Raw genomic sequence first — 60,948 nt, forward strand, 5'->3', positions numbered from 1 at the left:
TTACCAGCAAAAATACAATTAGGCAATGTATCTAGTCGCGTAGTAGTATAGTAAAGTAAGTAACGAGTCAAACACGAGGAACATAATTTCTAGCAAGAAAATAATTGCTACTAATTAAACTAAAGAAAATAACTACGATTTGGGGAGGGGGTGATCTGATTTTGCATGTAGTGATCTACTTTCGAGGTATTAATTAATTAAATTTTCTTAATTGAATAGTTGAGCTATGTTTGAAAGTGACATCTTGGATTGGACCTTTAGACTTTTGAGCCGAGTTGTAGGTTGCCCATGAGCCGTACGCAGGGCGTGACCCGTTGTACGCGGGGCGTAGTGGCATTGGATGCGCGGGTTGTGGGAGGCGTACGCGTAGCATACCATAAGGTACGCCCATCGTACGTGGTCAGACACTAAACCCTAATTTCGGGGTATAAGAGCTATATAAACCCCTTTATAGCCTCCCTCCCTGGTTTCTTATCAGCCTCTTCACCCACAAGAAAACCCTAACTCGTTCTTACCCTCTTTTTGTGTGATTTTGCTCTTTGTGAGAGTTTTAGTGAGAAAGAAGTGGTGAAGAAGGAAAGCAAAAGTTGGAGAAGGAGCTTGAGCTCAGAAATCCGGACTAGACTCACTCTTTGTCACCAAAAGGAGGTATAAAGCACTGAACTTTCTTCCTCATATGCTAGATCTAGATTTATTGAATTTTTGGACATTTTTAGGTCCAAAGGTTGGACCTTGATCATGAAGATTCGTTTTTTTGAGCTTGGGATTGCCATCCTTTAGACTCAAACACATTTTTAGCAATAAAGTTTCGACCTTTAAGGTTTGCATGAGGTCATGCATGAGATCTAGCCATTTCTATGGAGTTAGGATATTGCCTTTGAAGTTTGAGACTCCTTGAGCCATCCAATCCATCAAGTAAGCAACTTTATGGCTTAGGACGTAGAGTAAGATGTGGATCTGTAATTGTAGCTTCTAAATCGAAGGATTAAGCACTTAAGAGAAAGTTGGCTTAATTGGGTTGTACGTTGGGCGTACAAGGAGGTACGCACAGCGTACAAGCCAGCAGCCGGTACGCTCAGCATCCCTAGAGGTACGCCTCGCGTACGCTGCCAGATTGGACTTTGAGCATTTGGGCCTCGGTGTGGGCTGTGTTTTGGACTTAGGGTCTTTAGGCCTTAGGAGTCATCAGAAGTCAGTAATTACGGGCTTTATAAGGTGTTGGGCCTAGGGTAATGCCCAATAAGGAGATTTGGGCCCAATGTAGAAATTAGGGCCATTAGTGGCCCTTTAGTGGGCTATTGGAGGTCTTAGAAGGAATTAAGGGTTTGGGGCCATGTTTGTGACCCACACCATAGCATGGGTAAAATGGTCATTCTACCCTGAGATTAGTTATCAGTATTTGATTTAGTGTTTATGGGATTTGCAGTCGGGGAGTTCCGGAGCAACAGTCAGACAGTCTTAGACTTAGCACCTAAGCAGCCAACATTTCGAGGTGAGTTTCCTTCCAGTAGGAACGGGTCTACGGCCACAATGCCGACCCGTTTGGTTAGCAGTAGTTCCGTACCTTGGTCCGATGCAGTAGTATGTATGCTTGATGTCTTCGTGATTCATGCATGTTTTGTTATATGTAGTAGGTCGGGCACGCCCGATACAAAATGTAATTATGCTATATGTTCATGATATGTTATATATCCAGTTTACTCCAGACTTAGGTCCGATGTCGGGCGGGGCCCAAGTTATCCCAGACTTCGGTCTGATACGGGGCGTGGCCCGATGTAGTGGGCGGGTCCCAAGTTATACCGGACTTCGGTCTGATGCCGGGCGGGGCCCGATGCAGTGGGTGGGGCCCAGTATGTGTTATTTGTACTATGGTATAATATGTGGTAGTTTAGGGGAGCTCACTAAACTTTGTGCTTACAGTTTCAGTTTTTGGTTTCAGGTACTTCTGCAAGTAAGGGTAAGAGCTCGGGTTGATGGCATTACACACACCACAACTTCAGATTTATCGTGGGAGTTTTATTTAGATATTTTGATATGATAGATACAGTATTTGTTGACACAGTTACTTGACTTTTGAGTTATTGATTCTATGGTTCTTGGTATGTATGACATTCGATGATGTGATTTTTAGTATTATTAAAACAAGAATTTTGGGTCATATTTTGGGATGTTACATTGCAAGTTCAGAAAAAATTAAATTTCAACCAAACAGTTAACTAAATTACTTTTAAGTAAAGCAAAAAAAAAAAAAAAAAAAAAAAAAAAAAAAAAAAAAAAAAAAAAAAAACCAGAAGAGACAATTTTTGTACCAAGATTAAAAAGCACTTTCGTTTAGCTTCAAATCCACCCTTTTCCTATGGTTGATTGCTAATGGATTAAATATACCAATTTATGAAGTTACTAGTTTGTAACGCCCTAAAAATTCGGAGTAAATTTTTCATTTTAATAATAGTGATTCATATAACATTCCATTCATAAAATAATTCTATGTCAAAAATAGTATTTAAACATCATAGTAAAAATCACGATTAATCAAATGTGGAATATAGTCTAGGAGATGTTGTGCAGTCATGTCGGGCCCTTCCCTTTCGAACCGAAAGTACCTGAAACCATGAATATGAAACCATAAGCACAAAGCTTAGTGAGTTCCCCAAAATACTGCATACCATACATATACATCAGCTCAAGGCTGTACCGGGTCTATTTCACCCCCGGTTCTATTTCACCCCTGAGTCTATTTCAACTCAAATGTCAGCTTAAGGTTTTACCGGGTCTATTTCACCCCCATATCTATTTCAACTCAATTGATATTTTTCAACCGTACGAGTCTATTTCACCCCACATACATATAGCAAACATGCATACAAGCATACAACAAGAGTCACAAAGACAACAAGAGCATACAACCCTAATATCCTACAGTATAGTGAGCAAACTCACATCAGTCCAGAGATAACTTAATCACACGCATTGTTGCTGTCGGGCTCCTCACATTGAACACATCCAAATTATCCCTAATTAATAACTAAGGCAATTTCCCATAGTCCAAGGTCAAGTTCATACTCTATCATATTAATGGGTAAAAGACTATTTTACCCATCCCACATCTAACCCAAAAATTCATGGACCAAAAACCAGAAGACCCAAGGTCAAAAAATGGCCCATTATTGCACCTTGGTGCGTACGCCCCACGTACTACTCCAATACGCCCAACATACTGTGCAGAAATCCAAAAAATCCATTTTAAGGTCTTATTCCTTTAAGACCAAATGTCCAAATCCTCAAGTTCAGACGTCTAGAGTCTTAAAGTTCCTGACTTTATGACCTATCTTAATAAAGCCCAACAATAAAGCCATCAACTTTATGCCTTTGCATGGCTCCAAGAAACCCAAAACTCAGATCTAGTCTACTAGCTTCACCAAGTGGTCAACATCTCATGCATGGTTGGTCCACAACCATCAAGATGCAAACTTTATGAACAAGGGACCTCATAACATTAAAACTTTTGGAGTGGCATTTACTCTCAAGATTCAACTTATGGGACCAAAAAGCACAAAAACCCACTCACAAGCAAGATCTAACAAATGAACCATCAAGTTTGAGACTTTTTACCTCCAGAAGATAGATCAAGGTGAACAAAGTCTGAATCTACATGCTCCAAGACAACCAACACTTCTCCAATGAGTTCTTCTTCTTCTTCCAAATGCACCAAAAACCCACTAAAATCATTCAAAGGCTCAATAATCTTTCAAATAAGGCTAGGCTTTTGAGGAAACAACTTAAGAGGGTGGAGGATGAAGGTAAGGAGGGCTAGAAATGGGTTAAGGACTTCAAATAGGGTCCAAGACCCAAAATTACGGTTTGAGTATAGGTCGCGTACGCCCAGCATACTCCTGGTATGCCTAGCGTACCAGGGTGTCCTCCACGATCAATCCTACCAAATACGCCCTATATGCCCAGCGTACTCGGCTTAACCCAAAATTTTCGTAACTTCAAACGGTCATAACTTCCACATCCCTAATCCATTTTCATGGTTCTTTATATGCTCGGAAAGGTAATGAGAAATTCTACAATCTCATCTAATCTCCTTCAACTTAAATTATCTGAACTTAAATCTTAAATTCAATAAAAGGTCTGAACCATCACTTTTATCATTATACCCTCAAGCTCCAAAGCACAAACCAAACTCTTGGATCACATAATCTACATTATCCACATCCAAATGAGTCTAAACCTCTCTTTCCTCAAAGCCCGAAGCCTCGTGATAGTTGATCTTCGGGTCACGGCCCCGAATTAAGAAACGACTCGAAACAGGGTGTTACAACTCTCCCCCATTTAAATTAGATTTCGTCCTCGAAATCATTCCTTACTACTTCCTTGGCCATCATAATCGATCCTGCTTGTACTATAAGGCCTCTAAGGCCCAATATGGCCCAAGAACACCTAACATGACCTTAGACGCAAAAATGTCCTGTTACAACAGGTGGGCTTGAGGCCCAACCTAAACAAGTCCAAAATCCTAACACTAATCGAGCCCAAAAAACTTCTAAGCCCAAAGACTGCGTACGCGCGGCGTACACGACTCGTACGCCCATTGTACGCTGATGACCATCCGGAGTCGGGGCACTAACCCAGTACGCCCATCGTCCTCGCCAGTCAACCCATTCGCATTCCCAAGTCTTATTCTATTCAACTTTTACGTCCAAACATAGTTTCAAGCTCAAAATAATGTCTTAAGCCATAAAGTTGCAAACTTTATTCTTTTTTTCTAATATTATTTTTGTTATTTAATTTATCAAGAATAAATAAAAATAATAATAATTTTTTTTTTTAAAAAATCACTGTTTTTTTTCGAAATGTAAGTTAAATATTTTAATAGAATATTACTTTGTAAATAATCAAATCGAATTTTTAGAATGTTATAATATTCTTATATTTTACTAAAATTGGTAGGTATGTTAACATATTATAATATTCTGCTTGAATTGTTAAATTTGTTAGAATATTCTAATATCTATTAGAATTTTTTGAATATTTATAGTTAAATATTCTAGTAGAATATTTAACATTCTAAAAATTCAATTTGAATATTTACAATATAATATTTTAATAGAATATTCACGTATATTTTGAAAAAAAAACGGTTATTTTTTATTATTTTTTTAAATTAATTTATTTTTAGATAAAATAAATAACGAAAATAATATTAAAAAAGTTCAAAAATTTTAATTAATTTGCATTTAAAAAAATTATCTCCAAAATTAATGAGTAAGATTGTGTATCCGTGTCTCACAAAATATGATGGTCTCACATGAATATATATATATATATATATATATATATATATATATATATATATATATATATATAGAGAGAGAGAGAGAGAGAGATAAAACTTCAAAAATGGTCCTTGTGGTTTTCGAAAATATCAAATTTAGTCACTAAGTTTAAAAAATCTCACAGATGGTCCCTATGGTTTCAAAACTTTTAATATTTAGTCCTTCTGCCTAACTTCGTCAGCTTTCTACCGTTAAGTAAAGGGCATTTTCGTTATTTCAATACCTAGGGACCATTTATGAAGGTTTTTTATTATTTTAAATAAAAAGAAAACTAAACAATAATTATTTTAATATATAATGGTCTTTCTCTCTCTCTCTCTCTCTCTCTCTCTCTCTCTCTATGTGTGTGTCTCTGGACACACCTATGTTATTTGCTTCTAGTCACCATAAATTCAAACATCACTTGTGCTTCCCTTCCTCTTCGTCTTCAATTATTTTCCCCTTCGTTAATATCTGTTTCACTTTCATTTTTCGAGTGTTTTTTCTTTCTTTCTTTCTAGCCTTGTCGGAATCATCGGTTTCTAGGGACCTTCCAAGGATTTACAACATTCCCTTGTTTTTCTACTTCTCTAATTTAAGGTATTGGAACGAAATTAAAGTGAAGTTGAAAAACACCCTTGAAAACCTATTACTGCTTTCCCTTTTCCTTCCGTGTTGTGAACCACTATAACCAAGAAAAGCCAACAGTAGGGATGCCACCTACTGCCACAAAACCGCCACCATTCCATTAGTGTTCTTCTTTCAATAAACCGCCCATACAACCTCCCACCACCTATCGTTGCTTCTCCCTATCCCTTCTTGTGGAACTTGCTAGAACAGGAACAGAAATGGAGCAGCAAAAGGCTACCGGAGCAGCCCCCAACTACATATCGTCACCGTCGTTATGTTGTTACTGGTAAGCCATCACCACCTCTGCCATCTTGAATCACATTATCGAGACTTGTCAATTTCAAATGAGACCAAGCGACCCAACAAAGGGTCTCGATTTCCTTCTTGTGCATCCTGAAATCGCGATCAGTTAACCAAAGAGACCCACCGATGGGTCTCGATTTTTGTTGAATCTCAAACCTGCAAAGCACGATTGGTAACGAATCTGGTTGAAATTGGGGGTGGGTTCTTATGTTCACTGTATAGTTTGGGGATGAACGAACTTGTTTTGCCACATATTCCCGTTTGATTTTGGGTTTTCTTATCATCTGATGAAGATGAAAGGAAGCAGGTGGTGGAGAGAGAGAGAGGGGGAGAGAGAGAGAGAGAGAGACCATATGTATATTAAACAATTACTTTTTACGTTTTTTTTAAATAAGGCAAAACTTCATAAATGGTCCTTGTGCTAGTGAAATGACAGAAATGTCATTCACTTAACGGCCAAAAGCTGACGGAGTTAGGCGAAATGACCAAATGTTAAAAGTTTTGAAACCATAGGGACTATCTGTGAGGTTTTTTGAACTTAGGGATTAAACTTGATATTTTCGAAAACCACAGGGACCATTTTTGAATTTTTGTGATATATATATATATATATATATATATATATATATATATATATATATATATATATATATATATATATTGAGTTGTTCAAATGAGAATCCAAAAAGGTTAAGAACCCTAAGAACCATTTTTTTAAACGTTTTCATTAAGAACATTTTGGACTTATCAAATATTAATATTATATTAAACAAACTTTATATTCTCTAATTTACAACTAATTGTCACTCGTTGTTGGACAGCCGTCAGACCGTCGTAGGACCACTGTTGGACTAATAGTAAATTTAATGGCATTTTCTAGTTATATTCACAACTTAATAGAACAAATATTGTAGTTCTCATTTTTATGGTAATTCTTTTTGATACATATATTTTTATTTTTGCAGCAAAATATACAAAATTTTAATTAAAAAAATAGATTTATGTCTTGATAAACTCAATTTTCTCTTTTTTATAAATTGTAGATTTCTGTATGTGTATATATATATATATATATATATATATATATATATATATATATATATATATATATATATATATATATATCATCTATAAGACATATTCACATTTTAATAAACATATTAATTCATGTAACAACCCAATTTTCAAAAGAAAATTTTTTCATTTTTAAATAATCAAAACATTTCCAATAAACCACAAAATCTCAAGAACAATTGTTTTCAAATTCATAACATCAAGAATTTTATTTCAAATATCAGAGTGTCCCATAAAAATGCCTAAGAGAGTGCATGTGATGCCATCAAGCCTTGCACTTGCCCTTAGGCTCAGAAGTACCTGAAACAAACCAACAAACTATAAACTAACGCTTAGTGAGTTCCCCAGAGTATACCCCACACAAACCACCTAATCACATAATCCATATTAGCTATAAAAGCTACATAAACCATATAAGCCATGCATACAACATATATGGATGTTGTGGGCTCCCCCCAGGGCCTTACTCCATCTTGCCATGGGCTCCCCACATGGTCTTACACCTAAGTCATGGTTGTAAATAGGAAAGCCATGGGCTCTCCACATGGTCTTACATCCAAGTGTCGTGGACTCTCCCATGGTATTCCATACAAGTATACCACATATACAACTAGCATACCTCCTAACATATAACCAACTAACATGTCACATAACACTACATCAACTAGTGTACCACATATCATAAAATGGGCCAGCCTTGGTGCCTTCGACCCATTGGTATGGTGAGGAGACTTGCCTCTATTTGTTGAATTCGAAAGCTACTCTCCTAACAGTCTGTGAACACCCGTGCTGAACAATAATACCATTACCCTAGGTTAGGGCTGAACATAATCCAATTAAAGAACCCAAACCCCAAGTCCTTTCACAATGGCCCAAAAAGTCTTCCTTTGCTAATGGGCCCAAAGTCCGTGTCCAAAATCATTAATGGGCCTCATGGCCCAATAAATCCCATCCATAGTAACCATTGCCCCAAACATATAAGTTAGCCCACTAACTCACAACGTAACCAAGCCCAATGACTAATTAAAGCCCAGAGGGCTTACAAGCCCAAAACAAGTCCAAGCCCATCTGAGGTGCGTACGCCTTGCGTACCACCCTGGTACGTGTAACGTACTAAGTCCCTATGATGTACATGCTGCACATGCTAATCTACGCCCAACATACAAACAAATTAAGCACATCTTCCATTAAGTGCTTAATACTCGATGTTCTAACGCCCAATCTTTAGATCTAAGTCCATTAAGACGTTCTAAGGCATAAAGTTGGCAACTTTAGGCCTTTGCATGTTCCATATGTTCCCAACAGCCCATTAAGACCTTTCCAAGAGTCTTAATCCATGCATGAGGTCAAAACACCCATCAAGATACCATTTTTATGGCATGAATGAGTCAAAGGACCTTAGATCTACTCTTCCTAAGCTCTAGAGTTGCTCCAACTCTCTAGAGATGTTCCATAAACACAAAAAGGGATAATATAGAAACCCTAACTAGATCTAATGATTAAGATAGCAAGATCAAGGCTTTATACCTCCAGAAGCTCTTCAAGGTGAACTATATGCAAATTCTTGAAACCCAATGCCACTCCAAGCTTGCTTATCAATTCCTTCTTCTTGAATGAACTCTAAAATGTCCACAGATACACTCCTTAAGCTCAAAAACACTCTCACAATGGATCTTTGGTGAAAAAGGGTGAAATGAGGCTATGGAGGCTGATTAGGGTTTGGTACAAGAGGCTTAAGGGTGTTTAAATAGTTGTTAAGTCCGAAAATTAGGGTTTTGGCCCTCTGTCGAGTACGCCCCGCGTACCTATACATATGCCCTGTGTATGCGGTCACCTTCTGCGTTCATGCATTATTAGTATGGTAAGCGTACTCCTGGAGTAGGCCCTGCGTACTAAGGGACCTTTTATGCCATCTTTTCCATTTCAAGGGTCTGAAGAGTAATACCTGATTTGGAGTGTTACAATTCAATAATACACAATTTAATATTTTCATGCATACATTTATTCATATTTTAACACAAAATTTATATAAAATATACATCATAATACAGTCCATTTTTAGTTTAATACATAAAATTCACAACATAACATAATACAATCAACTATACACTAATTCAAATATTTAAAGTTAATCTTAAACTCTACCATCAACACCAACTACCGAACGCCACCACAAACCACCTGTGCCACCTTCATCATCATCCTTCCTTTCAGATCTATATATAAAATCATTGATTGATTGCTTAAATACTATATTCACAATTTAATTTACCAATTAAATTACTTATTTAGAGTTTAATGCAAAATAATTATAAAAACTAATACATTCTTACATATTTATACAACACTAAAAATAAATATTTTCATATGAAAATTAATAAAAACATTCATACATAAATCCTTCATATTTAACATAAATTTATTAATAATTCACATCTTAATACAGTCAATTCACAATTCAGTACATAAAATTCACAGTTTAATGCAAAAAATTGTACATTCAACCATATTTTTAACTTCAAATTACACATATACCTTCAGATTTATATGCGAGTCCTTCTTTCAAAGTTTATTTATGCAAATATTCATACTTTATTCAAAATTAGATAAAATGATATATGTGTATAGTGTTTCTTCAAACATATATTTCAAAGGCAAACAAAAAGTTTATAAAAAAAATCATAGTTTAATACCAGTCATTTTACATGTTAATATAGTCAATTCACAACTTAATATAATAAATTCATAGGTTAATATAGTCAACCCATAGTTTAAACAGAAATTTCACAGCTTAATGTAGTCAATTCACTGTTTAAAACACAAAAATAACAAATTAATATAAGAAATTCACAGCTTAATGCAGTTAATCCACAATTTAAACCACAAAATCAACAGGTTAATGCATAAAATTCACTGTTTAATACAAAAAAGTATGCATTCAAAAGCATATTAAAAATTTTAATACAATCAATTCACAGTTTAATACAATTAATTCATAGTTAAATATACAAAACTCACAGCTTAATATAGTCAATTTACAGTTTAAACAACAAATTCACACCTTAATGCATTCAATTAACAATTTTAAACACAAATATCACAGCTAAATACACAAGCTTCATAGTTTAATACACAAAAATATGCATTCACAACTAAATTCACAGCTTAAAACCTACCAAATTTCATGGAGACATTTCATCAAACACCTTGTGTGCATCTTTTTTTTTTCAGAACTTCCTTTTGTAAACACCATCAATGTAAACACCATACACACACCAGATCTAACATGAAAATGAACAAACACATCAGATCTGATGTCGATTTGGTGGTGTTTTGACCAGAGATAAGAGAGACAAAGACGGAAATGATTTATAGATGAGAAGGAGGCGACACATAACATATATGGTACAAATCCGACCAACATTTCGTCGGTGATGGAACATATCAGAGAAAAACTATAAGTTCAAGAGTTCTGGAACAAAACAAAATCAAGATTAGCACATGTAGGTTGAGATGACGACTGCGATTTATGATTTTTGATGCTTTGACAACGACACCAACAGTGGGGGAACACATCTTATGTAGATCCAACGATGGAATGATGAAATAAAAAGAAAAACCTTTGTATAATAACACCAAATTCTCAGATCTACATCAAATATAAAATGATCTGGTGTAAATGAAGATAAAGGCGGTGCCCAGTGGTTGTTTGAATAAAGAAGTAGATCTAGTGGTGGTCAGACATCTAGAGCCGACAAAGAGCTTCATACTCTGTCACATATGTTATTCCGACAAAGCAGATTAAAGAGTTTTTCTTGTGCTTCATCAGATCTGAAACGTTGGAGATGTGGAGAAGAAGCATATTCAGACTTTTAAAATAGAGTGTAGTGCTTTCTAGGTGTTCCAGCAAAGCGAAGCGGCTGATGGAAGGCGATAGACGGTGTTAGTGAGATAGATGACGGTGGAAGGAGGTGGCGCTCTGTGGTGATGGCACATCTGAAGTTGGGGGTTCTAGAGTGTAGTGTTTTCTAGGTGTTCTAGCAAAGTGAAGCGGCTGATAGAAGGCGATAGACGGTGTTGGTGAGATAGATGATGGTGGAAGGAGGCAGCGCTCGGTGGTGATGGCAGATCTGAAGTTGGGGGTTCTAGATCTGAAGGCAAATGCACCAGATCTAAAGGTGAAGGCTTCAGATTTGAAGATCGTTGTATTTTGGCGAAGGCGACGATGCCGGCGGTGGTGGTGGGAAATGGTAGGCGTTAAGAGAGAGAGAGAGAGAGAGAGAGAGAGATGAGAGAAAAATTGTCTTGTAAGATAAAATTGATCAAATATGTCTCATGATTTAAGTTATAATGTAAAATGAGTGGTTTTTATGGTTCTTAAAGCCAATTTGAACCTTTATATATATATATATATATATATATATATATATATACATATATATATATATATATATATATATATATATATATATATATATGAGATAGGTTCAAATGTTTCCAACAAATATTGTGTGCTTAAATGCACCAATCAGAAATTAAGAAAAAATAAATCATTATTAACTAATATAAGGGTATGATAGTAATTTGGTTGTATATAATTATAGTAAATATTTAAACCATTAAATATCCCTTTAATTTGGTAAAATAAGTTTTAAAACCCTAACCAGTTCATCACAATTGTCGGCAGCATCCACCATCTTCAATCAGGGCCTGTTAAAGGCTTCGTCGTTCAATCTCTCGATTATCTCGCTCAAGAGTAAGTCTTCTCTTCCCTAGCTATAAATTGCTCTTTTTTTTTCTTGTTTTCAGTATGTACATGGGTTTCTGAGTTTATTATTTTAATCAATCTTGTTCAATGGTTTGGTAGAATGTTCTGAGGGGTGGAAATGGCGGAAGAACACTGCATGTTTTAATGGATTCTTCAGCATATCAATCTCGAGATGATAAACTTGGGGTTTCGGTTTTGAGGCGTTATTTAGGTTCCCTAGCAGCTAACAATCAAAGAAATGTTTATGGGTTAGGGTTATCATCGAAGTTGTATACATCGTATATGAACTACATTCTTCCAAACCCAAGAATTCGAAGGTTTTCCTCCAATCCGAATAAGAGTGAGATCAATTATCTTTCTTGGTACTATTTTTTGTATGTTTAATTAATTTATAGCAGCAACAATGTGCGAAAGCTTACTCACTCTTAACTTTGTGTAAGGTGCAAAAGAATCAAGCAAATCACATAAAAGAGGTTTCTTTCAATTCATTATGTGCGTCCCATTAATAGCTCTTGTATAAACTATTATGTAAAGAGGTTAGCAATATTTTATTACATTTAGATGTTTTCAAGGCTTGGTCGTTCAACTATTCAACTGCCGACAACATCCACCATTTAATATCCCTTTAATAGGTAATGCTTATAGGATGATTATTCATTAATATAGATTAATTTGATTTTACTCTTAAAACAACAATTTCGTTTCACTGATCAAGGTAATTTTTTATTTTATCATTTATACTAAACACAATTATTTTTTATTTTGGTTTTAATTTTTTGAACACACTAAGAAAACCCAATTGGTGTTCTAATAGAATACTGATTTTTTAGGAAAATCAGATACACAATATAGTAGATTCTGTAAGAATACATTATGCTTTGTATAGTGTATTATGTTAGAATACACTCGGTTAGAATTTAAAATGATAATTACACTTTAGGTTTAATGATTCTTTAGGAATGTTTGTTAAAAAACTTATAATATATTTTGGTTACACAATAATAATGGGTAATTGTATGATGCTATAAATGGTAATTGCATATATAGTCTATCAGAATTAAATAGTAACTACACTTTATATTTAATAATTCTTTTAAAATCTTTGTTTACCTGTTAATCTTTTTTCTTTTTTTTTTCTTTTTTTTTTGTAATAGATGTTTCTCTTGGATTTTTTTTTTTTTTTTTTGTAATAGATATTTCTCTTGGATTGTCTGTTATTCTTTTTCTATGTATTATATCATATTCTTTGTATTCTACCAGAATATATAAAGTGATAGTTAATTGCAAGTAACATGTTTTTAATCATTATTAGTTTTTGTTGTATTTTGTGATAGGAATAGCTGGAAAAAAGCGTTGAAGACCTAATAGGAATAACTTGAAGAATGAAAAAAGTTTGATCATACTCGCAATTTTAGAATGTTGTTATTTTTTTAAGATTTTTATTCATTTTTGTTGATATTCTTTTAGAATATGTATAATTATATTAAAATGTATAAGACTTTTAATCTGTAAGAATATGTATGAATTTGTATTTAAGTTCGGATGTATAAGAATTTATTAGAATTTTGTTATTTTTCAACCTCGGATTCAAAAATGTTGTTATTCTTCAATAATATTCTAATAGAATAAAATTTTGATAGAACATCATTCTAACAAAAAAAAAATTCTGACAGAATAAAATCGGTTATATATATAAATTACGTTAGAATTAAAATTAAATTAATTAAAAAAATTCAGATTTTTAAAATTAGAAAAACTAGTTATCCCTAAAAATCCAAAGACTTCCTTTTATAAATGTAGTTAATTGTCCAAAATACTCTTTTGCTAAAATTTGGGTGATTATTGTTGGGTTTTGAGCATTCTAACACTCCTATGGTGTACATGCAACCCTATAAACCTTGGATCTATGTTTTTCTCTATAATACATGCAAATAAGAACTTTCCAAGGCTTTAATCCTAACTAGCATATTATGAAGCACTTGTACTACAAAGTACTAGTTAGATGACATACCTTTTGATGTAGCTTGATGTCTTCAAGCTTTAAGAGCTTAGCCCTAATAGTGTGGAAGCCTCAAGTGGAATCACAAATCACCAAAACACTTTGGAAGACTTTAGAGAATATGGATACTTGGTTCTCTCTAGTGAAATTGGCTAGCCCTTCATAGTGCACCACACTAGTACCAATTTCACCAACCAAGGACATCTATATATAGTATGGAAACTAGGGTTAAACCCATGACCTTTCATTTCATATGATCCATGGGTTAAACACTCCATGGACTATCCATGAAAGCTTAGCCCAACCTAAATGAACTTGGCCCATTCCATATATACAAGAGTCCATATTTAATTAGTTCATTTTGATCACTTAATTAATTCTAAATTAATTCTTGATCAATACTAATTAAATAATATGATTCCATATTAAGATATTAGAACTTATAATATATTAATATTAATCATAAACATACTATTCTCAAAAGATTATCCATATAAATTGTGTCGGTGAAGTGCAACCCAAATGGACCATGCCGGGTCGGGTCAAGTACATACCAAATATAGTTATGGACTTAGACATTAATCCAACAGTCTCCCACTTGGATAAGTCTAAAACTATTATTGCATATGACTTCAGGAACCGATTGGCAATCGTAGCTCTCAAAAGCTTCTGTCAAACTCTGACCTTGTCGATGAACTCTGACCTTTGTCAATGACTTGTCCATTAGATAAGGGATCATATATTCCTCCATTCTAGATATCATATGGACTGAGACATGGATTATAATCATTCTCTCTGTCCATTTGTTGTTTCCCGATTTCCGATTTATGACGACTGACTAATTGAACAAATCAAATCAGTCCTGGCCCGGCCGAGCACTTCCATTTGTCATCATCAAATCATCGAGGGGCCCACAGATATCGCTTTTATCCCGAAGGTAAAAGGAATGGATAAACTTCGACTCATATGGCTTGTTCTACTACTTGTTGAATCATACACAAAGGCACATTTTATAGCACCGAGTAACCAAATGCGTTTTCGTGCAATCAATGTACAACCAACTCATAGTAACAACTCATATCTCTAGGTTTGAAGAATATAAGATATTATCGTCTCATGATCACTCGTGATTAAAATTCATGAAGTGATTCCAATGAGCGCGGGTTGAATCCAATACTCAGAACTTATGAGCACTCATGAGTGTTGTAGCCCTTTGTCCAACACCTTAGACCTTTACAAGCCAACCCATGACAGTCTTAATTCATATCTACTTCCAACATATGACCGACTGTGGATGGTTTGAATAACTTAGTCATTCCGGAAGAATAACCTAGTTTATTCGGGAAGTCAAAACATTCAAAGTGAAACACAAGAATAATTGAATCCAATATGGTATCAAAACCTATGAACATAAATAAAACACCTTTTATTTATCACCATATGATTACACATTATTCATTGTATACTATTTCAGCATGTACACTAGTCATGCCACACACCAAGTATGCATACTATGTTTGTCTATGATCTTTACTTTGTGAACTAGATCAATTGAACATAACTTCAATGATTCTCTTTTCACACTCCCAAATCCTTACTGCAAATGCAAGAATTCCAAACTCATGCCATTTACTGAAATCTGTTAGATTCTAAACTTATATGTATTGAACCTCTTGAAATGATTATGCACAAAGTCAGAAAGACTTGACAACAACCATGACAGAGCATTCCAAAGGAGATCAGCTCCTTAGAAACATCCTTCTTGCATTAAGTTTCCTAATCTTAGACAGATTGAAGATTCTAACTTTGAAACATTTCAGATTCCATTTTGACTATCACTTCTGAACAAGAGTTTCCTCCTTACAGATAATGTCAATATGGTCCTTCCAGAATTATCAATATACTTCCAACTGTCCTTAAGCAACCAATCTTTGGTAAACCTTAGATTGTCCTCGACAATATTTTAATTCTTTTAGTTATATCCAGTTCTAAACCTTTTCCCTTCTTAATGCCCCAGGCATTTAGAAAATTTTAGAAAGGATGAATATAGAACATGTAATCGATCCTATATCCGAAGCATATGGGACACGATTCATGATGTCTCACATAAAGACCAAACCAGTCTTTTGCTATGACATTTCCATTTCTATTTGCCAAGTTCTCATAATTCAGATTATGAAAAGGGATGCCGTAATCATAATCGAATTTTAGAACGCAAATAATGGACCCATATACAGAATTTCCTTATGTTTAGCCATTCCAACATGAAATTCATATATATATATATATATATATATATATATATCCTTGACTAAATGATTAAAACCTCACGATCTAAGCTTATAGATTTGAGATGAAGTATAATTTCCTCTCCCTTAATTATAGCAAAACAACCTTTTTCCCAATTGAAACCATTTGTTTTTCTGTAATTAACATTGCTAACTTGCAATACTTATCATAATTATCATGCTCCCACTAACACGATGATTATTAGCATAACACTTATGCTCCCACTAGCTTTGACATGTACTCAGAAATTAGCTAACTTTCTACCAAAGCTCAGATTTCTGATACTAGATTGCTTTGATAGGACTTTATCAAAATCATACACCTTCCCTTTGATAGCACACTTGTGTGTCTAAACAATTATGAAGACGGATGCTGTAATCATAATGGTTAGACCTTTTTGCTACTTCTCACAAGTCCAGGTTAGTGTGCCGGTAAACCACACACGCTCCACTAACGACTTTGAGAATGCAAATATCATAATTGCTATCTAGCTAAATTCTACTTAGTGAAAGTGTTTCCTCACCATCATTTTTCATGAATCGGAGAGAAACCTTATGACACTTAGATTTAATGGTGTATGTGTTCTTGTCCATGTGAATTATCAAAACCATAGTCACAAGACAAGGATAATGACAAATCCAAACTCATATGGACTGAACTCAATCTTAATTTCTTGCCACCTGGCAGCTCAAGGGCCAGCCATTGCTTCCAAATTGTTGTGCAAAAAATTGAGAACTCTAAGAACTCATATACAAAGCCAACTTTAACTGGAATGGGCATAGAATAAGTCAACACGATAGGTTATAAACCTCAAGTCGTGTGCTAGTGAAGAACTTCAGGTTCTGTTCTTGATTAGTTCTTGAGACTTTCAAGATCTTTAAGACTCCCACTGTCCTCTTGACATATAAGACTCCCTTGTCAAACATCCAAGAGATAGTGAGGATTCTAATCAAGACAAACACTTCACACAGTTGGCCTAAGTTGGTCTTTCTTTTATCCAAAACATCACAACTTACCAATTTCAAATGTACAAGAGTAGAAAACTTTTACTCTTTTGTTTGATACGTATTTTTTAAACCTTCCTTTGAGACATGTCACTCAAATGACAATCTTGGAGTATAACTCTAAGACTTGTATTAGAACGAAGTATGACTCATCTTCTTGATTTAACCATTTCAACAATTCAAGATCCCTCTTCTTAGTCATAAGAATGCACTAAGATTTCCTTAGAGAACTAATTGTGCTATGGTTTCTAAATCATTAAGATGATCACAAAAAACTGATACTAAAGTACTCTCCCATCTTTTCAGATTTGAGAAACTTTTATTCTTCTGCCTAATTTGATTCTTCTTATTCGCTCTGTCATACATTGGAACCTTTTTCCAATGTCTCAGAGTTACACTTAAGCTTGTAAGTATAATCATATTTACTGAGCTTTTGTAAACTATGACGAATAGTTTTATCAATATTTTGTGGTGGACTTGACCAGTACACAAGAATGTACTCGATCCCTTAGTCCTTCACTTGACTCACACATCCATTTGAGCAAGTAATTAGTCTTAATTTTCCAATACTTGAAGGTTCTCATTCATCATGCTATACACCTTGCATGATTCCAAGTTCCGCTCCAATTGAAACTTGGGTGATAAGAATCTTTCCTTATTTGGTAAATCTAGACATTACCACAAATGAAAGAATCAGTTTTATATTTCCACTCTTGCTCTTAATGGAATCATATAAGCAACAATTTTTCCTCAAATGCCATTGTGAGGATATTTTAAAAAAAATAAAATCAAAAATTTTCTTTTATTTTAAAACTTTGCGGAAAAACTTATCCTTACAATCCATATGAAAACTTGTTGTTATCTATTCCTAAGCAATATCTCATAACGCCTAAGAAGTAGCTCAAGAACCCGATCTTCAAACTACGCGATAGAAATCCATCTACGCGATCAGATTCAACATATTCTTTCTTTAAGTTTCTTCACTTTTCTTTGATTCTTAAAACATCACCATGTGACCCAGTCACATCATGTATCAAGAATCTCAGAATAGAAACTTAACAGAGTTAGATAGTGGACTTTACCTGAAGTAGAGTCAAACTTATTGACTTTAACATCCTTAGGTAAGTTTGGCAGCTTCGCAACCAATGCCCATTCCTTTGGCAATATAAACATATGGACCCTTTGATAATGGTACACGAGACTATCACAGACTTAGCTTTTCTCTTTACCATTTGGTCAACCGAGTTGACTATGGCCGATCCCTTTCCATTGGGAAGAGAATGCTTTACTAGATATCCAATGTCATCATTGTCAATGTCCATTAAGTTTTAGGAAGTTGATATTAGCAAACAGATAAGATCATTAAGGGTCTTGTCATAGTCTGTTTCATAGGTGTCCCAAAGGAACTCACTATGTGACTTAGAAAGTAGTTGAACCAACAACTTTCTCAAGACTTTGACACCCAACTCTCCCGACTTGTCAATATGTGACTACATCTCCAAGATGTGATCACACATAGACCTTTACTTGCCAATAGGGCTTGAGTGACCTTAAACTTCTCAATAACTTGTGGGTTAGGTAGAATAATTGGAGGAGGTGAAAGAAGTATGATTTCCAAGGGACATCATCTTCATTTAGGAAAGCTTGTTTCAAGAGATTTTGGAAGATCATAAATGTCTAAACCATACTTCTTTTTGGTAGATATTCAAGATAGTTGATTTTAAGTCCTTAATATACACCCAATATGAAATATTAAGGCTAGGACCCAACAACCTATTTTATAACTTAGAAGAGGAATGCCGTAATCCAAGCTATAAAATATTTGAAGGTAGGTGAATGACGATTCACCAATTTCCACCAAGATAAACGAAATGTATTATTAGGTTTTAATTGGATTTGAAACCCCTAGATCTTTGAGATTCATTGAACTGTTCAATGGCATGTTTCAATCTCGAGTGTGCCCTTCAGGTTTTGTGACTGGGATGCCGAGGATCACAAAACAAGGTGTGAAGTAACCATGCAAATTACTTGGTACCCTTAAGTGTTTACCCCTTAATCGATGTGCCGGTTAACCACACACGCTCCATCGATACTATGATAAATATTAAGTCACCCTTTATCTACCTTGTTAAGTCCAAGTTAGTGTGCCGGTTAACCACACACGCTCCACTAACAACTTAGACAAAGTGTAAAGTGTAATTTCATGGATTAGCACTTTATTCACATTTTCCTAAGTAACTAAGATTGGGAATTATTAAGAGTTTAGTTACTTAGTATTTATCATTAATACTTTTAATGAAGGGAGAATTATAGTCCTGTCAAACGCGTTCGGCTAACAACCCTCCACCAGTCAAGCAAGCGGTGGGTGAGAGTGGACACCCATTAAGTTGCCATTTTATAGGCAACAAGCTTATACCCACCTTATAGACTGGCTTCGTGAATGAGGAGTACTAGCGGTAAGACTGACTTTACTCTTATACATATATATATTATTAACTTATAATATTATAAAGTATAAGGGTTGAATTTTAACTCTTTAAAATTCTAAGGGCTAACTCGGAATTAAAGTATTCATAAGTGAAAACTTTTCAAATTCCAAAACTTGAGGGCAAGTTTTGAAACTATCCAAAACTAATTAATTCCATAACTTATGTGTTCAAAGTAGTTTTAATCCAAAAACTCTTCAAGTTCCATAACTTGAGGACAAGTTATGGAAGACTTTAAACTAATAAAAGAATTAACGTTTTCTTTATTTTATAACTTATGAAATTGATTAAGGTTACATATTATATTACTTAATGAAGTAACTCTTGAACCTCCATAACTTAAGGACAAGACTCTTCATCTTTTGTAACCATTGCCAACTTTTATGAGTTTTATGAAACTTAAATGTGACTTTTCATATAACTTGAGGACAAGTTACAAAAACACATTTTAGAATCAAATCTTAGATTAATTTGGATTGAAAACACATAATCAATTAACTTTTCTATTAATCTAAGCAACTCATAAGAACAAGATAATTCAAATCAAACTTTTTCATGTAATTAGCCTAATCACTAAATTAATTCAAAACATGAATCTATTGACAATTATCTTTGAAATTGGATTAGCATGAACATTACCACATCAAAAACAAGTTTATAAGTTCAAAAACAACTTAGGGTAATGTTCCTAACCCATTTCTAGCCAAAAACCTCGAAAATATGCTGTCTGGGGCTCCTACTCGGCGAGTAGGATGATTTTACTCATGGACTCGGCGAGTTCATCAGTGGACTCGGCGAGTCCAGTGCCCAAAAAGCCAGAAAATCGAGTTTTTCAGCATTTTTCAGCAACTTGCATCAAGTATAATAGAAAACAAACCTAGGCTTTGATACCATTGTTGGGTTTTGAGCATTCTAACACTCTTATGGTGTACATGCAACCCTATAAACCTTGGATCTATGTTTTCTCTATAATACATGCAAATAAGAACTTTCCAAGGCTTTAATCCTAACTAGCATATTATGAAGCACTTGTACTACAAAGTACTAGTTAGATGACATACCTTTTGATGTAGCTTGATGTCTTCAAGCTTTAAGAGCTTATCCCCAATAGTGTGGAAGCCTCAAGTGGAATCACAAATCACCAAAACACCTTAGAAGACTTTAGAGAATATGGATACTTGGTTCTCTCTAATGAAATTGGCTAGCCCTTAATAGTGTACCACACTAGTGCCAATTTCACCAACCAAGGACATCTTTATATAGTATGGAAACTAGGGTTAAACCCATGACCTTTCATTTCATATGATCCATGGGTTAAACACTCCATGGACTATCCATGAAAGCTTAGCCCAACCTAAATGAACTTGGCCCATTCCATATATACAAGAGTCCATATTTAATTAGTTCATTTTGATCACTTAATTAATTCTAAATTAATTCTTGATCAATACTAATTAAATAATATGATTTCATATTAATATATAAGAACTTATAATATATTAATATTAATCATAAACATACTATTCTCAAAAGATTATCCATATAAATTGTGTCCGTGAAGTGCAACCCAAATGGACCATGACGGGTCGGGTCAAGTACATACCAAATATAGTTATGGACTTAGACATTAATCCAACAATTATATGGTGCATGTTATTCTATTGTAATATCATACACCCTCAAATCATGTCTCTTGATTGATTTCATCCGTTGGTCTAGATCTGTGCATTCTGGCACACAATAGTTAATAAAAACAAAATAACCTAAGCTATATATATATATATATATATATATATATATATATATATATATATTACCTTATGAAACATTTTTAGTCAAATGCTGAATTTTAAATTGTACAGGTCTAATTGCACTGTTTACAATCATTTTATGCATTCCTGAAAAATCATATCGTAACGGTCAACTATTAAATAAGTCATAAACATTAAAAAAAACTAAACAAACTCCTTTGCCAAGTGAATTGGTATCCCTTATCTTAAAGCCGATTGAATAGGTCAACGGTAAATATGATTTATATTTGCATATACTCTCTCAGTTCGATCACAAAGAGATCCTATTCAACACTCGGTCTTGATCGCCTGTTGCTGCTGGAAAAAAAGCCTCTTCGGGTTCATTGAATCTTTTTGTGCTTCCGAGAAACCAATCATCGCCACCATTGGATCATTCTCCACCCACATCGGTCTGGAACAGTAAGATAAAAAAGCTACGCTTCTATGCTCTCTTCATCTAGGGTTTTTGCGAGTTCTGTTTTCTATGCAGGTAGAAACAACCCACTATGATGTTTCTTTCTATTTCTCTCTAAATGTCATCAGACACCACCATTTATACTTACCGCTACCTGTTGCTTCCTTCACTATCCAAACAATGAGGCATTTTTAAAAGAATCATAAATTCTCATCAGTTAGATACTTAACCCTTTGTAAAACCCTAATTGCTTATTTTTATTTATCGATCTGTAAGGGATTTGAGTCCCCATAGATGATTCTCTCTCGGTCTCTCTCCCTCTGTTTCTCTGCTGAAAACCATAACTAGAATTATGGGGTTTTTATTTTTTTAGCAAGTGGCGATAGTGATTGCTACCTGGAATAATGATTCCTTAGTTTTTTACGTGTTCTAAGTTTCCTTAATTAAGTACTTAGTTCTTTTTCTTCTTTTTTCCCATCATGAGATGTTTGGATGATAAAGTATGTGAAAGTTATTTCTTTTGTAAGGACATAGCATCAGCTTCTTATCCATATTTGAAAATCATAGGTCTAAATGCTTTATTCCACCTTAACTTTGATAATTGTACTGGAGTTTAAGGCAAACAAGAAACAGATAGGTAACTTGGTGTGATAAAAGTTATTATCATTATTCAATTTATTTTTTAGATTTTATTTCCATTTTTGAACCTATTCAATTGATCATTTCATGTTTTCATGTCATTTTAGGGTTTGAAATTGAACGGGTCAATAGTCTAAGATGAACCAATAATCATCAACAATTGAATCGGTCAAGTGAAAATACTCTATAAAAGCTGCCTTCAGCAATCCATATTCGCCGCAATAAAAAACCATGAGGCTTGATTGTGTTGTATTTGGCTTCGTTCTTTTATTTACATATTTGATATTTGTATGTTTGCTGGTTGTGCATCTTTAGGAACAGATAATTCCATTTTTATCCATGGTCCATCTCTTCAGGTTCGATCTATCTTTTTCAACATAAGGAACCCTAATTGATTTGAATGTCCGACCCCAAAACTTAATCTATTCACTTTGCCTGTCTGAACCCAAACCCTGAATTACGAAACCAGTGGTTTTGAATGAATCGTACTCCATGGTTGAATCATCCAAAACTAGGTTATTGTGACAATAGTCAATTTCGGGTCAAGTCTAAGTAGAACAAAGTCATCAAGTCAAATCGGTCAACTCAATTAAACCTGGTATATTAGGGTTCGTGTTATGTAAATACTATATAACTCACTATTTTAATGAGAAAACATCACTTGGAAAAATCGTGTGTTTAATTTTCCTTAGCCTTAGTGCTAAACAATGAACAAAAACGAGGAAACAATGTTACATACTCATCGGGAGTGTGAAAGATCCTAAATCATGGCTTAACGGAGTTCACGGACCTTGCGTTGCGGAGCCCCACACTCACAATTGTCACATACGAAACCTCTCTCAATCGTGTTCACTCTATCTCTCTCTATTTAGAAATCTCTCTAAGTATGTGAAATCTCTCCCAAATCTCTCCTAGTATGTGAAATCTCTCCCAAATCTCTCCTAGTATGTGAAATCTCTCCCAAATCTCTCTAAGTATGTGAAATCTCTCCCAAATCTCTCTAAGTATGTGAAATCTCTCCTAAAAATCTCTTTGTATGAGAAATCTCTCCAAGAATGTGAAATCTCTCTTTGTATGAGAAATCTCTCCAAGAATGTGAAATATCTCCCAAATTTCTCTAAGTATGTGAAATCTCTCCCAAATCTCTCTAAGTATGTGAAATCTCTCCCAAAAATCTCTTTGTATGAGAAATCTCTCCAAGAATGTGAAATCTCTCCCAAATCTCTCTTTGTATGAGAAATCTCTCCAAAAATGTAAAATCTCTCCCAAATCTCTCTCAAAAGTTTCCGTAACTTTTTGGAGTCATTCGGGTCATTCCGACCCTTAACCGGGTCAAAAACGGCTTGAAACGGGGTAAAAACGAGTAAAATAGGTTTAAGGGCTCGAAACCCCTCTTAGGGCCGAAAGTCCTCTTAGGGACCGAAACCCCTCTTAGGACCGAAACCCTAAGCAGCCGAGACTTAGCAGCCGAAACTGAGAAGAGATGCCTCTCGGGCCGAAACTCGCGAAGACCGAGTCTCGCCTCTCTGTCCCTCTTCTTCGCCTCTCGGTCTCTCCTCTCGCCTCTCGGTCTCTCCTCTCGCAGTCTTGGTTCTTCTTTCTCTCCTCTCGGTTCCTTGCCCTCTCTCGGTCCTTCCTTTCCCTCTCTCGGTTCTTCTTTCTCCCCTCTCGGTTCTTTGCACTAGAGGACCGAACCTCGGCCAGACTTCGGAAAAACGACACTTTTCACCCATTTTTGATATTTTTAGCATTTTGAGCCCATTTTTCGTGATTTTAACGCGGGATTTTCTCCAGAAATTATATTTTTATATAAAAGACACTAAATATTCATAATTTAAACATATTTTCATAGAAATATTTATTTAAAGAATAAAAATATAGTGGGTAAAGTACAAAGAGGTTGAGTGTTGACTTTGCTTTACTTTATGACACAAGCAACCACCCCCATACCCCACTCTATGACCAGCCACACCTTCCCACCTTACCTAGGTCACTTCAATGTCCTTCCCGCTCAATTATTAGCCTTTCCCACATTCTTAGAGCTGGAATAACCCATCCCCTCTCCTCGCTTCTTTCATTGTATCTCATTTCACCAAAGATACAACACAACTTTTCTCTCAAACTTTATCTCACTATTCCAAGACTCCAAGGCTGATCTTCAAGCTTTACCCTCCCCTTGGTAAGTATAATTCATCCTCCTTGTGATTATTACACATCATTCTACTCAAATCATTGATTTCTTACACAAAATCCTTCACATTAATGTTAGATCTTCGAACCTTCACGACATTCTCTTAGTGTTCTTGAGTGGAATACTACATATCTCCATCATCCATCTTTTAAAATCACTCAAGGTGAGTTCATACCCCTACATTATCATGTTTTCTCAAGTTTTCAGGGGGGGAATACAAGTTAAAACACCAAGAACATAACTAAACGTTTCTAATAGCCTTCATCAGAAAAGTTCAACTCCATTCACGGACTATTTTGGGAAACTTAAACATTTTTGTTTTCAAAACTGTACAAGTTGCAAGTAGTTAAAGTTCTTAGCTTTAAAATGACTACTTGCACATCTCCATACGATTTTTCTACAATTTATAATGATTTTTACAAAACTGCCTATCATTTCAAACACCAAACCGGACCAGTCTGTGATTATGGACTTTTTCACCCAAGTTGGAGGTCATTAAAAATCATAATAAAAATTATGAGTAAACTAGACACATTTTGGGAACTCTCAGAATTTACGGATCTAGTTTTCGACTTCGTATGATTTTTCTACGACTTTTCTAAAACAACGCAGAAAGGTTAAAGTTAGTTAACAACATATAAATTTCATAACACTTTGTATTATGTTGAGCAAAGCGTATAATCATAAGTTCTAATTATTGAATGTGTTTCCTTGTTAGTTTATCATCATAAACTGAAACTAAGTCATTCATGATAAGATTATTCATTCATTTAGAACACGTATATTAAGCTATAATAAGCATAATTTAATGGATTCATAACACTAATGCATTTTCATAAAAGAGTTCTTATATATTACAAATGTTTTGGATAAACTATAATAGGTATAGTTTATGATACATCACATAACACACTCGTACAAAAAGGGTACATTCATACAGAAAGGTTTTACACTCACGCACATTACACGTAAACTTGTTAACCTAAATTGTGAGACAATCTCTTTCCGTACGTCCGAGTGTGGGATATAATTCCTGGTAGTTATAATCAGAGTCTCCTGGAGGGAGAACGTGATAGTTGTATATAGATCTATATTAGGTTTGACACCCCACACCTTGCTGCTAGCTACAGTGGGACCTGTAGGTCTACGGGTGACAAATGTCATTTCAGTTTCGTGACGCCTGAGAAACGTCGTGGCAGTTCATTCAGTTATAGTATGATTATAGCGACTCACATAGGGAGATAACAATACATAAAGTTTACGGGATTTTCATAAAACCTAAATAGGTTTTATGTCGATTTTAAATCACTTTTTATATCAATTTAAACTCATAGCGTTTCCACTAAGTAAGAGAGGTTACTTATACATTTTGGTCTTCGGTTATAAGATTACATTACACAGATTTTAAGGAAAATATCGGATTTTTCTGAAACAAACGTGACATTTACAAGAGAAAGACTTCTATTAAGTTTTAAAGCAAAAACTTATGAACTCACCAACCTTTGTGTTGACACTTTTTCAAACAACTTGTATTCCCAGGTAATCACTAAATAGGTACCAAAGTGCATTTGAGGATGAGATGTTAAGGCGTCAACATATCATGTTTTTGTTAACATATTGTAATTGATTTGGAAACATGTAACTCATACACTGATGTAACTTTTTCAATTATATATATGTTGGTTGTATTTGCTTAAATTACTATTGTAATTGTGGTTATGATACTATACATGAAGTCCTCCACCCCCGGACGTTTCCGCCATCCTTGGTTTGGGGGTGTGACAGTTATGTCTTTAAAATTGTTCATAGTTGGAATTTTTTCTATTTAAGATACAGATACTCTATTTACATTTTTTTGTTTTGTGAAATTTACTATGTTTGTTGTGTGCATTTAATTGTGTATGTGAAACTAGATGAAGATGATGGTTTTCTCATTCTTATTTCTAAGATGAAATTAGATTATGATGATGGTTTTGCCCAAAAAAATATGGTCTCCATCCTCATAAATTCATCTATGAACCTACTCATTCAGAGGTCACTTAATCTATTATTTATCTTTTTTTTTCATATATATAAGATTTCTATTTTCTTAAAGGAAATGAAATTAATGTACTTACTTAACTCTGCTATCGAATTGGCTCCAATATTGTTAAGGAAACTAGAGAATCTGTTTCAATAAAGTATGATAGCTGATATACTTGAAATAGTTTAGCTTGATGCTGATCAGGTTTTTTATTTTAGTTTTTAATCACAATCCCATATTAATTTTTATTTTATATATTTACTATTTTAATGATAATTTATTTCACGAAACAAATGATGGACTAGCACATAGACTCTAAACATCAAGTGAAAGGTGCAACAAATTGTATTTATTGTCTGTGTATTTGTTTTCATGTATTTTTTATAAAGTCTTTTACTTGGTTTTGATTTCTTTTTTTAGTATAACATTGTACTTTTATGCTTTGGGTTAACTTGAAACTATAATGTTTTTTATGCATATACCAAGATCCCAACTCATAATTTCTGCACTTTACTGGTTGTTTCAGGTTGATCAATCAAAGGAGAATCAACCCAGGAAGCTTATGTCTTATGACAGATGTTATGCAAGCATTCAGAAGTAACATGGCAGAGTTGCACTTCCCAATCAACTGAGACATATATATGATTTTCTTTAAGCAAATATGAAAATTTTGGCTAATGAGTGATCTTGGATGTTGATATGCAATGCTATAGGTTCAATCAATGCGAGAGTGGGATAATTGCATTTTACGATTTGGTACTGATGCATACAAAGATGGAAGGTCAGAAATCAGTTGTTGAAGAACACGTTCAATCTAATGTGTGAGAAAGTATGATAGAATATAGGTTCACGTGCAGATGCAGTTGGGACACATCTAACTTATTGATCAATAATTGGTATCGTTGTTTCCTATTATTATGAGTCTTCCATTTGTTGCTTAATTGTATTTAATTAAAGTATTCGTTTTTTTTTGTGCTTCTATGTTTAATCAAAGGTTGTTGCAGTCATTAGTTTAAGTTATTAGTTAATCAAATGCTTTTTAGAACATCTGATCCCAAGTATATGCTTTATCTTTTCTTTTGTATTTGAGTAGAACCAAAGATATCAATCAAAAAGTTTAATAAAAGTGTTATTATAAAGTTTAAAATAAAAGAAAAATATTCTGTTACTAAATCAATAATATATGAATATGATAATAAAAACATCAATAATAAGTTTTTTACAATAAAAGATAGGATGAATGACATAAAAGTTCGGTTTTACCATTTTGCATATTTTTGGTTCATTACAGTTGGAAGTTTGTAATTTTTTTTTTAATTTACTTTTTTGTATATTTAAGGTTAATTCAAACCTTTAAGTTTGGGACAAATGTTTAAGTTTGATTTTTTTTTTTTTTTTTTTGGTTTATTCAAGCATTTAATTTTGATAGAAATATTCGGTTTATCATGGTATTCACCGACACTAACACTAAAAACCTTATTTAAAACCAGGTTCAGCTGTATACACGTCATCTAACACAAAACAAAGTAATGTTTTTTTTGGAATATTATATTTTTTCTAAAGAAAACTAATCGTAAAAAAATAAAAACTATTCTTGACACAAAACAATTCATTGAAAAAAAAAATTGTTGTCATTACCACGTTGCGCTATTATTTACCTTAACTAAACTAAATGCAACAAAATACTATTTTCAAACGAAACTAATTGTCAAAAGAATAATTTTCGTCACCCCATCATGAAATTAAAAACAAAAGCAATAAACGATTCTAGATAGGAAACTATTTCACCCTCGCATCTACTTGTATATAACTTATTGTCTCTAGAAACTAAGTTTTAGAAAGAAAAAAAAATTGCATCCGTCGATTGACGCGGGTAAACGGCTAGTGTGTGTGTATATATATATATATATATATATATATATATATATATATATATATATGAGAAAAATGAATATACCCTTAAGGATATATAAGGTTAGGTATCCAAACTCACTATATTACATTATTTTGTATGATATATATACATTGTAATTGTCCAATATTCTTATAATTCAATTTCCAACTTGATTTACCTCCAAGATATGTATCAATTTCACATTTATATTCCTTTTACATAATTTTCATTTTCAACTATAACATATATAGCCTACTAGGTGTTCGGCAAAAAGATGTGATGTAAGAGGAAGATAATAATAAAATTTCGAAAATTTTGAAAGTAAATCAAGAGAACGGTTGAAGTTTAAGAACATTATAATGAATATATTAAACAAAATGATGTATTATAATGGGTTTAGGTACCTAAACTTATATACCCTTAAGGGTATATTCACTTTTCTCTCTCTCTCTCTCTCTCTCTCTCTCTATATATATATATATATATATATATATATATATATATATATATATATATATATATATATATATATATATATATATATATATTACGTGTGTTTATATATACAAATAAAGTTTTAAGAAGAAATCATAAAATAAAAATTATTTGCTTTTCTATGTCATTTTCTCTGTTTCATTGAGTCAAACATTTCACAATTCTAGATAAAATCTTTGAAAGATTCAAACCGACATAGAAGAACACCTGTCATTAAACAAATCAATAGTTATTAGATGAAATAACTGTTTGTGTTTTTCTTTATATGGTTAAAACTTTGTTTGTTTTTTTTTAACTTAAATCGTATAGCGAAAGTTGAAGATAAATTGAATGGATATGTTTATTTGTTTACGTTAACCTAAAAGTTGAACGAACATAAATATATAAATGAATGGATTTTTTTGCATGTGTTGGTTAAAATAATAAACGAAGATAAACTATTAAATTTTTTGATATATTGATTATATTTACTAGTGATAATTTTGATAGTTTCTTAACAAATTTATAAGTTGTAATACTTAAATGATTCTATAAATTCTACTTTCAGTACTCCAATCATTTTTATAGTATTATATATAACGTAATATCATAACCAAACTTAATCCAATGTAACCAAACAAATATAACCAAACATTAACTGATATAAATAAATAAACAAAAAGTCTTATGTATATTCTTTTTAATTCATCTAACTAAAAAAATAAAAAGTATTTTTATGTTTTTGTATCAGCCTAATTCAAAAAATGTTGTTATAGAAATCAAATATACTCTTATCGTTTATTTTTATTTATTTTAGGATCAAAACAAATATCAAAATAAAAAAAAATATTAATAAATATTATTTATCATTATTATTTTATATGATAAGATGTATTGATATATATATATATATATATATATATATATATATATATATATATATATATAATTTTTTTCATGTTAAACACTCGATAGCCGATATGTATAGTTACTAGGTGTGAGACTCATGTATTACATAGGTTTAATTAAAAAAAATATAAAATTTTAACAATTTAAAAAGTTAGAATTTATAAGAAAAATGAGAAACATTTGAATTATTAAAATTAATGAGACTTTAATGTATTGAATACATTACATATATAAATTTTCTCTAATAAATAATTTACATATATATTACCTTCCACATTAAATGTGAAATTTTAATTTAATAAAATGAAATATATAATAAAATGAAAAGTGAAAAATAAAAAAATTTAAAGAATGTAGAAAATGCTATATATCCAAATGAATAAAAATATGATATGAGGTCAAAAAAACCTCATTTATTATAGTATTTATTATAGTGTATTAGATTACTTTTAGACACAAGATGTCTCCCAATCGGATAACTCCGTTTGACATTCATGTAAGCAGATATTATCAGTAATTTATCTATCTCTTCAATAAATTAATCACACAAAATCTTAATGAACTCAAGTCAAATTTGCTTTGCATACGAATGAATTTTTTGATTTATTAAGCTTAAAAGATGTCTTCGTTGACTTTTTTGGCATCCATGTTGTGTTCACGTAACCTCCTCATATCTAAGCTTTGATAGCCGACTGGTTCTATAAATTGAGATATCATTTCCTCCGAATCGCCACACCTCATCTTTCTCCAATCCAAAATGTCTGCTTCCGCCGTCCAATTTCTCATATTCTCCGTTTTTCTCTTTCTATCTCTGTCCTTTGCCCAGACGTCATTCCGGCCTGATGCACTGGTGGTTCCGGTTAGAAAAGACTCCGCCACCAACCAATATGTCACTCGCATCAACCAGAGGACTCCGTTAGTGGCGGAAAACCTGGTGGTCGATCTCGGCGGGCGGTTTTTGTGGGTGGACTGTGATAATAACTATGTCTCCTCCACGTACCAGCCAGCTAGGTGTAGGTCGGCCCAATGCTCGTTAGCTGGAGCAAACGGATGTGGGGACTGCTTCAGTTCGCCTAGACCAGGATGCAATAATAACACATGTGGTGTGTCCCCTGACAACCCTATTACTAGGACAGCCACCGGTGGTGAGTTAGCCACAGACCTAGTTCAGGTCCTGTCAACTGACGGGTCGAATCCTGGTCGACCCGTTAATGTTTCTCGGTTTTTGTTTTCTTGTGCACCCACGTTCTTGCTACAAGGACTTGCTAATGGTGTATCTGGAATGGCCGGTCTGGGTCGGACCCGGATCGGGCTTCCGACTCAGCTAGCTGCAGCTTTCAGCTTTGACCGAAAGTTCGCCATTTGTTTGTCATCATCGACTTCCTCGGACGGTGTTATTTTCTTCGGTGACGGACCGTACAGATTCCTTCCAAATATCGATGCTTCACAATCACTTACAAACACCCGACTTTTTATCAATCCAGTGAGCACGGCTTCATCTTCTACTCAAGGCGAGCCTTCAGCTGAATACTTTATAGGAGTGACTTCGATTAGAGTCGACAATAAATCCATACCGTTGAACACTTCATTGTTGTCGATCGACAATGAAGGCAATGGTGGGACCAAGATCAGCACTGTGAATCCTTACACAGTGCTCGAGGCCTCAATCTACAATGCTCTAACTGCAGCCTACGTCAGAGAGGCTACAGCTAGAAACATCAGCAGGGTTACATCTGTAGCACCATTCGACGTGTGTTTCAGCACGACGAATGTGCTAAGCACTCGTGTGGGGCCTGCAGTCCCATCAATTGAGTTAGTCCTCGAGAATGAGAATGTTGTTTGGATGATTACGGGATCAAACTCTATGGTGCAAGTTAATAATAACGTATTATGTCTTGGAATCGTGAATGGTGGATCAAACCCGAGGACTTCGGTTGTGATAGGAGGGTTACAACTGGAAAACAATCTTCTTCAGTTCGATCTTGCTACTTCAAACCTAAGGTTCAGCTCGACTCTCTTGGGCAGGCAAACTACTTGCGCCAACTTCAACTTTACGTCTAGTGCTTAAAATGTATAATATTCATATTTACTTTGCAACGTGATTATGTTGTAAAGACATATACATATACAAATTAATAATGTTGAACGAATAAAATGAAAGAGATCAATAAAGTTATTTTATTTGTTATCTGGATATTTTTACCAGTTAAAAGTTCAGTATATGATGAAAGACAACAGCTTCCATTAAAGAATTTTAACTTTTAAGTGTTTGATGTTGGTTTGGTAAGAGATGGCGCGACTCGTTGTTTTTCTTACTTATTTTTTTATGCTAAATTTATTGTAAACTTATGTTCGAATGGTCATATTTACAAATGCCTTTTAGTTTTAATGCTGTACAATTGGTTGTGGATGACCCACGCCAAACATATCATAAGATCGTCTGTAAATTATAAAACACTATTAATATATTAATATTTTAGGCATGTTAACATTTACATTATAACTGTTTTAATTTATAGAATTACAAGAAGTTAATGACCACTTCTTGCATTTCATTCGCAATAAATACAAAATATAATAATAGGCTATCATCTACTCTATTTCTTGACTTTAGATTCATTCTTCCGTAAACAAAATTTATATCGAATTTGATGTCAAAAGAAAGAGGATAAAAATTAGGAATTTCTATATTTTAGGTTTTTTTTCTATAAAAAATAAGCTCTAAAAATTGAAACGGAAGGTCATTATATATATATATATAAAGACGGGACATGAAGAATGTGAATATGTCCGATGGAAAATTTGTCTCGCATAAAGTGAATGTCAATATCTATGTGTTTGGTGCGTTGGTAATGCACCGGATCACAAGACAAATAAACGACACTAGCATTATCATAATATACCATAGTAGCAGTGAGCGGAGAATATCACAAAGCCAATTAGTTTCAAAAATGACATTTGCAATGCCTCGATACTCTACCTCGGTACTAGACCTTGAAATGGTGTCATGTAGCTTGGAAGATCATGAGAGAAGGTTCTGACCAAGAAAAACACATTATCTAGAGGTTGATTGCCTAGTGGAAATGCATACAGCTATAAACCATGATCGAGAGTATCTCAGACATATATATGAATGCATTTGAGTCGAGAGCAAGGCTCTATGGGATCATGCATGTATAAGAAATTTTTTTTATATCTGAGTAGTATTTTTTGGTTTCTAGCTTCTTGCTAGTTGTTAATAAAATTAAATTATTCAAAAAATATATGCAAACTTGTCGAATGACATAGGTGATGTCAAGTATTGCAAGGCGCCTACAAGGCTATGATAAAGAGTCGAATTAGACACAAGTAGACCAATGGCATCGAACTTAAAAGAGATATGTCACAACTAGGAAGTTGGCCCTTGTACAAGAAAAACTCTTTGTGTAATCTTGTAACATTTCATTTAGTGAAATTCAAACATCAATGATATTAAGTTCATACTTGCGTACATTGTCATTCAAGTCGAAGCAACCACATGATGACCTAAAAAACTCGATCCAATAAGCCAAATCCAATCATTTTTGGGCCTTAGCCCAAGAATTTTCGACCCAAATCCCTTATTGGACCAAGACATGTTTATTGGGCTGATAACTACTCCTTTTGCTCTTGTTGGGCCGAAAACCCTCCCTTGGGTTCTAATGGGCTGAAAACCTAAATTAGACTTCATTTTGGGCCGAAAGTTCCTTCATTTAATCTCCTTGGGCCGAAAACCCCTTAATTGGGCCAATACCCTTCCTAGAACATTATTGGGCAAAAAAATCCTTAATTGGGCCAATACCCTTCCTAGAACATTATTGGGCCGGAAACTCCTTGGACCAAGTCAAATTCGAAGTCCATTATTTTTTGGCTAACCTTGGGCCAAATACCTCTCCTAATTGGTTATGGTCATGAGTAAAAATAAATAAATAAATAAATAAAATGAGAAGTGGTTTATAATTGTGACACCTCACAATTACACCACATATAAACATGCTAATTACATATCATGTATCCATGCATGAACACTTTGACCAACATGTAAGAACTCCACCACTTCCCTCTCCTCCTTAAATTCTTGGCCAAACACCGTAACTCCCACCACTCTTCATTTTAATTATCTCACTTATTTCCTTCCCTCTCAAGCACAAGAAAAAAATTCCTTCATCCATATCTTGCAATTTTCATGATCTTAGTGTGTGAGATCAAGAGCTTTGCATCAAGTATCATCATCCTGGTAAGTCTTTAACTAAACTTAAGTTGATTTATTCCATTTCATGATAGATCATTCCTCATAAACACTTTGGTTTCGTGATTATGCTCTTAGAACTCTCTAGGATTCGGAAACTCATCTCAAAGAAGCATCCAAGGCCGAAAACACATTCATCCTCTTTCATTTCTTCAAAAACTGATCTAACACCAAGGTGAGCTTCATACCCCCATATCTTTCGTATTTTTCATGTTTTCGGGGGGAGGATACAAGTCTACTCTCGTTTAACCATTGGATATTTGCATGTAGTTTATCACTTAGATCTTCATAAAAACCATGAGAAAAGTATGTGTTGTCTTATATATTAAATGTAAACTTGTAGATATGGGATTATACACTCAAAATAGCAAAAATAAGTGTTGTGTTCAAACATCTATTACCTAAACTCAAAAATCATCTTTTAACAGAAACGTTTTGGACTAATTACGGACTGTTTTGACCACCTTGATTACAATATTTTTCAAAACTGTTTTACATGCAAAAAACTCAGGTTTATACCTTTAAAATGACTACCCTCACGCATTCATACGATTTTTCTACAATTTTTGGCAATTTTTACAAATTTGTCTATCATTTTAGGAATGATTTCGGACTACTCTGTGAAGATGAACATTTTCACACTGGTTTGTTGCCATTAAAAATTATAATAAAAATTATGAACAAATTTGAATCATTTTCCAAACTTTCAGAGTTTACGGATCCAGATTTCGACTTACGATAATTTTTGTATAATTTTTCTAAAAACAGGGACAGAAAAGTCAAAAACAAGAAATTGTTTTTATCATGCTAAAAGCTCTTATATTTGTGTTAGATGCAAGTTTATATGACTTATACATATTCTTAAAACATCTAGACATGTTAACTTATATGTATGTGTGTGTGTGTGTATATATATATATATATATATATATATATATGAATATATGAGTTGTCTTGACAACGTAATAAACTATATCTAGTATAGTTGAAGGTTGCAAACCACACTTTTAAAGAACACATAATTCTTTAAAAGCATAATTATCTTATTTGCAAGTAAAACGGAGTCATAGTTCACGTAAATCTGTTAAGGCTCTTGTGAGATTTTCCTTCGTTGAACCTACCTAGTATACGTAGTAAGTCTTGTAATTATAACTAGAGTCTCCTAGAGGGAGAGCAAGAGTTTGTGTATAGATCTATATAGGGTTGACAGCCTTACACCTGAGCTGTTCGCTACAGCTAGACTAGGTCGGTCTAGGGTGACAAACCTTACCTTAAACAAGTCGACGCCTGAAAAACATCATGACGGGCAGATCAGTCATAACAAGCATGGTTATAGCGACTCACATAGGGAATAATAATACGATTTTGGTTTACGGGAAGCATACACTTCATCGGTTTTATTAAGCTATAGAACTGCAAATCATTTTCCAAGTATTCAATTTCTTACACTTCCGGTGTTAGAGTTTAAGACTACAATTTTTTTTCCTTACATCAGAAAATATCGGATTTTCTAGGAACATTCGCTTTACTTTTACAAACAAAAGATAACAAAGGACAGGCATGCATATATTCACAGTTTTGGAACGAGACTTACAAAACATTTTCATAGAAAATATCGGATTTTCTGGAAGAACTACAAGAACTATTCTAAACAAGTGCAAAACCATATTTATACAAAATGCTTATGAACTCACCAACTTTTTAGTTGACGCTTTTCAAAACGACTTGTATTCTCAGGGAACCAGTAACATGTAATCAACTCTGCTATGAGATCAAGTGGTGCGACTTCAAGAAATTTTACTTCTTCTTATTTTTGTGTAATCGTTAAACAAGTACAATTTGTAAAACAATGAATGTTGGTATATTGAAGTATATGATGCTTGGTTGCTATGTTTCATTCATATTCATATTGTTAGGATATTGTACAATGACCGAGGGGTCGTGATGTGTGTAAAACCAACTAGTTTTAATCCTACTAACTTAAACACAAAGACAAACACACGAAAGGCAGTGTACCTATCGATTAGCAGTTTAGTTCACGTAAGTAGGGTATCGAACACAGGGAACGGTAAACAATTAAAATAGATGCTAATATTATCTAAATAAAACAAGTAATAGAAAGGGTTTTTTTCTCTAGTTTTGCGAGACTAGAAACTTAAACAATTAACTAAAACTTAAACTAAGAAACTAAGAGCTAAGCAAATAAAAATCAACTAAATTCAATAATAAAGAGGACGTCTGTTTAAGTTCGACTCATTTGTTCCCATGGATGATTTCGATGTATCAGATTAATTCTTCATTAGCTACCGACTAAGATGATTAGTTCCACGTTCGCTATTACTAATCCTTAGGAAACAAATTAACTCAAGCAGTGGCCAGTTGTCTAAATCAACGGATTTCCTAGTTATTGATTCGGGTTAAATAAGACTTGTAATAGTTAATCAAATTGGTGATTCAATTAACCTCTTGCTGATGGTGTATCACACAAGCTCACACATTAACTTACCTATCTTCAAGTTAATTCTAGTTTCATATTCGTTATTCCTAGACATACAACTATGTGGTCACGTAAATCATATGAAATTAGCAACTAAGAGATGTTCATACAACTTAATTACTAATTTATTAACAGAAGAATAGTTATTGTTAACACATAAGGTTCTTTAACAAGCTTAATAAAACATAATCACCAATTAAAATTAATCCTAATCAAATAATCAATCCATGTTCACAAATTCATCTACCTAAACAAAAGTTATGAGTTTTTAGCTCATGATTACAGCAGAAACAAGCACAAAAACGAAATCAATTGGTAAAAACATGGTTCAAATAAGAGATTAGGTAAGAGTAAACTTGATTTTGACTTGATTCTCCTTAAAATTGAAGGGTCCAACTAGTTTTAATCCTACTAACTTAGACATAAAATAAACACACGAAAGGCAGTGTACCTATCGATTAGTAATATAGTTCAAGCAAGTAGGGTATCGAACACAGGGAACGGTAAACAATTAAAATAAATGCTAATATTATCTAAATAAAACAAATAACATAAAGGGGGGTTTTCTCTAGTTTTACAAGACTAGAAACTTAATTAGAATAACCAACACACAAATTAACTAACTAGCAACTAAAACAATTAATTACCAACTAAATTCAATAGTAAAGAGGACTTCTGTTTAGGTTCGACTCATTTGTTCCCATGGATGATTTCAATGTATCGGATTAATTCTTCATTGGCTACCGACTAAGATGATTAGTTTCACGTTCGCTATTACTAATCCTTAGGAAACAAATTAACTCAAGCAGTGGCCAGTTGTCTAAATCAACGGATTTCCTAGTTATTGATTCAGGTTAAATAAGACTTGTAATAGTTAATCAAATTGGTGATTCAATTAACCTCTTGCTGATGGTGTATCACACAAGCTCACACATTAACTTACCTATCTTCAAGTTAATTCTAGTTTCACATTCGTTATTCCTAGAATACAACTATGTGGTCACGTAAATCATATGAAATTAGCAACTAAGAGATGTTCATACAACTTAATTACTAATTTATTAACAGAAGAATAGTTATTGTTAACACATAAGGTTCTTTAACAAGCTTAATAAAACATAATCACCAATTAAAATTAATCATAATCAAATAATCAATCCATGTTCACAAATTCATCTAGCTAAACAGAAGTTATGAGTTTTTAGCTCATGATTACAGCAGAAACAAGCATAAAAACGAAATCAATTGGTAAAAACATAGTTCAAATAAGAGATTAGGTAAGAGTAAACTTGATTTTGACTTGATTCTCCTTAAAATTGAATGTGGGGTTGATTCCCTTGCTTCCCACGCTCCAACAGCACCTTTAGTCGATAATTGGCCTCCAAGGGTTCATCTACATGCTAGGGTATCGATCTAAAAGTCCCTTTATATAGATTTTCACAAAACAGGGGCTACTCAGCGAGTCCATTGACCTACTCGGCGAGTCCATCACTTAAAACCCGTGTGCGGCAAGTCAGCGCGTCCAGAATCGCGAAACTTCTGACCAACTTGGCGAGTAATCGACACTACTCGCCGAGTACGTTTCGAATCAGCATTTTCTCAAAACACGAAAGTCGTCCAAAATTGTGTCTACTTTTCAGAACATTTTGAATCTCGTCAATCGGAGTTACGGTTCATGAGATATGGCCAAAACACTGACGAGGGGTCAAGCTATCCAGCAACATCCTTCTTTCTTCAAAATCCAAAATCCAAGCGTCCAATCGCCAGTTCCGCTTCCTTTTCCATCCGAGCATGTCTTTGTTACTGAAAATGAAATATTTAATCTAATTAAGCACCTTTTGTTCATTAAATAAGATAAAATCAACATAAAGTATTAAGATAATGCATGAAGTTTATAACTAAATATGCCCATATATATCAGGTCGTAATAATCTTTGTGGCATATTTTTGCTGAGAAAGAAACATGATGTGACTATCTTTGGTAATTGGAATACCTGGAGAACTCTGACCAAGGGGTCGTAATAATATGATGAAAAAGAACTGTAGATGATGTGGTCAAGACAATAGTATCAACATAAAGAAGCAAATAAGAAATTTGTGCACTCTATCGATATACAAAGGATGAGGAGTTAAATTTGATGTTAGTAAACCCGAATCTAGTGATGTATTAGATTTGGGAGAATCTATGGTACCAAGCACAGAATGCATGTTTCAGGCCATACTACGACCTTTGAAGGAAACAAACATGATTAGGAACTAATGAGTTATGGAAACATGATGGTTGGTGCATATACACAGTTTCTTGAAGATGTTCATGGAGGAAGGCATTCTTTACATCTAACCGATAAACGTGCCAATAATGTGAGATAACTAAGCTAAGAATAGTCATGATAGTATTTGGATTCACAATCAGGCTAAAAGTTTCATCACAGTCAATACCGGGTTGTTGATTGTGACCGTTGGCAACAAGATGTCCCTTATACTACGTTAGAGATTCATCTGCATTAAGTTTCTTTTTGAACAACCAAATACAAATTACAACATTAACATTAGATGTTTGAGGTACAAGTACCCAAGTACTATAGATATAAGTGCATTATATTCATATTTCATTGCATTTAGCCAATTAAGATCTCAAAAAGCTTAAGAGTAATTACGTAGAAGAGAAGAGGTTGAAGAGATATCGATGTGATTGAGTTTACCTGTGGATTTTGAAATACCATGATGAGCATGAGTGGTAATTGGTTGAATATTTATTGTCGTGGAAGTATGAACACAAGTGGGAGATGAAAAGCGAGGAGTTGGGATATGTTTAGTTGATGGGAAATCACCGGTAGCAACACAGAAGGTGCCGAAAGTGGATGTAGAGTTGGTATAATCATTAGTAGGAGTATGAGCGTCAATAGAAGGAGAGATGTTAGGTGGACGAAGATGGAGTAGAAACATCACCAGGAGTAAACAACTATAAAAAAAATGGTTTTAGTTCGATGACAATCATCATTAATATTCTACCCATAATAAATGATTAAGGCTAGGATCCAAAATAACAATTCACAACTAAGAAGAAGGATATTGTAATCTTATTTGTGAATTCATTGAATCTATCAATGGCATGTTTAATATCAGATTATGCTCGATTATTTTGTGATTGGGATACTGAGGATCACAAACTATATGTGAATAACCGTACAAATATGCTTGGCATTCTCGATGTCATTTATCATCTCATTTTAATGTGTCGGTTAACCACGCACGCTCCATTAATCAATGATAATTTTCAAGATGCCCATTATTACTCTTTATAGTCACTATTAGTGTGTTGATTAACCACACGCACTCCACTAACTACTATAAATTATAATGTGAAATTTTATGGATTGACATACTTTTTAAATTTTCCTAAAGTAACTAAGAGTGAGATTTTATAAAAGGTGTTTTAGTGGATTTGTTCTATCAGATTTGTTCTGCTAATGACCCTCCACCAAACAAGGAAGCGGTGGGTGAGAGTTAACACCCATTCAACTACCATTTTGTAACACCCAAAAATTTCAAACCAATTTAAACTTGTTATACATGTCAAGTTCATCAAAACATTACAACTTTGTTTTCAAAATATCGATTATCAGAGTTTTTCCAAGAAACATAAATATAATAGGAGGAGATTACGATCACGCCTTCGCCTTGCCGTGATCCTCTGGTGTACCTGAAACAATAAATTGAAACTGTAAGCTCGAAAGCTTAGTGAGTTACCCCTAAAATACCGAGACACATACAGTCCACATAACAATCTCAACATTAGCATATCATATCAATAAAACAGTACATCATGCACTAGTCCCACAACTTTACAAGATGGATTACCCCCTAGGCCCTCAGTACGAGTCTGGAATGCCTACCGGGCCCTCAGCTCGTATCTGGAATGCCATCGAGCCCTCAGTACAAGTCTGGAATGCCTACCGGGCCCTCAAATCGTATATGGAATGCTCCCGAGTCCTCAGTATAAGTCTCGAATGCCTAACGGGCCCTCAGCTTATATCTGGAATACTCTCGGGTTTGTTGACTACCGCACGGAGCAGTACAACCTCAACCCACCCCACATAACATGTCGACATGTAACAGATAAATGCACATACATGTAATCAATCAGTATCACAGGCAGTCCTACATATCTACCAGACTAGCATATCAATTGGCATACATTACTGACTCAACTTATCATATCAATAACTACTAGGATGTCAAATCCAATGGGTCGGCCTTGGTGCCTTAGACCTCTTAGTATAGTGAGGATAACTCACCTCGTAGATGTCAGCTCGGTAAATAATCAAAGCTCTCTGATCACTTGCCAAAGACTCCACCACCTATTATCATAATATGACATGCTCATAAGTCCTTCACCTTATAAGGTGCTCCATAACCCACTAGTCAACCCCTGGTCATAGTCAAAGTCCCCAGTCAAGGTCAACAGTCCATGTTGACCTGAACGCGCCGAGTACCCATGGGTACTCGCCGAGTTCTTTGAAGCACATTCCAACTCGCCGAGTCATCGGGGTGACTCGTTGAGTTCCTTCGAATCTCGATCAACCCTTAAGGCCACCCGTCGAGTCCCCTCCTTGAACTCTACGGACATACATGCAAACGTGTCTTGGTTAAAACTCATCCGACTCACCGAGTTGCTCTTCAACTCGTCAAGTCTTAAGGCAATCTTCATCGGACTCGCCGAGTTGTTCTTCCAACTCGTCGAGTTCACGACCATCTTCATGTGACTCGCCGAGTCAACTATGCGACTCGCCGAGTCCATTCAATCATTTTATCATGCAAACAACTTTTAAGCCATGACAAGGCCCCAAATTGTATATCCAACCTCCTTAGGCCTACTTATCACGTAAAGTTGCAAACTTTACATGCATGCAAGGCTCCAATGTCTCAAAAATCCCAAACTAAGCTTGAAATGGGGTTTTACACATAGGGAGGGGCTCAAACTTGCCAAAGCTAATAACTTTATGGTCCCTTAATCCTCAGAGAGTTCAGATCTGAAGTTACAACTTCAGATATTGGCTCATACTCTAAAAAATGACTTTATAACCCAACCAAGAACCCTAATCTCCAATCAAGGAGGTCTAGAACGAAATAGAAGGAGGATAACAACTTGATACCTTCCCAAGAGATGAAAAATGGAGTAGATCCGGATTCCCCCAATCTCCTTGCTTCAAACCACTTGCTTCCCAAGCTCTTTTCACCAAAATCCCCTTCCAAGGCTTCAAACACACAATGCACACACGCACAAACGCATTAGGGTTTGATAAGAGACTGCAAAGAGGCTGAAAGAGGTTTGTGTTCCCTTAAATAGGGTGCACAACCCCGGGATTTAGGGTTTCAGCTGCCAGCTCCTACTCGCCGAGTCCCAATATGGACTTGTCGAGTAGGTCACTTAACCCGCGATCCTTCCCACTGCTACTTGACGAGTAGATCAACCGACTCGTCGAGTAGGGCTTAACCCAATAACTCATATTTAGACAATACCTGAGAATCGGGGCGTTACACATTTTATAGGCAGTTTCCTTATACCCCCCCCCCCCCTTATAGTTCAGCTTCGTGAATGAGGCATACTAGAGATCTGAATGACTTAGTCTTATACATATAGTAATTAACTTTAATGTTATATATAAGGTGTATTTTAAAACCTTTTTCAAAAAATACTACTTTTAATTTACAAATTTACAATTAATAAAATTAATTCAATTTAAATTAAACCAATAAGGATTAAACAATTTATTTACTATTAATCAATTGATCAAATAAATTTTAATACTAATCTAATACCCTCTAGTTTCGAAATTAGGGTTTGGGATTTACCAAATTAATAATTATCCAATTCAAGGCATTTAAAACTAATAACTATTAAAAAAAATATAATAAAAAAAAAAGAAAAAGAAAAAGAAAAAGAAAACAAGTAAAACCTACCAAAACCTTAACATTTTCGAAAAATAAGGAATGAGGCTAGGGTTTCTAAAACCCTTGCTCAAATCGAAAACCATCAAAAGGGTTTTTGATCTTATTCAACTTTGTGCAAGATCACAGAGAACATACGCTCTGATACCACTGATGAGTTTTATATATAATGAAAATCATATTTTTGGCGGAAAACATAATACCCTAAGTTCGTATACACCTTAAAGGATCTATATTCTCACTATAATATGCAAACAACAACTTGAATTCAAGAACCATAAAGTACATTGTGATTTTCGAAATTGGAGAAGGGTTAATAGAAAACATACTTTTTAGTTTATTAATGCAATTAAACTATAATTCCATCTCTGTAGAACTTTAGAAAGCTAGCACTAGAAATGTCGTGTCTCTGATTTCTAATAATTTATTAATCATATAATAAATTAATAAATCATTCTCTCTCTCTCTCTCTCTCTCTCTCTCTCTCTAAATAACATTTTAGTCTCTTACTAGGTTTGAGGGCAACCCAAAAGGATTTTGATAATAACTTAAGTTTATAATAATTTAGTTAACGGCTTTGACATCTAATTCAACACTCAACTCATATTTAACATACAACGTGCAAGTGTTATCATAATGTGTAAATATTGCAATGTTAGCAGATAATCCTTAAAAGCATCATAATATGTAAATTGTGTGAAAATTGTGGTGATAATGCATAAATAGTGCAATGTTAAGAGATGAGTAATGTATATAATATAAACATGATCCGCATATTTTAAAATAGCCTGAAATTTTATGTGCTTAAGACAGTCGAAAAAAGTCTAGACAAAGTCTATGTTGGACCTGGCAGACCAAAGCCCGATTTGAATGTTTTATATGTAACTTTTTTTGGAAAAAATTGGTAAACATCTTTTTATGTGTATTACATTTTTACTCAAAGAATTTCTATCAACAAAGTAGAGTATTCCTAGACAAACCGATTCTTTTTGGTTTCTATTGATCTAAAAGAAGTCACTCAAGTCAACTTCATCGCCCAACTCATCTGCAACTTTTTATACACACCCTTTTACCTCTATATGAAACTTTAAAGTTTTTCACGGTTCCTGTTGACAATTTATATGATAATCGTCAATTTTTTAGCAATTAGCAAGCAGTTAACCATCTTTCTTAATATCCTCTACGGCTACTTCTCCTCCACAGAAGACTTGCTAGAATAGCTTGCATGAAGAGCTACCACTTTTCTCTCTTGACTTTGCTTCGGGTAAATTAACTTTAGTGTATATCCTTCTACTAGCCAACTAGGAGTTAGAAAAGTCTGACTTCACGCTTACAGTGGGTCTACAACAAGATATCCAAGAGGGTTAACCATCACCCAAGTGATTAAGGGAGATCAGGCACAGTTTTAGCTTTTGTTCTTAATTTTATTTATTTTTTTCTGTTAGAATCCCATTGTGAGAAGAGCATGATCCTTAGTACAAGAATATTTGTAGGATATAGTCTTTTTGGTTTTTTATGGAGATCTGGCACTCTTGAGGGTATTTAATCTTATTAGGTTTAGACATTTAGGTAGCTAAGAATTTTGTTGAACTTTGTTCTTCTTGGAGAGACCATTTCCTCTCAAATGAATAGGAAATCTATCTTAATATTATCTTAAATTTATGCTTAATATATATGTTTCTTGAGTGGTTAGTTCTTACTAGCTAGGTTAATGGATGGAAAGAAAATTGGTATCAAAGCAGTCGGTGCTAGAGAAGGACTAATAACAAACATAATTGACAAGGCTGAGCATATTAGGGATAAAATTCTCGACAATAACAAGAACCAATAGGAAGAGGCTTGTTTAACATTTAAGGAAAGGATTTCCCGAGAAGGATTCAAATGTATCTTCTTCCATAGAGGTATCTATTTGAGAGGAAATTTTTCCCATTCTTACATGAAAACAACTACACACAACCACCACCACCATCACCATCACCATCATTGTCCCACCATCCTCGTCATCGTTGTCTTCAACATCTTTGGGTTGCAATAATAGACGAAAGGGTGTAACATTGAACAGGAGGATAAGTAATAACAACTTTTATGGTGAAAGAAGGGAATTCCAATGGTGGTAGACCGCTACAAGAAGTTGAAGTTCAGAACAAGAGAAAATTGATGAAAGAAGTGGAAAGCAGTCGCACACCATCATCGGCAATGCCATCGACTATTGTAGAGAAATATTAGGGGTTCTATTTAATGATGTAGGGTGATTATCATAGGTATTTGACAGAATTGAAAATTAGAGTTGAGCAAAAAGATAAACAGAGCAAGTGATGAACCCACGTGGTAAACTATCTCTGCGACAACCGCCTCCACCGCTGTTGTCACATGGATTTGATGAAAAGGATGGAGGAACGTATAATAGAAGGACGATGAATCAAAAAAATGAACATTGTGGGAAGGTCGGTTCTGTTAAAAGAAGTAGCAAAAGAGGGAATTTTAGGTCTTGATAAAAGGGAACAAAAATAGTTATTGGGCCATTATTGGATTCTTGGGCTCACTTAAATTACATCAGACAATTAGATTGGACCTAGATATTAATTCCATAGTAAAATTAAAATCAGTTTACCTAAATTCAACAGTAAAAAATCACCCACATTGTCAATGTCAATTTCTCAAACTCGTGATTCTATGTCACTCATGTCTATGTCTATTGACACACAATCAACGGCCAATCCACATTTCTTACCATATTTCTCAGGAAACGTACCTTTGAAATCGGTAACTAACCTAAAACCTAGATCCTCTAAGTATCTATGCTTAGAAAGGCAACCCATCTGCAACATTTATCTATCTAGTCCTGACGGTTTAGTCTTACTAACCACTCTTCTAGAGACCAAAATAATCATACTACAAGAATGGAACACATTTTTCATTTGGGCCACTTCTTTCGACCCATGCAACCCCATTTACTCTACAACGGTTCAGAAAACTACAAATTCAAGGGTTGGGATTTACAAAACCGTCCCTCCTCCACGACATTTCATAATTCAAATTCCCATCAAATGGGTGTTTGTTGTATTGCAAAATCTCTCCATAGTCCCCACACTCTATTTTCAAGAAGTTATGTTGAAAATCTAAGAGTATGGGATGTAATATTAATTTCAAGGCTCGTAAATGGGACATCTTATAGTTTAGAGATGGAGTTTGGAGAATTAACCACCATTATTTTGATTTTGGATTAATCGCAGCAACTTGTTTGAATAATTTGTTTGTTAATGTTAAGGTCAGAAGGAATGAGGTCAAAGTAGCTGAAACATACAATAAGAACGACTCACTTACTTATGGATCAGATGGTGATAGAGAGTATATATATCGGGATTACAAAAAGGGTAAAATGCCATTGTTACCTACTCGTTTTATGACTAGCTCCTTCAAGTTCAAAAGGACATCAGGTAGAATTTGGTTACAAAATACTACATGGAAATTCTCGACAGGTTCCCTACAAATAAGGATGATTGCAACAAGCCTTTTGAACCATTGTCCAAGAATCCGAAACTGGGAATTCATGCAGTCAGCCAAAACAAGAAAAAACCCGTTGCGTCGTTTTGATAACATTCAAAACCAAGTAGGCATGAGTTAACTAGCTTGGAAGACTATATGACGTGTACGTTAAGGAGAGGGTATGTGTAAGAAAAAAAAAGATAAAGGGAGCGAGAAGCAATGCAAGTTTTGTTGGTGATTTTAGTGTCACCATGTCATTTGAAGTAACTAGAACTAACATGTTAGCTAAGGGGATTCATAATTTGTGCTCTGATATATGTACGGGGTTGTGCGGAGTGCACGCATGTATAATATCGAATTAGAAGCCGGTTCGACAACTAGTTGGGGGTCCGGGGGCAGCGCCCCTTTGGCGGGGTCCAAGTGGCAGAGCCCCTGGCTGGGGTCCCGCTGCCAGGTCAGCGGACGGGGTCGAGGGGCAACACCCCAAATCCTCACCGAATTTTACATATAGGAACATAGTGGAAAATTCAATTTCTTGAGAGTGATTATGGTAAAACTAACGAAACTCGTTAGTTTTGGTAACCCTAAATCCTCATTAAATCCGGATTATCATGACTTGCTTCCAAAGCAACTAATGACAGCCCAACCCTAATGAAACCTTAATCTCGTTTAATATATAAACAATTCTTCCTCTTCAGAAGATGGTTACGATCTTAAGCTCTCGTTTTTCATCATACTTTCACAGAATGCTCTAGCATATTGGCTTACGATTTTTGTGCCTAGAATCGTAAGTGTCCACTTGGATTATCCTAAGCTGGATTTCTTGTAACCCAGACATAGGGTAGAAATATCAGTTCGAAAAGTGATATCACGATCCAAGTTGGTATCCAGATCTCCACCACAAACCCTAATTTTCCCAACAAGTTTGTTGTCTCACAAGACGTGGTTGGAAGAACCCCTTATGTTGCACTCATATGGTCAGTTGCTCTTAGTATATTTTTTGTATTGCCATTATACTTGAACGGGAATACAAGAGAGACAAAAGTAGGAAAATGAGTTGTTGGTTACAAGTCGAAGGGGTTTTAAGGACAGATTAACCTGAATGCTTCAAATAGGTGGGGAATAATGAACGAAATTTGTGGATTTGGGTATGAAAGTAAATCAAGGAAAGTATGTTTTTCTGATATATCTCCATAGAAGCCTCAAGGATCAATCTCAACTACATTGATGCTTTTGAGCATGAATTTGAAGAAGAGCCTTCGGATGGGAATGAAAAGGTTTCATATTTAGTTGGGAATGGTAATTTTGTTAAAGAAAATGCAGACGAGTGAGTGGATACTGTTATTGCATGTCATGATAGGGAGATGGACAACATGATTATTTTAGAGTGGAATCCTGCTATGCTTTCCACCCTTTCGATTCACATTAAGCACAAGTGAATGTTTGGCCGCCAATATTGCCCCAACTTTTAATCAGGAGATCCACAAGTGTTAAAAATGATCCTTAGTACAAGTCTAGTAGTAGGTGACAGTCTTTTTGGTTTTATCTGATGAGCTGATAGTCTAAAAGGTATTTAATATTATTTTATTTAGACATTCAGGCAGCTAAAAATTTCTTGAACGTTGTGTTGTTCTTTTTGGAGAGACCCTTCCCTCTTGAATTGATGAAAATATATCTTAATATTATTTTGAATTTATGATTAATATCTATGTGAATCACTAGTTCTTTCTACGTTAATGGGGGCATAACAAGTGATGGGTTTAAAGCTCATTTCTTCTAACATTTTCTTGGCAATCCCACTAAGGCTCATTTCTTCTAAAATTTTCTTCGGAATCCCACTCTCAAATCATTATCGTTCGTTCTCATTGTTTCTTCTATAAAATATAAACACCCCTTTAATCCCCTCTTCCATGGGGCACGGATTCTATGCACCAAAGGATCTTGTGCTTTCACTAGAGAAGAACAAGTGATAGGTTTAAAGCTAATGGCCAAATATAAACAACGAAGAATATGATTTAATACATAAGACTTCAGCCAAAATGCGTGAATAATGTACAAAGAAGATATTTGTTGAATTCACAATATATAACAACAAAAAATATTCTAGATCTTATATTTGTTGAATTTAATATATATATATATATATATATATATATATATATATATATATATATATATATATATATATATATATATATATATATATATATATATATATCCTAAAATTGACATCATAGTTGAGATACAGTTTGGTTTTTCAGTTTTTTCGGGATATATGTTTGGTTTCGGTTACCGATTTGACAAGAGATACAATAATCATATTTGACCTTATACTATTGCTATCATTTGATGTGAAATAATACAACATACTTATGCAGTTTATATGTCCAAATCCAATATCAAAATCATCTCTATAAGTTGGCCAAAAATTCAAACCTTGTATAAAACTATAACACCATCTAAACCTAAAGCTACAGGAAAAATCAAGTAATCAGTATCACAATGCTAAAATACAAGACTGACCCTGGCGAATGTAAACCCTTCAAGTGAAGCTGCTTCCTTTTATAAATGGTTATTTTTGATTTCTTCAAAGAGGATTGATTATTTGCGTCTACCATTTTTCTCAAAAGTTCTGCAATCTGTTTCTATTCTGTCTGCATACATAGGGAGACGAATGATATCGTTGATTTCGTTTAGTACTACTTCTTCCGTGATGTTATCCTTAATGCTCCTCAAAACCTACATTTTTCAAAACCAAACAAGACTTCATCACAACAGTACAGTACAAAATAAGACAAGTCTTATACTCCATTTAGGACTGACGTTAATGAGACAAAAACTGCAATTTTCTTTTTGTCCCATCCAAAAAGGTAGGACAGGGATTTGCTCTAAGTCTTCAGTCTGAGCAGAAGACGTAATTACATAAATGCCCTCCTCCTCGGCCTCATCATTAGAAATAGCCCTAGAAAGCTTGTCGGGTATCATTCTAAATTCTAATTTGTTAATGAGAGAGGAAGCAGAGACCTTTTTGAAAGTTATAAATTCGTTGGGTGTGGATTTATCAGGCCGCATTCGCATAAACACCCAAACATTTTCCTCGGAATCAAATGAACATTCTATGATCTTCCCAGATAACGAATATATATCCACCGATGGATCTGCACTGAGAACATTCTTAGAAGCTTCCGGAAGAAATGAAATAAAATATATCATGCTCACCTCTAAAAACAATGCGACATCCATCCATCTGCTTCCTTCTCCCACGCTCGTTGACACAAAGTATATGACGGTTATTGTTTCCCTTTCCCATCTGTCAAGATAAACCTTTAGCTAAGATAAAAAAAAATAACTTTTATATATATAATAAATCAAACACACGTGTCTTTTTAGTTTTACAACCTCAAAGAGAAAATCAACCGAGTTCATTTCTGGATACTTCCACTTCAAAAGACCTTCATGTGTGCGAGGCACATACGGATCGTCCCAACCCTAGCAGTAAAAAAACAAAACATCAGTTTTTAGAAAATGGAGAATAAAACTAATCTTTATAAATGTGAAAATATATCAAAAGACCATGAATAATTAATTACCTGGAAAATGAGACCATCGGATGCATGCGAAAGGCGTGGAATGAACTGCTTTAGAAGCTTAGATACAGCAGAAAGTAGGTAAAAGTCTTTCCTTCTCACCTATATATAATCCACTAATTGTTCAATATAAATTATTGTAAAAACAAAAGAGAAAAAAAAAAACAAACAAACAATTAAAATAAAGTAGTACGTACCCTAAATGGTTCCAAGTCGTATCTGTAATACGGAGTTCTAGTCTTGAACAAACGGTCACGCTCTTGGTTCCTAGGTTTAACCACTTCATTTTCTAGAATCATCCACCTTTCACTGAAAGGCCGCTGAAAGAATCACAAAAATAAATACAATCTTTACTTTACAACCTAGTCAAAGGGTATAAAAAAAAAAAACATAACAATAATAATAATAAATAAAGAAGATAAATGAGGGTTTTAATATTTATTACCTCTACGAGTGATTCTCGGTTGATTGCTATGAGATCATAAATGAGATATCTCCTTTCCTGCTTGTGTGTGGTGGGGTCCGTATCAATTATCATTTCTCCATCAAGTAAGGTGTAGTTATGAGTGTTTCCGCCTGCACCCTAACATAAAAACATGTCAGACACAAGCAAGCTAAAGCTATAATGAGAGGAGAGGGTTATACTGTAATTTCACACTACCTCATTGACATTTCTGCATGGAAACCGCAACTCAACACTTCGAAAATTGAAATTTCTATCAATCAGAAAACAGCCATCCCAAGTAATTAGCATCATATATCGTGTCCCATCGGCTTTCCATGTGGCGTAATAGTATCGCTGCCTCAAAAGTTGCAAGTTGTCCCTGGAGTACAACAATCAGCATTATATTTCTTAAATAGAAAGTTTTTTTTTTTCTGTCACTTTACCACCATATTTGTAAAGAACTTCACTCGCATAAATACTTATGCGATATGGTTGCAGCCTTTTATGAATAAAAAATTGAGTTTTAAGCACCTGCTAGTGTTTTACCATAAAATAGTGTATTATCCTTACTATTATAATTATGAACATGTATTAAATTGATTTAGACAAAATACACACATGCGATAAAGTTGAATTATGCATATCATTTGAAGAGGAAAACACAAGACTACATGAATTGAACACTAAACTGCACCTGCTAAGAGAAACAGGGTGCGATCCTGGAAATTGTGGCTTTCCTCGTGCCTGAGGATTAAAGAGAAGAAGAAAAAAATATACATAAACTCATCTCCCAATAATACATAAATGATAAATCCCAAAACAACAAGAAAGCCCCCATTCAAAGATCTTGAAAAAAAACTCCAATCTTTAACATTTATGAATATGATGCATATTATATCTGTCACTTGATTGACGTTCAAAGATCTTGAAAAAAAAACTCATTTGATTCTGTATTACTAAGTAAAACCATAAACATAATAAGTTGCCAATATACTTACCCGTACATTCAACTTTAGAACTTGATTGCAAAACTGCCTCATTGACTCTATCTGATTAAATGGCACGGGATCTCCCAATACATCATCATTTGTCATCTCACTTGGAGCCATATCATATCCCATCTCATCTGTCCCCACATCACCTGCCCCCAAAACAGTATTTCCATCATCATCATCATCATCATCATCCTGATCAGGTGACCTCTTCCATTCGGGGGTTTGTGGGCAAACAAAGTTTTCAGGAATTTGTTCACCAAAAAGATTGTATAGATCATTGATGTAATCTTGTTTGTAAATCCCTGGAGGACGTGCTTCAGAAAATCTATATATTGCCTGCATGATTTGTTAAAAACAAACAGAGCATTTAGGATTTAAGAGCTCTCACTGAATAATCAAATTCAAATCACTTACCTCTGTGAGGGAAACCGATTCTGACCGAATAAGAAAATGCACAACCATATAACCTGTCCGATTATGTCCATGTGTGCAGTGGACAAGCACATACTTATTTAAATGAGCTTGTTGGGAGCTGAATCGTGTTGTCTGAACAACATAAATGCAAATGTCAGTGACAGTGACAGATCATATTCATAAATCATAAGTGTCGAAATTTTCAGAAATCAAACTAACAGATGCCTACTACCTCCTGAATAAACTTTTCTACAGACTCGTTATCAGGCACTGAATCCCTTCCTGCACACCTGATCTGAGTTTAAAGGGGTGATTGAGAAAATTAATGAGCTTGTTTTATTGGGATTTGGGACACACAAGACCAAGAAGCAGTTTACTGAAGATCTTACCTTGACATATTTAATACCTTCTCTCGTCCAATCCGACTCGCGATAGTATCGATTAGTGTTTGTTAGATCTATTACTAAACCTATCTGGAAAAAGGATGATAAAGAACTGATAAGTCAACTGGTTGAAAAGAAATATCCCCTAAGGCACATAAAAAGATTACTACTTACTTCTCTCCCTAGACGCCTTTGCTGACGAATTGCTTGTTGAGGGGAATATCTTTTATCAGAAGTAATCTTTTCATTGAAAGACTCACCAAGAGGGACTTTTGAAGGTATAAGAAAGTTTATTGGATCTCCAGATGGAGGGCAATCCAACCAACCTATAGAGCAGAAGAATATCACATTACTACATTATGAAACAAGAATCACAATATCTATGCACAAATACCTGGGGGGAGGCTATTTCGGTCATAGGATCCATTGTTGCTATTCTGAAATCCTTGACTACGTTTAGATGGGTGGGACATATGCATTGGATCCACATCCGTGTATCTTCTTTTTGCTCCCCCATTCCTTCTCTCCTGAGGCTTGATATCAACTATTAGGAATCTAGATACTTGATTTGAGCATGTTTATGCATACGTATAGTAAAAAGAAAGATAAAAGACTAATACTTGGTTCATGGTCTCAAAGCCAGTCACTCTCTCTCGTCCAGAGAACTGATATTTTACAGTATCTGAACGTACTACTGAGTCATCTTCTTCTGGTAAAGGAGAAGCATTCAAGTCCATGTGTTGATTCCCCACATCAACAGTAAGATTTGGTGATATGTAGATCCAAATACTCGAGTAGAAGTAGAACTGAAATTCTAAAACACCAAAAGCTCAATCAGCATAACACACAAAATGTGATAAATTATGATCACTAGTTTATGGAAATGTGACATGTCTATAATAAAAAGCATAGTCTATGGAATTGTGACATGTCTATTATAAATGAATTGAATTAATCAAAGAAAGGATTATCCTCGGGTGTCAAAGTAGAATATAGCATCTCACTCTAAATTGCTTCGTTATATTATGATCTGTGTATGTACACCTTCTCAAGCTCAAATTAGTTAAGTATTTCAAAGACAAGACCTTTTTTTCTTTTAATTTACCAAAAAACGCAAAACAAGGTAAATAATATTAACTACTGGTAAATAAAGGCTCTATTAAATTTCGGGAAAAGGCCCATGCCATGGAGGGAATGGTCAAGCAATTTGACTGTGTCCATTCTTAGCTTTTGAATGTAAACCAAAAATGCACAAACAATGTTTGATTTTTCAAAGATATTACGTATTCAAATCGTTAGTTATTATGCCAAAGCAGAAAAAAACAAGCTGAATCGCTGATATGAAGTGGCTAAAATGTGCATTTATTTTGAATTTTTCTTTTCTAAGTACCAGGAACTGACCATATATCCAAATTCAAAACGAATCAAACTGTTAATAATCAATTACGCCATTGACTTACTCGAGCGTTTTCATTACACGACACAGCAAAAAAGTTACTCAATTTGATCAAGACAAAACATAATGAAATTTGATAACCCAAAAAAGAAAAGTGAATTGAAGAACATAGTTGTATACATATACATCTATACTCTGGACGCAAAACATGAATGAATTCCACAGCGGCAGTTAGATCAATCATAGTAACCATGAGAGTAGAATGAATAACAGAAGCGCACCGTCAAATTTGGATTTTGGATTCGGATGTGGAGGAATGTTTTTTTAGGGTTTTTGCCCGCCAGGCAACTGTTATAAAAGAAGGGGCGAAAACGTACAAACGGACAATTAAAAACCGACCATCTAACTCAAGCCACGCAAACGTCGTCGTTCTCCCGCGTCTTGGCTAAGTAAGTGTTTGACCGACCCGTGGTAAGAGAAACTCTCTTTAAGCTACGAATAGACTTGTTCGTTCAGTAAGCCCAATCGTAATCGAGAATGGGCAAACCGAAAATAAATAACAAGTGTGCAATATCTTAGCGATATTCAAAAACTTTAATGATCTATAAACTTTGAATGAATTTGGATCCATATGAAATATGTTATTTAATAAAGTTGTTGAATGGATGTCTTTACAAATGTCAAAAATACACATACTTAATGGAGACCCGATATCCAAACCCGAATTGATGAGGATATCATGTGACCATCACATATGAAACCATAATATGGGTAAGCAAAGTCAATCCCTTCGATCACGATTTTCATCATCGGTCTTCAAATCTTAAGGTTATTAAGATCGTCTCAATAATTCAAACCCAAAGTAAAATCTTCAAATAATTTGCATAGAGATCACTTAGGCAAAAAAACATTTTAGAAGAAAAACATTGAGAAATCATCATCACAACTCATCAATAACAAATCGTCATAAACAAAAAATAATGCAATACATATCCAAATACTCAATTTTGTACTCTCATGAAAGTCTCTTTCTCCCTTAGGGCCAAGATGATATTTGAAGCATACACAATGTATTGACATTACTCCTTAAACGCATTTAGGAGACTCACTCATAAATCTTGAAGGCGTCTGTTCATCATACATGAAACCATAAAATGGGCGGGGCAAACTTCATCCTCTCAATTATGACTTTGTAGAATGTCAATCACAACTCAAAAATATCAATGGTTACATCAAACTGTAATCCCAAAATAAAAGTGTTTGGACAACATGCAGGGCAACCCATTCAATGGATGCAATAATTATGTTGAACTCTCTTTTTAAAATGTCAATGTATTCCATGTTTTATAAAAATCCATTGAAAAGTGTTTTTCGTAAATGAACACACAATGTCTATACTATTTCATACAACACAAATAAGTGTAGAAATAAGAAAAATCATAATTTAAAACTGAAATATGGATATATATATATATATATATATATATATATATATATATATATATATATATATATATTATTGTGTAATGAACCCACCTCAAAGTGTAGACTAACATCTAATAAGCTACTTGAGTATAACCAAAGGGTTATTAGCTTATCGATGTTTAAAAAAAGACATTATATCTTCTTTTTGGTTGAGAGTTCTCATGGTGGACAATGTAGTTAAGAGTAAAATTTATAGGATTTATGTGTTAGTATTCTTACAAAAAGAAAAGTTATATCCGAATATAAAGATGGTCTAGGAGCACCACCAAATATAAGATAACAAATGAAATCAACTATGATCCCCCAACTCTTTATCCGGCTCCAGATCATGAAATTAAGGAGGAAGCAGGGCTTTCAAAGGTTTAAGGCAAAACCTTTCCAATTTGACTGTTTTACTCCCTCAAATTTTATTTTCCAACGAATGGCCCCACAATGATCCAAACTTATTACAAACTCTTAATATTTTATTTCTAGTTTAACCTCATATATAAAATATCTAAACATTGTTTGACCCAAACCCGACTGAGTCATGGTCAAAACCAAGTATTCTATGTTGACAAGTTTGGTCCCTCAAACTTCATATCTTCAATTTGACCCAAATTAACCTTCTTTTTAAATTTGAAACTTTTAAATCCATCAATTTAATTTTATTTAGTTTAACTTTAATTAAGCTTTTTATTCAAATATAGTCCCATCGAAGATTGAAGCTTGAAGCCCCATAATACAGGTGTACACTCTAAAAGTTACGTATCTTAAAAACTCTATATTATAATTTTCAAAACATTGTTTTTTTCTTTGTTCCGCAGTTTTATTACATTTAGTATAAAGGGTAGCATAACTTACCAGATTGTAACACGGTTAAAACTTCATTTTTTTACAATTTCTGTAAATAACGGGCTGTCAAAAGTGGTCGAACAAAAGCATGATTCTTGAATCACAAAATTTTGTGAATGCTAATTGTAGAACACTGTTGGTGATTTTATCACTAAATATATTTTAGTGTAATGAATTTAACAAGTGTTTCAAGAATAATGTTTTAGTTATAATACAAGTTAGGAGGTGTGGGAGTGCACACTTGTATTGAAAAGATGAAAACAGTTTTTCTTTTATCCATTGTTTGGATAAGATAGGGAAAACGGTATATATTTTGAAACACAGAGAAAAACGAAAAAAACACTTATTCTTCTTCTTCATCTTATCAAAATTGATTCTGATTTTGTGCCTAAAATCAGAATTGTTGCTTCAGGAATTATCTCAGTTTGAATTTCGTGATACCTAAGGCATATAGGGTTGAAATATCAAATAAGGAAAGTGTTTACACGATTCCTGTTTGTGATCCAGATTTAATCCTATTTCGAATTTCCCAACAAACACTAGTGTCATACGCATACAAAGCTAGGCCCTTGTCAATATTCATTTGCGCCGAATTGAAAGTACCTTGCTTAACCACTTTACAAGTGTCCCACATGATTATTTTAATGTCAAATAGGTTACAACCTATAGAAACCACAGGTAATAAATAAAAACAATATTGATAATTAAAAATGATAATGAAAAATCAAAGATTTATAAAATTTTATTAGATTATTAAGATATAATTGCACATGTATTGTCTTTTCATTTAACATATCTTATCTAAAAACGATATTAAGTTGTTGAATTGCACGTTTTACTTTTTTCCATAATCAACAAATTGTCTCCAAGTCCATATATTTTGTTCTCGTGTAGTAACTCAATTTAGTGAAAAAGATGACTTTTATGATGATTGAGATGAAAAGGAGATGGCAAATCGAAATAGGTCAGAAGCTATTTATACTTTAATCATGCTAAATGAATCAAATTCATTCCAAAAAAATGAATCAAAGTCATTCTGATTAGACAAAACAATTATAGATTCAGCTTGTTCCTTACTAATTTTATCAATTCTTTCAAGCATTTCATCAAGTACTTGGTATGTATTTTCAAACCTGCCAATTTTCAACTTGTTATTTGAACTTGTTAAGCATTCAATTTATAAGAATTATAAAACAAAACCTAAGTTAAATAGATCAAAAGTTTATTTGAGTATAATATATCAATATACCTCATTGAGATATGCAAGATTTTGATATAATTTTTACCTTCTATTAACATGAAAAGTAAAATACGTGATATTATAAAAAAGTATATTGAAGTGTAGGGTTTTTTTTTTCCCTAAAGAGTGTGAGCATTATTTCAAATACATAGCAGGTTGTTGCACTTAAAAAACAGCCCAAACTTTTCCTTATATTATACTTGTATCATGAAAATAAATGATTAAAAGCATCCATAATACACAACAACTTCAACTTCAAGACAAATTTTGGTATATAAATTTAAAATAAGGAAAGGCAAAGTAACCTGAACAAAACAATATCAACAAAACAACATATTTACAAAAAATGTTACAATAAATATGAAGATGATCCTTAATAGTTATAAACACATCCATACCAAATAAGATGAAGATGACAACTTTTCCTAGCCAAACGATGTCACGGGTTTGGAAGTTAATATCAAAACATACCAGCGGTGAAATATTTTGACTTAAATCTGGAAGGAAAAATACTCTGCACCGCTGACAGAAAACATATATAAGAATAACAAAGAAAAACATAAACAAACACTTGTTTGCATTACAAAATCAAAATGTTACATTTCGATATATACAAACCTAAGAAGAGTGAGAGGCTCAAATCTACAAGATTTGAATAATACAAAGGGGATAAGACAACACCATGGTTGCAACATCATCTGTGTCGACCGTTCCAAACTCCGAGCACCTTTCAATCGAAAGTAATAAAGATCATTAGGGTGTGTGTATGAGCATAAGAGAGATAGAGCATGGATTAATTATGTGTGTGAGAGAGAGATTGTTATTACATTAAATTGAAGAGGAATTTCATCATTGATATTTTTTTTAAGTATGTAAATCAAAAAGCTATAAAAAGCAACACGATAACCAAAATCAAAGGAAGAAACATATCAAATTAAGAGATTGGGTATTTAAGAGAGAGAACAGAGAAGAAACAGGGAGTTATTAATAATCTTGGCAAGATTTATGAAAAGAAGGAAAAAAAATTAGCAAGATTTATGGATGAGAGTTATTATCTTATTCTTTATTTAATGAGCTGTGAATTTAAAGAATCCTACAATTTCGCAAATGAGTTATATAAGTTAATGATTTCCAAAATATTAATTAAAAGTATGAAGGGCATAAAGGTAAAAACACTTTTGGCTGAAAATGAATTTGAAAGACATATGAAGAAAAGAATTTTTTTTATTAGGATAGAAGATTTTATTGTAGGCGTATTTTATTTATTTATTTATTTTTTTAAAACGATAAATTTAACCTACTCTTAAACTACACCTTAAATTCACTTATATCCACGACGGGACTTGAACTCTCAACGTTAAGGAGGGAGGACAACACCGGATACCACTGGACTAGAAACTCTTTGGTTTATTGTAGGCGTATATAACCCACCGCATCATTGTGCCTTTATTTGTCGCCGATGTTGAATCTCTCGCAAATCAATATTCCACCAAATAGTTGGGCTGGTAGTACATTTAAGAAAAGTTATATCCGAATAGTTGGACTGGAAGCGAATAGCGAGGCCTTTCTAATGGGCCGGGAGTAGGCCCTAAATACAAACTACACAAGTGTAGTATACAACGATTACACAGTCGTTCTCTCGTGCCAAAGCCCTAAAACAGCAAAAACCCTCTTTCCCTTCGCGTTCTCCGGCAAATTGTTAATCATCAGTCTCTTCTGCATTCACTCCGGCAATGAAGCTTGTCCGGTAAGTGACAACGGTATCTGCTGATTATTTGAACTTTATTGAGATTATGTAGGTTTCTTATGCAATGTTTTGACTATCTCTCTCTCTCTCTCTCTCTCTTTTTGGTTGATTTTGACTGGATAGGTTTTTGATGAAATTGAACAATGAGACGGTTTCGATCGAGCTCAAGAACGGAACTGTTGTTCACGGAACAATCACAGGTTTTCATCTTCTTCTTTAACTTTTACATGAATTAGTTTATGAAAACCGTTCATTATTATACGGTTTCATATAATATTTCTTAGAAATTTACTTCGATAGTAGTTTTTTTAGGAACAGACGTTTATCCTTGTCAATCACGCGTTGAGTTCCTTACAAAATAATGGACGTAGTTTAATCTCCAAACATTGTGTTAGTCGAAGAAGGTGGGTTAGATGTTGTGTTTTATTGTACGTTTCACATTGATTAGGTTTCACTTCGTGTTTGCATTGCAAAATCAGAATTCTAATTCGTCTCCTTCTACTAAGGCTGTAAGATTTTTTGCTGCATCTGTTATAAATAAATGAAAGCGGAGAAGAATTACCTGTAGGCAGTAACTTTTAACCACACAATCATTCTAGGAATTAGCAAAGTTTTCATATCTGCAAATTTGTTTTGAAGGCATATCTAGCATGTTAGAGTTAGTTTCTGTTTCTCAAGTAGATGTAAAAAATTGGACAAAAGATTCGATGAGTTATTTAAAGCTGTATAATTTATGAATGAGCGAAGGTGTCTGAACCAGAGTACTAGGGAAATGATACTGATAAAAGATTATGATGAGCTAGCTGTTATGGACTTGTTCTGTGAATATTCAATATCCATGAAGATAATTATTGCAAGTGTCGTATATTGGTTTATCTTACCTTAAGCATCAATAATTAAACATAAAAAAATAATTATACAGTGGATTTTCTGGAAGTGTATAGTTATCATATTTGTAATCAACCGCAACTCTCATTTGCCTAAGAGACCATGAGAAGTATGCAATAGTTTGATAGATTTACTAAATTAAATGATAAAATGACAATGTTTTTCATACACAACTGAAAGCAATAAATACTTCATTGCAGGTGTGGATATTAGCATGAATACACATTTGAAGACAGTTAAACTTACCCTAAAAGGGAAGAATCCAGTGAGCTTAGATCACCTGAGTGTGAGGGGCAACAACATCCGCTACTACATCCTTCCCGACAGCTTAAATCTCGAGACTCTTCTGGTCGAAGAAACTCCCAGAGTCAAACCAAAGAAACCAACTGCAGGTATTTTCTTTTTAACACCATTCGACCCCTTTTTTTTCTTTTTGTTAAAATAATAATAATAAATGAAATTATTTTTGACATTTAATCCTTTTTTTTTTTCAGGGAGACCGGTGGGACGTGGAAGGGGCCGTGGACGAGGACGTGGTCGTGGGCGAGGCCGTTAATGTTAATGTTAATGTTGTTGATTGTTATAGTGATATCTGGTTTTGTAAACAGCTGCTGTATTCTTGGAGAGTTTCTTTGACAACTGACATTGTTATGGATGTGATCATTTTGCGGGTTTGTTTTTCCCTTTATGCCCCCCAAAACCAACTCGCGTTAATGGTCAATTCACAAGTATCTTTCAAGGATAAATCCCATTCCTCATTAGTTTGTTAATTAGATTTGGATTCATGATATTAAGAGTATAACTAGCGTGTAAGTGTTTTAAGTGTTTACGCTTTATGTTACCCAAGCTTTGACGTTTAGGTTCATCTGTTAGACTACGTTTTTGGGATTTTGCTTATTTCTAAAATGCGTCAAAATAAGATTTTTTAGTCGGACCAAAATGTTTTTTTTTTCTTCTGTCTTTTGGATTTTTAAATAAATATTTAAAATATTAAATGTATTTAAAAAAGAGTATCTAGTTTCTTATAAAATTCAAATCGACTAATCATGTAACCGTGGTTTTTGCAAAACTTAGGTGTTGAGGATTGCTTCATTGAAGTGTTTATTAATTTATTGTTTTTGTTATT

General features: G+C 34.1%; 3 protein-coding genes across 6 annotated transcripts; 2 read left to right on the forward strand and 1 right to left on the reverse strand.

Annotated features, from left to right (window-relative positions):
* Positions 1 to 30,917: 30,917 nt before the first annotated feature.
* Positions 30,918 to 32,394, forward strand: LOC145016346 (putative aspartic proteinase GIP2). The gene has a single exon (XM_078974692.1). It carries the CDS (start codon positions 30,964 to 30,966, stop codon positions 32,272 to 32,274), a length of 1,311 nt encoding a protein of 436 aa, XP_078830818.1. The 5' UTR covers positions 30,918 to 30,963; the 3' UTR covers positions 32,275 to 32,394.
* Positions 32,395 to 48,716: 16,322 nt separating this feature from the next.
* LOC145015503 (uncharacterized) lies at positions 48,717 to 54,041 on the reverse strand. Of its 4 annotated transcripts, none has more exons than XM_078973984.1 (17): positions 53,910 to 54,041; positions 52,853 to 53,046; positions 52,627 to 52,765; positions 52,407 to 52,558; positions 52,239 to 52,322; positions 52,082 to 52,144; positions 51,850 to 51,981; positions 51,439 to 51,771; positions 51,135 to 51,184; positions 50,657 to 50,819; positions 50,441 to 50,578; positions 50,193 to 50,315; positions 49,999 to 50,097; positions 49,808 to 49,897; positions 49,628 to 49,718; positions 49,433 to 49,566; positions 48,717 to 49,147 (listed from the first exon to the last, which is right to left on the reverse strand). In XM_078973984.1, the coding sequence occupies exons 2-17, from the start codon at positions 52,967 to 52,969 to the stop codon at positions 49,010 to 49,012; spliced, it is 2,046 nt and encodes a 681-aa protein (XP_078830110.1). In that variant the 5' UTR covers positions 52,970 to 53,046; positions 53,910 to 54,041; the 3' UTR covers positions 48,717 to 49,009. The 4 variants fall into 4 exon arrangements, with proteins under 4 accessions (XP_078830110.1, XP_078830113.1, XP_078830112.1 ...); XM_078973987.1 differs by having other exon boundaries at positions 52,627 to 52,759; positions 53,910 to 54,040; XM_078973986.1 differs by having other exon boundaries at positions 53,815 to 53,932.
* Positions 54,042 to 58,797: 4,756 nt separating this feature from the next.
* LOC145013864 (small nuclear ribonucleoprotein SmD1a-like) lies at positions 58,798 to 60,595 on the forward strand. Its single transcript, XM_078972207.1, has 4 exons — positions 58,798 to 58,934; positions 59,058 to 59,134; positions 60,023 to 60,214; positions 60,317 to 60,595. The coding sequence occupies exons 1-4, from the start codon at positions 58,921 to 58,923 to the stop codon at positions 60,376 to 60,378; spliced, it is 345 nt and encodes a 114-aa protein (XP_078828333.1). The 5' UTR covers positions 58,798 to 58,920; the 3' UTR covers positions 60,379 to 60,595.
* The last annotated feature ends 353 nt before the right edge of the window (positions 60,596 to 60,948 follow it).

The sequence above is a fragment of the Lactuca saligna genome, chromosome 9 (assembly GCF_052625555.1).
Source record: "Lactuca saligna cultivar CGN05327 chromosome 9, ASM5262555v1, whole genome shotgun sequence".
NCBI lineage: Eukaryota > Viridiplantae > Streptophyta > Magnoliopsida > Asterales > Asteraceae > Lactuca > Lactuca saligna.

Excerpts from the sequence above, each read along its gene's own strand:
- LOC145016346 (XM_078974692.1), top strand. The coding sequence starts at position 30,964 with ATGTCTGCTTCCGCCGTCCAATTTCTCATATTCTCCGTTTTTCTCTTT.
- LOC145013864 (XM_078972207.1), top strand. Across the intron at positions 59,135-60,022 it reads TGTTCACGGAACAATCACAG|GTGTGGATATTAGCATGAAT; the intron begins GTTTTCATCTTC and ends ACTTCATTGCAG. Across the intron at positions 60,215-60,316 it reads ACCAAAGAAACCAACTGCAG|GGAGACCGGTGGGACGTGGA; the intron begins GTATTTTCTTTT and ends TTTTTTTTTCAG.
- LOC145015503 (XM_078973984.1), bottom strand. The coding sequence starts at position 52,969 with ATGGACTTGAATGCTTCTCCTTTACCAGAAGAAGATGACTCAGTAGTA. Across the intron at positions 49,719-49,807 it reads CGGTTGATTTTCTCTTTGAG|ATGGGAAAGGGAAACAATAA; the intron begins GTTGTAAAACTA and ends TTATCTTGACAG. Across the intron at positions 49,567-49,627 it reads ATGTCGCATTGTTTTTAGAG|ATCCATCGGTGGATATATAT; the intron begins GTGAGCATGATA and ends TTCTCAGTGCAG.